The sequence below is a fragment of the Colius striatus genome, chromosome 5 (assembly GCF_028858725.1).
Source record: "Colius striatus isolate bColStr4 chromosome 5, bColStr4.1.hap1, whole genome shotgun sequence".
Classification (NCBI taxonomy): Eukaryota; Metazoa; Chordata; class Aves; order Coliiformes; family Coliidae; genus Colius; species Colius striatus.
The window spans coordinates 54,422,900-54,494,988 of record NC_084763.1 but is presented as its reverse complement, the minus strand read 5'-3'; the positions used below and the strand labels follow the sequence as shown (position 1 = coordinate 54,494,988).

At 39.6% G+C, this 72,089-nt stretch overlaps 2 protein-coding genes across 2 annotated transcripts; one reads left to right on the top strand and one right to left on the bottom strand.

The window, feature by feature from the left end:
• Positions 1-14,616: 14,616 nt before the first annotated feature.
• On the bottom strand, positions 14,617-27,738 carry HACD1 (3-hydroxyacyl-CoA dehydratase 1). The gene is made up of 7 exons (XM_061997177.1): positions 27,469-27,738; positions 23,627-23,744; positions 22,415-22,433; positions 22,245-22,333; positions 19,507-19,628; positions 17,062-17,240; positions 14,617-15,380 (listed from the first exon to the last, which is right to left on the bottom strand). Exons 1-7 carry the CDS (start codon positions 27,594-27,596, stop codon positions 15,298-15,300), a joined length of 738 nt encoding a protein of 245 aa, XP_061853161.1. The 5' UTR covers positions 27,597-27,738; the 3' UTR covers positions 14,617-15,297.
• An 8,961-nt stretch (positions 27,739-36,699) lies between these two features.
• STAM (signal transducing adaptor molecule) lies at positions 36,700-67,345 on the top strand. The gene is made up of 14 exons (XM_061996815.1): positions 36,700-36,877; positions 48,711-48,795; positions 54,433-54,508; positions 54,600-54,695; positions 55,216-55,362; positions 55,627-55,717; positions 57,279-57,471; positions 57,821-57,915; positions 58,696-58,784; positions 60,781-60,868; positions 62,187-62,241; positions 62,529-62,682; positions 63,843-64,018; positions 65,140-67,345. The coding sequence occupies exons 1-14, from the start codon at positions 36,838-36,840 to the stop codon at positions 65,387-65,389; spliced, it is 1,635 nt and encodes a 544-aa protein (XP_061852799.1). The 5' UTR covers positions 36,700-36,837; the 3' UTR covers positions 65,390-67,345.
• The last annotated feature ends 4,744 nt before the right edge of the window (positions 67,346-72,089 follow it).

The window sequence follows — 72,089 nt, the reverse complement described above, 5'->3', positions numbered from 1 at the left end:
AAGCAGCCTGACAAGTAGGGGGATACAGTTCTGTCTTTCCTACAGACATTTCATCTTGGATGCTGATCCTCTTTCTATACTGAACTCATGTTGCGCATCTCACAGAACATCCACCTTTCCATACTTCCTCTGATAAACTGCTTAGAAGAACAGCCTTTCTGTACTTTTTTTCCCTCTCATTAAGATGCTTAAGTAGACTCATTAAGAATAGCATTTGGACAATAACCAGGCAGCAGAGATGACCTCTTTCCTGTTAGCTAAACACAAGTGCAGCCAGAGTGCAATTTTCTTTAGACTTGGAAGTGTTTCAGAAGGATGCCAAGGGGATTTCACAATAGGAAATTGGGGATTTAAGAAAAAGATGCTGCAGGTGAAGGCAAGCCAAGTATTTGCACTAGTTTCTGAACAATGTGTGCATCTGCCTCTCTCAAATTCTCCTGCTCCTCCTTCAACTTCTAAAAGTTAACAGTATTTACAATGTTATGAGTGATAAGGAATGACATGTGCAGAACAGTTAGTTTTAGCTTGGATTTCTATGGATTTTTATTCACCCAGCACTTCCCCCCCACACAGCTATTCCATATTGCCTTTCTGCCTCAGCAGCCTCAGTTTCTGCTCTTACATTCCTGAAATCTTTAGGGTTTTTTTTTTCATCCCCTAGGTACCAGCTAGAGAGAGGCAGCAGGGTGCAGGGGTTTGGCCAGAGCCAGTGGGTGCTGGTCAGGCACACAGCGTGTGCCCCCTGGATCAGCCAGCATTGAGTCAAGCTGAGCAGGTACCTGCCTAGCTGCTGCTGCTGCCTCTTTTATGGTGACACTCATTTGGCTTTTCCTTCTCTATCCAAGCAATAATTTTCTAAACAACTCCACCCTGACTTAGGAATACAATGTCTTTGAGACATTTCTGCCTCTTTAATGTGGCTGAAATTCACAACCAGGTTGAAAAGCTATTGGAGAGAGAGGGCAGAAACAAGCATGAACTGAAAGTACAGTCATATATGCATCACTCCTTAGGAAGCCTCTAATTGATGCAGGACTTTTAACTTTCTCACACACAAACCTTTCAAAAACAGGGGATTGACTTCCCCTTTTAGAGATCACCTGCAATGATGACTGCCTGTCCTCTGTGATTGTTCAAAAATGATGGAGAGTGGTTTAGCAACCATCTCAGGCAGCTCCCTCAGCATTCTTGGATGCATCTCATCAGGTCCAATTGACTTATAAGTATTAAGCTTGTCCAACAAGTCTTTAACCTCTTCCTTACCCACCAAGGGAAAGTCTTCTAGTGTCTAGAGTAAATACTGTGGATATAGGAGGCCTTTATCAAACTACCTGTAGGAATACTATTTGCAGAGCCAGGTACAGTGTGTTATCTTTACTGCCAAAGAGGCCATAGTGAGATTCACTTCAACTGCAATTAAATGTCTACAGAAGGTGAAATTAACTGACCCCTCCAAGTGCACCTTTCTCTCTCCTCACTCTAAAGGGAAACCTGGGTACCCACCCTGGCTGCTGACATCTGCAGCATAAAAATCTGAAGTCAGGTGAAAGCAAGCTCACCACCTTAATGTCCAGACAGTAACTTCCTTTTCATTTTACTGCCAAGCAGCAATATTCTCAAATAGAAAAAGACAGGTAAACATAAAACAACATGCCAAGATAACTTTAAAGTACAATCTTGCTCTAAAATGCATGTGTGCCAAATAAATCTGTCCTCTTGGTGACAAAGTTGTCAGCATTATCTTGGCAGGACACTATCACTCAGCTTGCAACTGCTGAAGTTCCAGTGGAGTAAGAGAACTGCACTTCATTAAAATCCATTTCTCAGTACAACCACTGCCAACACCATGAGCTGTCTCTACAATTAAAAAAATGTAAAGTGATCCCCTGCAGAGAAGAGTACAGTAGCAATGAAGGGAACAGAGTCAAGTCCAACCCTAAGCCAGCAAATAATTTTCTTTTTACAGCTTCCCAGAAAGGACTTGGCAGGGAACATGAGCAGACAACAGAGCACAGTAAATTGGTGAAGGCTTTATCATGAACCTACTTCTTTGCTATGCTGAAATGCATTGCACTGAACTGTACTCCACAAAAACAGACTTTACATTTCTATATGGATGTATGTACACAGACATGAACATGACTATATATGAATGCAGGTCTTTCCTTCAAACATGAGTACTCTGTAAATAGCTTAAAGCTTGGAGAAGTGACTGCTGTCAAGAGTGACCACTTCTGCCTCTTTGCCTCATAGAGGGAGCATTACCAGCTAGTCACTGACACTGCCTACCATGACAAACTCTGAAGTTCAGTTCCACAATATGTTTTTCTGCTGGATTCTCATTATCACATACTCTGATCTGCCTGAGGCAGCTATTAAACCCCTTGTCAAGTCAGAGCTTACATCTTGATTGTGAATCATATCTTCTTTTAGCCCAAATTACCTCTGCATTTCAATAGTCTGAAATAGATACTGTGCAACTAAAGCATTTTAAAAGCATTAATTGACACCTACAGCAATAACTTATTTTGTTGTTTTGTATCAGAAAAAGCTATTTGTCTGCAGATACTGTATGATTACTATTGTTTTTAGTGCCCCCTTTAGTGTTATGTCCAATAAACAGCATCAATCCTTTGTGAAGACAACATAATGTTCACAGTGTCAGAAGGGACTTGCACATAATGGAGAAGAAAAACTGTCTTTGCCATAGCCCTAAACCAAGTACAGCCTAGTACAACGAAATGAGAGTGGCTGAATTTCTTGCAGTTTCCAAAGAATGATCTAGAGCTGAGCAGTTTAGGAAACTTAGAGAAAAGAGAAATGCACGTGATGTGGTTCACAAGCATGAAGGGCCATATATCAGTTGCTATAAACCAGCAGCTTAACTTTCATTGGTACTAGATAAATTCCCAGCAAGTGACCATCTGGTTCACTTCAAGTGTCAGAAAAGTCTGGGAAACATGGAAACCTCTCACTTTACCTCAGATATGTAAGATCAGCATTTATACTACCTTGCTTATACTGTGTCCTGTTGTTAAATGCTACATTCCTACTCTAAACAGCTCTTGCTGTCACGTCATCCTTTGTTTTCTCTGCCAATTTCTTGTCTGTCACAACATTAAACCTCTTTCTAAGCTTTTGAGAACAAAATACGGTTCTTTCAGCCAGTTGCACTTCCAAGAGGGCACAGTGGTAAAACACAACAGATGGGTGAACTCTTAGAACAGGGATTATTTTAACTCCATCTACACTTCCAGACTGAAAGTGATGAACCACTGCAAGAGTCTGGATTCACAGCAGTGGTTGGGTTTCCTCTGAAGACCTGTCCTCTCCTATCAGAACGGTGTTTGAGGCTACCAAAATCTGAAGCCAATCCTCTTGGCTCCTCCCTCCTTGCAGAGGAGGATCTCAAATTGCTGGATTGCCAGCAAAACTCTGACTTCTTCAGGGATTTGCAAAATCTTTAGGGAAGTGGCTGCCTAGGTGTTTCAGATGGATCCTGGGGAATTTCCTCACTGCAGAGCTGAGGTGAATCAGGGTTAACCTCCCGATGCAGAGAATGAATCAAACACTCCTCTGGAAGTATGCAGTACAAACACAGTCATGGCTGCTCACAGGAGGAGGAGTTAGCTGGTTCCTAGAAAGCTCCTGATGCTCTTCTCCAAAGTCAAAAGGTACCAGGAATGAAAATAGCTGCCACAACGTGTCAGAAAACATTTCCATGCCATTGCTTACATGGGAAAGAAACAGATTAATTCAGGATAAAAGACTACATGGTTTGACACAGTGTGAGATTATTTTCCTCAAGTCAGGAGTATCTTTATCTATGTATCTATATCTATCTATATCTATATGTATCTATGTATCTGTATCTAATATATCTTTAGTCTTCTTCTTCTCCAGGACCATTTCCCTCCTGTTTTTGCAAGGCAGAAAACACAGTCAATTTTCCCTGTAGATTTACTGGCCATGCATGAAGCAACTGAGGGCTGTTCCTTTCCGTCCCTTGCTGCTGTGGCTACTTCTCAGTGCCCTGGGCTGGTAGCCTTCACACTGGATTGCTCTTTCCACAGCTCTGGTGTCCCTCAGGCCTGCCCCTGGCAGCTGCCTGCCTCCCCACCTACTGACCCTGTTCTGCCAGGGCCACGGGCCTTAACGCCAGCTGTCTCGGCCTGGAAGCCTCTGCTGGCTGCTCACAGCTGGGGAAGGCAATACAGCTTTTCATTCACCTTCTTCCTTCCTGCTCCCTACAACCACATCCTCAGTCTCAGGACTTGTGAGCCAGCCACAAACATAATGAATTTTTGACAGAAAATAGCATTTTCACAGTATCAGAATATTCAGGAAAAGGTTTAATCTAGAACTGGTTCAGAACAAAATCCCTCACTGATTCCAACTTCATTTTTCTGAAACCCTTGTTTCAAAAGGAGTGCTGATATTTCTAGCACTTGCCAAAGTAGAGGAGAAAAATATCACCATTTCCCTTGGACTACACATTCAAATATTGAACTGTTCTTTTCAGAAAAGCTCTTCAAGCTTCAAATTTGTAAAAGTCACCAGAATGCCATTGAGACACGGCAGCAGAGGATCTGGTCTCATCATCTAGCTCTCCAAAGCTACTGTGAACTACAAGCCTACGTCTGTGACAGCTGTGACATTTTAAAACTCAGTCTCTTAAAGGCTTTTCTAAATTGTCACATCCTTCCTATGCTTCATCTCAAAATGTACCATTTGCAGATGAAATCTCTTGGTAAAGAGTACACCTCAGGAACAACAGCTATTTAGAGCTCAGTGTATTACATGGTAGTTATTTCTATGCTTCCCATGGGAGAGAAGTTGCAATGGGAAATGACACTGGTTAGCTCTGAGGGCATTTGCTATCGCAGCAAGAACCATAACTCTCTTCCTGTGGTTTCTGAAAGAGAAATCCTGACATAGTAGCTTGACTGCAACTGACTTTAAAGCATAGAATGATAGAATCATAGAATGCTAGGATTGGAAGGGACCTTTAGAGATCATCTAGTCCAACTTCCCTGCAGAAGCAGGGTCACCTAGATCAGGTCACACAGGAACATGTCCAGGAGGGTCTTGAAGTCCTCCAAGGAAGGAGACTCCACACCCTCCCTGGGCAGCCTGTGCCAGGGCTCCCTCACCTCAACAGTCAAATAGTTTTTTCTTACATTTAAGTGGAACTTTTTGTGTTCCAGCTTCATCCCATCACCCCTTGTCCTGTTGCTAGCTACTATAGAAAAAAGGGATGTCCCAACCTCCTGACACCCACCCTTTAGATATTTATAAATGTTAATAAGATTTCCCCTCAGTCTCCTCTTCTCCAGACTAAACAGCCCCAGTTCCTGCAGCCTTTCCTTGTATGAAAGATGTTCCATACCCCTGATCATCTTGGTGGCCCTGTGCTGGACTCTCTCCAGAAGTTCTCTGTCCCTCTTGAGCTGAGGATCCCAGAACGGGACACAGGACTCCAGATGAGGCCTCAGCATAGAGGGGGAGAAGAATCTCCCTTGACCTGCTGGCCAGACTCTTCTTGATGCATCCCAGGCTGCCATTGGCCTTCTTGGCCACGAGGGCACATTGCTGGCTCATGGTTAGTTTATTGTCAATCAGGACTCCCAGGTCTCTCTCTGCAGAGCTGCTCTTCAGCAGTTCGACCCCCAGCCTGTACTGGTGCAGAAGATTGTTCCTTCCCAGATGCAGGACTCTGCACTTGCCCTTGTTAAACCTCATGAGGTTCCTCTCTGCCCAAATCTCAAGCTGATCGAGATCCTGCTGAATGGCAGCACAGCCTTCTGGCAAGTTATCTTATTTAATATACATCTGTTACATGTCTTGGAGTTTCTAGTAAATAATTCAACCTCTTTAGGTTTCCAGGTTTTGTTGCAGATCTCAAGCTGTGAAACAATGCATTTATTTATCAAAAAAGCTCCTGTGCTTATCATTATCTAGACAAAAGTAACACCCTGTCTCAACTAAAGGAAGTACTAGGTAATATTGCTTAGGCTCTGAACATTTTTGGGTATAATAGTCACAGCCTCCCAGAGAGATGTGAAATACACTGAAGAAAGATCATCACTGGAAGGATGCTATGGGCCTGTAATGGCAGGATAAATGAATAACAGAAAGGTTAAAGACCCGGGAAAGGTAGAAATCTTAGTACTGGCACAAGGCACCTTGAAGCGTCATTTCTGAACTACAGGTAGACATCTTAAAGAAAAAGATAATCCCAACATGCCTTGAGGAAAGAAAAGGCTTGTGAGTGTCTTCTTAGCAAAGACTTACAAAAAACCCCAGCCCTGTGCAGATTCCCCCAAAACTGTTTCACAGTCAGGAAACTTTAAGACCACTATTAGTGACCAACAGTTTTGCTCTTCCTCAGAATTGCTGGTCTGACTTTCCTCCCACAATTGCCACAACAGATTGCAGTAAAGAAGGACTGGTCCCATATTTTAAGCCTGCTGGCCCACCTGCATACCTTGTACTTCTCTTTCATACGTATTTTGTGTAATGAGATTTCATAGCACAGAATGGATTAGAAGATACAGGCTATGCTGGAAGAGACGACATCAGAAAGACAGGAGACAAGACTAAATTAGCTGTCAAAACTACTTACAGAGGGCACCCAAAACCCTGAACAGATTTACTTCTGCTGCTTGAAACATTTATGTTCTCAAGGTGGAATCACATCAGCCTAAGGTGCTCTTTCTTCCAAGAAACTCTCGACATATCAGAACTAAACACTGGAGGAAGGTTTGATTATTTTAACATGTAGAAAGCAGCACCTGCAAGCTCTGCAATTGTGGGCACATGGTGTGCTCTGAGATGAAAAACAAGAGCAGATATATAAATGGTACCACACATCAGTGAAGCACGTCTCATGTGTCTTCTCAATACCAAGGGCTAAATAGCAAGCTTGTTGCAGTCAGAAACACAGCAGCCATCCAGGAGTGACTGACTCAGAAACAGTCTCCTTTTCAGTTCCCTTAACATATATCCTACATACTACCCTCCCTACATGGCTGAAGCAACTCACACTTGATCTACCACAAAATGTTAGCTCCTTGTTGTTCTTTGAAGGTTTTTTGTCTTCTGCCCTCTAATACTTCATGGATCATAGGAAGGTGATTATCTCCAACTTAGTGCCATTTAACAGCTCAAGCATTCAAAGGAGCTGGGGAATGAAACAAGAGAAATAATAAAGACCTGATGTTATTTACAAGAGGTGTTGTGATTGTTCTCTCTGTCAGTGGCCTGCACAGACCAGAAGGAAGCAAGACAAAAAGAGAATCATCCTTAAATACTGAATGCATTGAGAAAGACATCCTGAAGTATAATGCTTACTCCAGAGGATAGTGATATCACTGTATCTTTCCCACACACATTTGGGGCTAAGAGTTAAAGCTAATGACCAAAGAAGTGTACTACAAATCTGCCATAAACTCAAGGAATTCACACACTGCAAAAGCTCACTGACTTCATGTTCAGTAGGTAATGACATAATTATCTCTTAAATAATATACAGACAGGAACAAACTAAACCCCAAAACCTGTTCATATGTAACAGACAATACTCAGGAGACAATCACATTCAAGCAAAATATTAGTGTTTAATATTTTTGTCTTCATCCTGCAATGACTGGTAGAAGGAAGTTATTTCCCAAGAACGTAGCCACTGTCCTGATTTAGGAGTATCACCACACAGAGTTCTTTCAGCTGCAGACTGGGGACTGCTGCTGAAAATCATCTACACCATCTAGTTGTTCCCACACAGCAAAAAGAATTGTGGGAAAAGGATAATCTAAAAAGTAGCTTAATTTTGGGTCGTGGCAAATAAAAAGTATCCCGAGAACACTGCCTAATATGGCTCTTCATAGAAGACAATCCTTCCATTTAAAAGGGTTGAGAAACAGACACCATGCCCTCTTTTTGTTTTTGGAAACCTAAGCTTCACAGAACAGTAACACATTTCTATCAGTAAGTACTTAGGTGTATTGATTTTTAGAAGAAATCCTTCTCTATCAAGTATGAACACTGACAACAGAATAGACAAGTGCAGACACTGCCTATAGATCACACAGAGCTGAACAGCCACACCCAAGATTTGTGTCACTCTAAGAAAAGTTCTGCTTTCTTCCAGTTAATTCTAAGATATTAATATCTTCTTAAAGACTCAGTACCAGCATATTTAGCATCTGGGCATTGTTCTCTAGATTTCCAACTCCTTTTCAACCACTGTATTTACTGTAGGAAGCACAGGTAACTAACAAAATCCTCAGATGATTTATTGTTTCTTCTTAAGAGTATGAAAATGTTCAGAAGTGTTTACATCTCAGGAACAATTCAATACATTTTCTATTTAGGAATTATTTCCAGGGTCTTTTTTTTTTTTTCTTGATAGAATCTTTTGTTAAGAGTTATCTGGATATGATGTAGAGACTTGAAAACAGAATCAAGGCCCAGCCAGAGATGATCACTGTAAAATGTTCCTTCTGACAAGAATTCCAGCTTGTTATTCTTAGCAACACCACCTTATTTTTAATAAAACCAAGAGTAATGTTAAATACTTGGCTTTCAGCTGCCTTCAAGTGTTGGCTGCAAGATGCACAGATCTGTCTGTTTTGTCACCAGTTGAATTCCAGTCTTAATGGTCTTCCCAGACTTAATTTACACAATAAATAGTAATCTGCTGCCTTCAGTACTTAGTTTCTTTCCTTCACAAGTCTAAGGTCTGCTCTACAGTGCACTGCAACTTCATATGTGATTAATTAAGAGGTACAAAAGCTGACTGTACACCTAGGATTCTCTGTGAGAGCGCTTGGCAGGTGAAGCAGTACACCCATCTGAAGCTTTTCTTGCTCATCATTTGCAATTTGTTCTACTGACTCTGGAACAGCCACTTAAGGGCAGGCAAAGTGCCATTTTATACGAGTGTGATTTGAGCACAGGCTGCTGAGAGACTACATGTGAAAATCAAAGTTGCTCAGTGACAGCAACATTCCAAGCTAGGAATGTCCAAGCAGCTGGCAGGGCTGATCTACCCTGCCTATTTTTAATGGGATACGTCATTGGGCTTAGATAAATTTCAGAAACAAAAGATATGTCTGCAGCTATGTGAAGGGAGTTTCTATGGCTGCTGAATTCAGATGAGTATAAGGCAGCAGAGGCATAAGGCTGGAGAGGTCCCAGTCCTCCAGCACGTTGCAGAGGGAGCAGTGCAGTTGCACCACAAAGCTGGGAGAGCATGTGCTCTCTCTCAGACACTGGTAAGAAGGAGGTTATGGGTTACTCTTGTCCTGGTAAACCCAGATTTATGCAGAATACCTAACTGCCTGTGTCCCATCATACTCCTGTTGAGATCACTGAATGCTCTTCCATTAGCTCCTATAGGAATCTGACTGCTTGGTAGAAATGTTGGTGGAGAGCCAGGACAACTAAATCCCATCCTGTAAACTTAGATCAGAAGACCACTTCTGTGACTTTCAGATTAGGAGGTCTACATCTCCGTTATAATACATCTGACTAACAGGATTTAGCCTTTGTGGGCAGTTAAGCTCCTTGGGGTTACAACCACTTGATTTCTAATTCAAAAGGAGGTTTAAATACTCATATATTGCTTTATCAAACTGTCATGGCAACAAAATCTTCACAGCTGCAATGTCATTGTTAGTCATGTAGTAAAGGACAGCCAGAGGATGTTCACTGCCTCCACCCCCCTTCAAAGGTTAACACCACAAAAAACTCCTGTTCCAAAACACTGAAGTATCCACTATTGTGACACCTATTTCAGGAACACTATAACGCAACTGTCTTCATACATGCTGACAGATGTTACACATTCTCTTTAATGCCCTGTATTTCTTTCCCTTCTTGTTTTATAAACCATTAGTACTACTCTTTTTTATTTTCATGACATATATTTTAAGAGACATAAAAAGGAAGGCTGGCTGATAGTAAAGATGTTACAAGGGACCTCAAGACTGATTTGTGAAGTAATTCCAGATAAAACAGTACAGTATCTGTAAACAGTATCTGGTGTAATATGTTGAACACTTGGATGAACTGACTTCTACATTACACAATAACAATAAAATCAAATAGAACACAGTTTAGAACATGTCTTTTAATTGAGGATTAACTTCTACAGCGCTACAGTATGAACAATCTCTGGAACAGGTAACTGAATCTATAGCTCAATAAATCTTATAATCTCTGCAAATAAATAAGTTAGTAAAAGTATCATATTGTGGTTTTTCCTGTCTGTGTAAACAGCTAATGATAATGCATGTCAGAAAAAAATAACAATAACGAGCAGCTGTGGTGCATTTACATTATTAAGGATCTTTAAGTACAATTCTACACATGACACGCTTAGAGAAGTATTTCTTACTTACATTTTACAAAGCCATCAACTGAAAGGACATAAAATACATTCAAAACTGAACAGAGAAGCAAGAGAGCTGTGAATAAAAAGACAACGTGTTTCAGTTGATACAACATGACACAAAGTATTGTATGGCTTAGAATTCCAAAGCCACTACCAGTTGCAGGCCTGAACTTGACAGCAAGTTCTTACTGGAGGAATAGTTACCTAACATCCAGGTTCTCTGTCTCAATACAGCCTGTTTGCTTGTCAGACTGACTCACTTTTGTGACCTACAAGTTCACAGGGCAGATCTTCTCAATGTGGTACCTCATAAGGATGAATCATGTACTGACATCTGTAAAGCCTACAGTCCTACTGAAGGCACTCAAGACCCCCAGAATGGCATCTGTGGTGCACAGAACCAGACTCTGAACCAAGAGTACCACCCACTACTAAGGTGTGCTGTCACAAAAGCAAGGTTAAGAAGCTATCCTTGGCAAATACTTTAACAGCTTTGCAAAGCTTAGCCAGGCACCAACAACACTGTAACTCACTTGAGCAAGAGAACACAGAGCTTTGCAGAAACATGAGGTGTTTGATTCTCAAACAGTCCTTGCCACAAACATGGGAGAAAACATGTTAATGGACTATAAAAAGGTTATGTTCAGCATGGATTTAAATTGTAAACTAGTAATAAATACCTTTTTGTTCAAAGACACAATTAACCAATCCAGGCCAGTTTGCCTGCCTGAGAATGTTGATTTTTCCAAGCCCTCCAGCCCAGTGCAGAACACTTTTTTTGTATGAACTTCCCATCCTTTTTTTTTCCCCTAAGGTAGATTAAGGAAGAGATGAATTCACAAAAACTATAAATGCAGCAAGTACCTTAAATTGTAACTTGCTGGAATGGTTGTAATTTCTTTTCATTCTAGTTTATTTGGTAATCATATAAATATCCAAATCTCCACTAAAGTTGCTTGTGAAGGCTGCAAGTACCACAGTCAGGGCAGTAGCTAGACCTAGATTTAAATTGCACTTATGTCCTTATGGCTACGAAAATGTAGGTTCTCATAGGCCACAGAAAAGGTCTCCATGCACCTCCCTGTTAACTAGTCATTGCAATCTGTCCATTAACATGAACCTGGCTATGTTCAGTGGGCAGTAGAAGCAACACACAACACCATTTTTCCAAGGCTGTTAATATTGAACTGTACTATTGTAAGCAGTGTGGCACAGCTATCTTGGCATAACAGTATGTCAAGAAATACATGCTTACAGACAGCAGGAAAGATAGCTGAGTGACACACAAAAGCCCAGTCTGTAAGATACCCTTCATGCACAGAAATCCTCCCAGCTGATCTCAGGAGCTCCCTGGACAGCACTTTTCTCACATCCCGTGTAGTAAGAGGTGACAGAAGTGATGTCTATCAGTTACTGCTCACAACAGCCTCAGTGAGCCTCTTGGCAGCTAACAGGGAAGATGCAATTTCTCAGCATCATATTCCTTTGTACTGCCCATGCCCTGAGATCAGGATCTGGTCTCTAGACATTCTAGGCAGAGCTGTGGAACAAGGTGATTCACTCAGTCTGTGTCAGAATAGTCTCTCCCAGTGGGAACAGTGTGTGAGTGCTGGGGGAACCTCAAGATATCCAGCTGTTTGGAGTTTATAAAAAGAATGGTGTTTTGTTACTACCAACAATAGGAAATATCACCTGATGAGTAGGAATCTCCTTCCAAATGCCTATTAATGTCAAGGTATTGACATTAGGTCAATGTATTGACATTAAAAAAGCTTCATGAGGTCATGCTCTGTGTTAATCCACTTCCAGAAGGCATATATGGCACAAGTAAAAAACACACCTTTATACAAACAATTTGTTAGAGACTACATCAAAACATGAAAGATACTGATGTTTGAACACGTTCCCAAAACAGGAAGACTTTAATGCTTTAGAAAACTAGGAATATGGCAGGGAGGAAGAAAAAAAAGACGGGTGTCACAAGGAAGTTGGAAAGAGAGCACCATATGAAAATCATACTTAGCTTTCAATGTCCATTTAACAAGCTAATTAAATGTTTCATGATGTTACATTGAAACTTAAGTAAGATACCTAGGTTAAAATGGTGAGAAGACTTTACCTGGCATTCTCACCATCTTTCAGAAGATATTAAAACAAAAGGCTTCAGTGAAAGGCTTCAATCAAAAAAACAAAGAGGAAGAACATGCTGCTTGTTTTTTTTTAAAGTACCTGGCATGTAAACTAATCTACAAGGCAACCTCTCTGGTCCATGAAACATTGAATGCAATACTGTAAGTAATTTTTAGCTTAATTTTTATCCATTTATCATTTAGTAAGAGCCTTCTGTACCTTTAAATCACTTTCAAAATTGTATCATTAGCTTGCATGCTGTTGCTTTATGAAAGTGCATATCCAAGATTTCAGCAAACAGTGGTGTATTTTTTTCATGTCACATGTACAAAAGGACATAAAAGTATCTCCTTGACTGACATATTCCTTAGGCCACAATGAAAACAAATGTAATACAGTATTATAGTGCCTCAGGTATTGCTGCTATTACAGGAATAGGAGTAGTATCTGAGAGATACGCTCATCCAGTCAAAGATTTCAAAGTCACATCCTCAAAGTACCCAATGTATTTTCAATGAATTCATAGCTATGGTCTTCAGTGAGTTGCCCTGACAGTTAAAAAGAGACACAGAACTCAACCTAATCTTAGTTGCTCACGTATCATCAAATTCATCTGCTTACTAACCACAAAATACTTCTAAAAGCTGTTGCGACGTTCCTCATGGATCAAATGGCAAGTGAAGTTTATAAAACAGTACTTTAAGAACTCTGGACAAATACAACTGCTAGTCTCAACACCTGTAACAACTATTTTGTGACTTAGTGTTGTAAATGTAGTTTATGTTTTAAACTTTTAATAACTTTAGCTGCACAGAAAACAGAGAAAAGGTTAAATTATAGCACCTTGCGTGAAATTTGTTCTGAAAAACACAAAGATGACACCTCTTAAAAGTCTAAGAAATACAACTATTCTATCTCAAGTCCATCTGTCGTTTCAAAGGAAGCTCATTTCTGTGAAACCAACACATGCATAAGTATCTCAAGTTTAAGGCACAAAATGGAATTTGAAAGTTAGAGATGTAGCAAATCCTCCCTTTTCATCACATTGCCTGACACACCCAAAAATGTGTATCTACAGTTTTCAAAAAAGCTGTGCTATCATAGAATTCTTGGAGCTAAAAGTGGAAACTGCCTATTCAAGCATGTAGGCCAAGCTCTTGCCAAAGGAAGATTATTTTTCACTATTGCATTACATCTAACAAAACCTTCCAAGAAACTTTATGCATTGATAAGCACTACTGTGTCATTCCATAACCTAAATGATCTCACTGGTAGGATCTTTCTCCTGAGATTCATTTGATATTTACCATGTTCCAAATGTATAGAATCAGTTTTAGTTACACTTTCATATAAAGCCTACTCCATTACATGTATTTGTCATATAACAAAAAATGACACATACTTAAAGGCTCAAACTTCCCGACTTCTTTCTTACTTCAACTAATTTTGTTACTGACCTCTGACTTTTCAGAAGACTGACTCAATTCCTCACTCCTGAGGTACTCAAAATATAAGACTGTACTCCAGAAATGACCTCAGCAATCATAAAGTATGATTTTGATTCCCAGCTGCCTGATGGAGCTCTTCTGCTTATATACTCCTCTTATGACATTAGTGATGCCAGAAGCAAGTTGCTTGCCTAAAAGAGAAAGGCTTCTTACTACATTATCATATTGTGGTGTTCTCCCTCTCTCACTAACTAATCTGACTTTCCTCTTCTCTGAATTGCTTAGGCTGCATCTAATCTTGTCTACATTTAATCCATCTGTTGGACCTCTCCTACTCAGGTATCATATAGTGTAATATCATCTGTAACTTTATTAATATACTGTATATTCCTCTTGCAGATTGCTGAAGACATTAAACAGAATTAGGTCACCACAGTATAAACAACTAATAGGGAGGAAGCAATTGAAATTGTACAATGGGGCCATTCACAGCACAATTTATATTTTAAGACACTATTTCAAATATATTTTACCTCAGCTATTTATAAGAAGTTAAATATCTCACTGTAGCTACAGTTTCTAAACACAACAATGTATTTTTTCTACATACATAATTCAATGTAGAGTAGGAAACATGTTGACAATCAGTCTTCCTCTGCAAATGAGTCTCATTCCAGCCACAGCTCAGAGAAAGGTAGGCACATCCAGCCTACCCCTCAGCACAAACTTTTAACCAGTTGATATTTTACCTAACATCCTACATATCTTGACAATTAAAAATGAAAATAGAGAGAGATCTAAATTTGCACCGACAATCAAGTATTCAGCTCCTTTCAAAAGTCCTCTGTGGCATAATCCTGTGACTCAAAGAATGTTGAACAACATGCTAACAGTACTTGTAACTAGAACAGTATTAAATATAAAGCTAAATAACATTTAAGTCACTCAGCCTATGAAAAACATCATCACCTAATTCATGCTGTTTTCCAGAAGACTCATTTTCAGTACAACTTATCAGCTCTCCTGTTCTTGATGAAAGCATAATAGCCAACTATTCCAGTTCTTAAAGCTAATTGTCAACCTACTGAAAATAAGAAAACAATTTGTTGGAAGAATTGAACAATTAAAAATCGAACTGACACCACAGAGGAAAAGATAAGCCTGAAGATATAGTAATTGTAAAAATAATACAGTCCATACTATTTTATGCACAGTTTTTTATTCTTGTTCCATGTTTTAAAACTTGGACTCAGAAATCACAGGAAGTTTTGGATTTTTTACCCTCTTTTCTTTCCATTAGAAGCACCATAGTTACAGCTGGGTTCAGTCGTCCTTTTCCACAATCACTTCTCCATGAAGCACCCTTCTTCTCTGACGCAGCATGTGGAGGTAGAGTTGTGGAAATACTTGATCAAAGCATAAAAGAAAGCAAATTAGATGAAAAAGACTAAACAGATCACATAAAAAATACAGTTCTGCAAAATGATGAACTGAGGAAAAATCATGGCATGTGGTGCTGCAGTTGGTTGAGGTAAATAATAACAAGTCATGAACACTGCACTGAACAACAAAATTCAGACAAGGCCCCCTGAACGTGTATCTTGTGTTCAAAAAACTTCCCTCCAAGATTTTCCTTGTACAAACAGGATTAAAGGCTGTCTGGCAGTGCCTGAAGTCTTTAAATCTGTGCTAAGGTAAGCATGTTTAAATTGAGACTTGGAGGAGGATACAGATTTACCCTACTTGTTCAACTCCAAAGTAAGGAGCCCTCTTTCTCATGGGCCTCTGAGATCTACTACATTATTGTCCTGCTGACACATTTGATTCTTATATTTAATGGATAGAAAATTGGATTCATTCCTGAAGCACTGCATTACAAAAATGTTTGTAAAACTGTTAGTAATGTTAGGATGGCTTAGGACATTTTTCACTCATATCACAGAATCACAGAATGTTAAGGGTTGGGAGGGACTTCGAAAGCTAATCCAGTCCAACTCCCCTGCCAGAGCAGGACCACCTAGAGTAGGTCACACAGGAACTTGTCCAGCTGGGTTTGGAATGTCCCCAGAGAAGGAGACTCCAAACCCCATCTGGGCAGCCCCTTCCAGTGCTCCCTCACCTCAATAGGGAAGAAAATCTTCCTTGTATTTCTTCAGAACCTCTTATACAAATGTCTCTCACAGGCCTTCAAGATTTCTTGTGACAAAAAAAAAATCAGAGTGTGTCCATATACTGTGAAAGTCCATGTTTAACCTCTTAAACCAATACCTCTTATGGGCACAGACCATAGATCCTTTTAACTTCAGTCTTCCTCCTTCTCAATGCCTCTCCCTAATCTCTTGCCTTGTTTCTAGTCTCACTGTCCAGTTTAGTTAAAATACTCTGTCTGCCTAGTTCAGCAATGCTAATTCTAGCCCCATTCATGGTGCTGTACCTGAACCAAGTTGCTTTCTCCCTGTCTAGACAGCTTAGGTACCACTGGAGATAACACTGAAAGTGAAACAGATGGTCTCACTAATCTAAGCTCTGGTTAGCCAATTGATCTGTAGATTCTGGTATCCAGAAGTACAAGGACTATCTGATTAAACAAGGGACTGAATTATGTTCAGAGAGGTTTCATGGATAGATTTCTGTGAAAATAGAATCTTGCATAATATTGCTTGAAGTTTTTCCTCAAATGATAATTTTCAGAGGTCACATCTAAACAGAACAAGGTAAATCTCTGGCACAACTTGCAGGACAATGTTTAAGCCATTGCTTCAAAATGGCAGAGGCACTAGAGTGTCTCAGTGACACAGTTAGAAATATTTCTGTAGGTAAGCAAAAAGGTTTCTTTTCATTTCTTCATCTTAGAATCCTCAGTTTTTAGATTTTCACTGGAATTCTCAGGACAGCTGATGTTCTGAGGCAGATAACAGGACTGAAAATTTCTATCAAGCCAATTAAAGCACAGCAAAGCTCAGAACAACAGAAAGCAGGCTTTTCTAGCAGGAAGTGCTCAGCAAATCTAACTACAGGCAGCAGTTAACAGCATGCAGACAATTGATTCTTATGTCATTAGCATTACTACAGTTCAGTAATACTTACACGGCACATAGGAGAACATGACAATAATAAGGAAGTAATAGTAGTCAAAGGAGACATTATATTTGTTGGGAAGCCTCAGTGAAAACATTCCTGTTTTCTTCACATAGGGTAAAGCAGCATATATGGTTAGCAGTTCACCTGCAACTCCAGCAGGATACAAAATGATAAAAAAGTTGTATCTGCATTAAAAGAAAAAACCCTTGTGAGAAACACCCCATGAATTCAGTATTTCTTTTTGCTATTATTAGTGGCACAGCAATGTATTACAGTAGCTCCTGCACCAAAATCAAGGACTGCATCCTGACTTGGCACAGAATACCAGTTTCAGTTACTTTGGATAGCGTTACTTAGGTTTACAGAGAATGCATTCCTCAGGCCTTTTATGTCTAAGCAATGAAGCATCCCACTGTTTGTATGTCTTTCTAATATTAAAGAGTTAAAAAATCTGCAAATTTGTGGTCTCCAATAATGACTTTTTAACAAAATTTACCAATCTTGCTCCTGTTGTCATTTACAGGACTCAGATCAGGACTAGATCCTAAATTTAGATGATCCCACACATCTTTGTCACAGTGCACACACATTGAGACAACTCTATGTATTATAATTTCTTTGAACATAATGAAAACATGGATAAACATCAGAAACTTGTTTTATGCACTGCCATGTGGAAAATCCAAGTAATACCACATTTACCAATAAAGAAAATGGAAATAAAAAATAAAAGAGAATGAAAGTGCCAGAAACTTATCAAGATCCATTTCAAAACGGGAGGTTGTTCAAATAAAAGGCAGAGACGATTTAAACAAAAGGTGGTTTGAATGCCATAGGCCACATAGACAGTGACAAAATGAAAAACACAATCAGTAGGGTTTGTGCTGTCCTTATATACAGTGCACAATGGAGAGGCAGTTTCTCCTAAGGAATAGCTCTCAAGTTCATGCAAGGAACAGCAGTGAGAGCTGTCACACAGAGAGGAAGGTACAGCGAGTACTGCATGATCAAAAGAAATGAGATCCAAAACAGCAGCAACCAAACTTCAGAGCCTCCTAGGAGCAAATGGGCTTAGAGGACTCACAGGTCAGATAACAGATTAGCAAGAGTGTGAGAAGGAACTGATGTCATGATCTACCCTCAGTGTGTATCTAGGCAGTGAAAAAAAACCACCCAAACCAAAGTAAAAATCCCAAGCAGAACACATCTCTTCCATTAACAATGGCCAAATGTTTTATATAAGCAAAAGATCAGAAATTTCCAGCTCACTTGGAGTACTGAATTTATGCCTACTTGTTTTGTTTGAGTATCCATAAATGCTGATGAGATATTTTGGACTTTACGGAGAAATAATGCATTTTCAAATGTTTTCTTTACAGTATATTTCACCATATAGCTCTGTTGTGAGAATGTCCCTTTCCCCTGTTGTCTGTTCTAAGGAAACAAATATTCTGTTGTTCAAAGCACACTGACTTGATGTCAAAAAGTGTGTCTGTCAGTACAGTAAAGAGAATGCATTTCTCTTTATGAAGCCTGCATAAAAGCATATTAATTAAGTCACACCTGACCTAGTGCTTGAACATAACAAAGCATAAGTATCTTGAACATAACATGGGTGTTTGGTATTAGCAAAAAGATAATGTATTATAAGAATGGACATAAATATCAAATATATCAAAGAAGTGCATTAGAAGCATCAGAACTGTGTTACCTAAAAAACAAAAATAAGGGAAACAAACAAATACGTACTTTTAAATTAGAGTTGCCTCTTTTTTCCTTCTAACAGTGTTAAGTGTGTCTTGAATGTATTTTTCATATAATGATTACACAGAATACCGCTCTTCCAGTTAAGTCTCCTGATAAACATGCAGTCTCTGTAATATAAGTGATCTAGTGGCCAACATTACATATGCTTCAGAATCAAAGCAGTTTTGATATGGAAAACACTTTTTATGCAGGCTAAACTAAGTTGATATTTAGCTCCACTATGGGGATATAACCTTACAAAAGCTCTGATGAAGCAGAACTTCCCATACAGTAATAACAAGAATACACCTGAGTGACAACTCCTACATTTTCAAAGCCCTGAAATCTACAAGGATCAGCACAGGTGCTTAATTTTGGGCACTGTATTCAAAAGCATCCCAAGGAGTCATGCTGTAAGTTAAAAGGTGACTCCAAAGATAAAGAAAAAATGTAATGTAAATGAAAGCAGAGCTCAAACTGAGAGACACAGAAAGCAAAGAACAAATCACACCCCAGAAAACTCAGTTGAACTATTTTTAACGTTTTAAACCAAGTAACAATGATCCCAAATACAGAAAGCAACTGACTTGCACTCTGCTGACACATAACCAAAGCTCAGACATCTGCTCTCCTGTGTGTTAGCTCAGCATGCGTGAAACTAACATGCACAGAACCATGAGAAACTCAAGTGCAAGACATCTCCACCTGGCCCATTTAATGAAGTATGGCAAGTGGTTGAGCAGGTTGAATGTGTAGAAGGAATATCGAGTAATCTCTGTCACAGTCCATACGACCAGAAAAAGAATAACGCTCTCCTCATTCTGGATCTGCAGAAGTACAAAGAACCAACACTTTCTTCATCCTTAAGCTTATTTTCTGTGCAAACTGCAATAGGCTTCTGTTTAAGATACATGGAACAGAACTAACATCTTGTAAAGAAAGAAAATTCTGGCATAAAAGTGATACGCTGTAACCATTACCACGTACAGTTCTTTATCATATGTATTTAGTAACATACAGACAATGCAAACTGAACAATCTTTAACCATTACACAAATATCAAGATACAAACTCCTATAATTAACCTTATTCCTCCTCTTTATTCTCTGCCTGCATTTTCACTATGCTGTCTCCATCTTTTTATTTGTGATTTACTTGTTTATTTTTATTAAGCAGGAAATGATGCCACAGAAGATACATTCGTTTCACAATCAGTTTTTACTCATTCTGCATTTCATTAGTCTGTCTTCTAGACTTCCTCTTCTTTTTTATTTTGCTTCTTCCTCACTGTATAATGCACATCTCCATGAAAATGTAGACAAAAGGAATTGCTTAGTATAATCTACTAAATGGAAGAGAAAATCAAGTCGGGCAGACTTCAGGGAGCTGTAAGATAGTTAAGGAGCTGGAACACAAATGGATCACTAAATGAATAGTAGTTGGTAGATCGGGAGCTTTGGGTAAACTCAACAATTTGGTTTAAGTTCTGAGTCATTAAACTGCCTCATCAGTAGATAGCACATCTCTCTGCTATTTCAAATCATTGTTTCTTTTTCACTCTAAGTGAACAAATAAACAAAAGTCCCCAAATATAAAGAAGGCAAGTGGGGATCTATTACAAACACTACCTTCTGAGAAGAAGAATTACACCCAAGTAATTTTCTTTTCTTTAAAAGGGGAGGAATTTTGTAATACACTTCCATGCCTGAAGGCTGAAAAGCTCCAGGGATGTCTGTGAAATAAAATAAAGTAACACAAATTTTGTTAAAATTACAAAAAGGGAAATGATTTTTGTTTTTTTTTAATAAAATGCAACCTGGTGACAAAGTTTAATACATCTCAAAGATGCTGAAAAACCACAACTCTTGTAAAAGTCAAGAACTGTAAATGCTCACCATCTCATAAAACTGCATCCTCAATGTGTCAAAGAGGGTGCACTTCTTTTTAGTAAAAGCATCTCATCAACATCACAAAAGGAGATACAATAACACTGCCAAACTCACAAACAAATAGCAACAACTCAAGTGCAAAGACATTCAAACAAATAAGCAAAAGTAAAGACAGAATTAGACTGTTCTTAGCCTCATGCGGTTAAAGACAACATTGATAACTCAAACTTGGATTCATGTCACAATGCTAAATCCAAGCAGAAGAGCTTTAAATAAGTATGCAGAGAATTCCTGTCTGTGGCCTTGCAAATCTCCAGTCAAGTACAGATATCTGGGTCTGGCTATTATCACTAACATGCCTCTCACCACCTAGAGTGACCCTGAACATTCATGCCTGCTAAGCAGAAACAGTGTGAAATACAATCAGACGTACATTTAGCTGTATTTTTTCTTGGACACAGCTTAACCTACTGTACTGAAGATAGAGGAAACAAAAGAAATGACTGGATACGTTATAGATTTAATCCACTGCAGAAAAATCACAAAATGGCAAAATGCAGTGCTATATTCCAGCATTGATGTAAACATTCAGTGGGAAAGTTGTTAATCTTTGAGATATTTTCCACTAAGAAAAAAAGTAAAACACGTGGCTTAAAAAAAAAAAAAGCTAAGGGATGCCTATTCCATGTTAAGAAAAGCGACAGTAAACGCAAGGATGAAGTGTAGCAAATGAGTCCTCTGTGAACTGAAACAAAGGGACCTGACAAGGGAGGCAGGTGCTGCGGCATCCCCTTAGCAGAAAAGGACATGCCACCTGCTGGTGAGACAGTTTAATGGCTCAGCTTTTCGAAGGTACAGCAATTCAGGAGCACAGGCTCAAAATCCATCACTTCATTCCTACATGCCCTTCACAGCAAACAGGCCTCAGAAACTGAATGTCCTCTCTACTAGCTGTAAGCAGTCTGTTTGCTTCCTTCTGCTAATGAATCACTAGACTTATAATAACCTCCTACAGCCAGGTAAATAAACTATCATCATTTATACAGGACCTTAAGTGTCACTGTGGCATGCTGCATGATTTGATACATTTTTAATGAAAAAAAACCCACAACAATGAGCATGCCATCAAATGTTAATATTACCATAACATTAAAGTCTCGAGAAGGTTCCAAAAATAAGTTGTAAAACCACAATCATGTTTATCCAGGTAAATGCAATTTAAGACATATTTTCATTTAGATTAATTCAGTAGGTATTAATTTAAGGGTTTGAAAGGCAACCAGCAACACTATGATAGATTTGCTGGTAAACTGTAACAGCATTCATTGATATCACTTAGGCAGACCACAGCTAGCATGATGCCCAAGACAGCACTGATTCACAGCTAAGACCCAGCCCCAGCTTCCTGGGTAGAAGCTCATAAGTTCCATCCTGTAACCCCAACTTACAAACTCACCCCCAGTTAGTTAAGTATCCTCTGTAGGAATATCTTTCTTGTGAAATGAGAACTGTATTAATAGCTTCTCCTTCAAAACAAACAAAACACACACATACCTGTTTTATACTATGTGCAATGAACCACACCATGAAGATTCTTGAACTCACTTGGACCCCAGTCACAAGCACAGATGTGCGAACTATTCCTTAAAAAGAGAAACATGTTATCTCTGCTCCACAATTCCTGTTTTAATTAGTTACAGGAGAAACTAAAACAAAGAACTCACCAACTGCACAGTGGACTACCTGTAAATAAAAATAAGTTAGAGGTTACTGATGTGTCGTGTGTTACTATCTACACTGTAAACATGGCCTTTTGATATTAATGTAAACCTAGGCTTAATTCTGAAGAACTGTTTTTCTGTCTCCAACTAACAGTCTGTAAAAGACATACACACCAGAACCCTGATAACCAATGCTGTGATGGGCTCAGTATCTGATCTGTGCAAATACATGAAAGAGATTCATTTTCCTAATGAATTGGACATATTACATATTTCTATAAATACAAAGCAGCTATTTTTTCAACTAGTAAGTTTCCCTTATGTTCTCTTATTCAGAAAAAAATTGTACAGGACAGTGTGGCAGTACATATATCTATATACATACACACATACACACAGCAATTTTAAAATGTTCTGTGTTCATTTTGGATTAATAACATTACTTTGCCAATGACAGCTATCAAGCTTCAGATTTGTTGTATTTTCTGGGCAGTAATGTTTAGTAAATAGAGTGCTTTTTGTTATTTTGTCAGATTTGAGTAAAATTACTTATTGTGAAGGTTGAACACCACAAAAGCCTATATACAGTTGGCCACATGACTGTAACTTGCTTAAACTAGGCAGATTGAGGAAAAAAAAAATTAAATGTAGACAGCGACTCCATTGTACCTGGGAAAGAACTCTAAGTGCTCAACACACCCAACAGTTGCATTCCACAGAGGTACCATGGACTAAGAACAGTAGTGCACAGATGCCTCCAGTTGTATTCTTTAAAGAATACTTTGTACAACTTGCACAGACCCTTTTCTAACAGATTATATAGGGCATAGGAATCCAGTCTGAACATAAGTATAAGCAGGAAAGGCACAGAAGCATAATGAGTCCAGGATAAAGAGTAAGAGGGAAACTATCATCTTTGGAGATGGAGACGAGATATTTGCTGCACTAAAGGGTTTATCTGTTGTCTGGAATGCCTTCAGAGATTTTGCCTTTGAATTAAAAGACTCTCAAATCAAACTAGTTCCCAGATAGGATTTGACTTAAAGAAATCTTAGAATTAAGTTTGAAAAAATCTGCTCATTTATTTCAACTAATCACCTTGCCTCCCCCAAAAAAACTTCATACTTTAAGTACTAACATGATATTTTGGTATTAAACTCAGGTTAATAACGTGTTTTTCCCATGTTACACTGCAAACTAATGTTTAAAATTTACCTCAAGCAAAGCAAACGTCTGGAAAAATTTCAGTGTCTTTTGAACGCTTCTGAATAAGCCTCTATGCGTTCCTTTCTGTATATAAAACCGAGCCATGGCAATCCCTAACACCAGCCACCTACAAAAGAAAGAGAATGGATACATTGCAAATTAGAATTCTAAAACCACTCTAAATAATTTAGTATGATGTTTTCTTCACAGAATCTCTTTGCTTCTTCACTTGTTGGTGTTCTTAAGAGATTATTAAAACTATCTTTACACATACATATTATATAATGTTATGTAAACATTACAGTCTTTTATCTCTTTACTTGGGAAAAGGACAGAGAATGACTTGTTTACCTGCAGAGGACTGACTTGAATTGAGGGGAACCCCCAAAACCATGGATCTGTCAGATTTTTCACTAGTAATGACTACATATTTTTACTATTAAATCCCAATGCATCCTTACTGTAAGTTACTTGAAAACACGTGATGAACTTGGCACTAAAACCACTGTTTTGGGTCACAGGTTTGTGTAAGTAAAGGACTGGAAACTAAACATATGATTTTTACATTTTTCATGGTGCTCCAACTCATAATTTTCAGAACTGACTAGTGATGTGAATGTTGCTGTTTGTTATTATCCAACTGAAGTTACCATTAGTAACAAGAATAGTATATTTGTCCAGACAGTGCAGTGTAGCAAAGTGTTTTCTAGAGTTTTAGCAAACTAATATGTGTTTGCATGTTAGCAACCACTCTAATTAAAAAAAAAGAAGTGACTTATCCTTCTTTCTAGCAAAGGTTTAAGGGACTGAAATGGCAGATCAGTACCCAGTCTCATTGAAAGTCCCAACTGGAAACAGTGCCTTTGTTAAAGAATTTTCCATTTCCTGAGTGCAGTGGCTTTTCTGAGATCCAAAGTCAAAACCACTGACAATGAAAGAAATTGACTGACAGAAATTCATGCCTACATAAAAAACTATTTAAGAAAAACATATTTGCAGTCTTTGCTTCTGAGTATAGTCCACGATTACTTCTCTCTGCAACCCTTTTGTTAGAATGAGGTGCAGAAAATGTCTTGTTAGATGTATTATGACTTTGTAGGCTAGGGCTAGGACAGAGCTCTTGCTGTCACCATTCATGCTGCCAGCTGGATAAAAACTTGCTGTCACCTTTCTTTTGTCAGACACTTCAGTATAAAACAGGACAGCTTTACTGTGAAGGACTACTAGCAATACTCCAGTAATTCCCTGTTTCCACAGCAGTGAGAGACAACCTTAAATTAATGCACTGGGATTTTAAATCATTATAAAATCTAAGTAACACTAGTGGGGGCAAATTTTGGAGATCTGGAAGATCGGATTCATAGGCTTAAAGTAGAAGGGATCAATCATTCCTACCGTGTGGGGAAGCCTTACTGGAACTCCACGTGAGTTTGAAATGCCATCATGAAGTGCTGGGATGGGCCGTGCCAAGTGGCTGCGTAGCAGTAGCCGCTGCGCGTAAGAGTTGTTAAGGAGCTGATAGTGAAGCACATGCCATCCGAGGTGAGCAGAGCTGTCACGAGCCACATGACTCTTGTGCCATTATGGCATAATGGGACTGACCAAAGACCAGTATTTCCTGGTACCCTGTTTCCAGTGTTAGCCAATGCCTTCTGCTTATGAAAGAGTACAAGAACAGAAGATGTTTTCAATATTTATCTAAATTTTTATATAAATATTTCTCCAAATGTTTGTGTGCCCTCTGAGTATTTCTCTGACCCCTCTGCTTTGTTACTTCCTTAGCTAGAGTTCAAGTTGCTGTACAGCATGCTTGCTAAGGCTTTATGTAGAATGAAGGGATTGAGTAATAGACACCAATATCATCAAAGAAAAAGTTAAGTTAAAGTTACTGCAATTGTTGTGTTTTCACTTTTAGCTCTCAAAATAGTCATCCATAGATCTGATTATGCCTGTAAGCCTGATTAAAGAAGTTCTATACTTTCTTTGTCTTTGTGGGTTGAAACCTGAAGTTTCAAGGCATGTCACAAGCATGCTTTTTGTAAGAATGTGGTATAACTCTGCATTAAGGATGGAATATGTAGTACGCTACATTGAAAACCTCAGTTATACAAACATGGATTAATTATATGGAAGGAACTGCGCATGCCTTGGGTTATTGTACTAGGTGTGGGCTGGGAGGTGGGGATTAGCCATCGCCATTAAGTGAGCTCGTTCAATATACCTGCCTCTGGGAGCCAAGAGCATAGAGCACCCATCTTTCAGCACGTTGGCGTCTGATTTTCAAAGGTCACTTCTCAATACTTTTGAAAACTGCAGGGTAGTGCCTCTGTTAAGTATTCCTCTATTTCAAATGTATATTTGTCTCTTAAATTCTATCTGTATAATACTATAAGATTTTGTTCTTGTCTATTATTTCTCTGTTTCTGCATAAAATACACAAGTTTGCATGTCTTAATTCCTTTTGGTGTTAATGGAATCAGGAGAGACAAAAGTGGGAGATATCAAACCAGCACCTAAGGTCAAAACTAATATGGTTCGATAATCTTCTAGAGATATATAAAAGTCAGTGGCAAGAGTCAACGTTCATTAGCAAATTCACACATGGAGCACAAGGCTCAGGATTCAATGAGGTAACATTAACCTGACAACTAGAAAAAAAATACATAGAGTAAAAGCACTCTTCAAAAGGTGCTGCTGCAATATATGAACACACTTGAGTACGTGTTCAAGATTCTCAGATGCTAGTGAGAAGAATGCCATTACGATCATATTCCTGGCTTTCTGCATCAGTGCTTGAACTCTCGCTTCAGCTGCAGCCTCTCAGTTTTGCTCTACGGGGTTCAAATGGCTGACAGTTCACCCACTGGTAATTAAGATAAATCTGTTCTCATGAGGAATGTCTGCCTAGAAGTTATAAAACTGTTTGGTTTTAGCTTTCTTTCAAGTATGTTAAATTAATAGGTTGCTGTGGCTTTTTTTTTTTTCCTAGGAGTTAGCGGAGAGAACAAACTGTCAAAAAGTGAAAATAGGTGCTTCAAGCATTAACACATAAACACCAGTGCTTTTATGATCTGTTCTTCCAAATAAATACCCACTTTCTTCGAAGCAAAGCATTGCAGTATGGAGCACTAGCTCAAACGAGCCCCTCGAGTTATTATAGCTCTCTTCCCCTCCACCTACCCCCTGCTCATCACCAAACGCTCGCTGGCGCTAAGGACCACGCTCGGCTTCAGAAATCTGCCTCTCTGGGAGCCAGTGCGAGCTCTGCTCGCTGAGATTCAGAGCTCACGGGCCTGACGGGGCTGCCCCAGCCGGTAACCCGGAGCGTGCCCTCACGGAGCCAGCCGCCGGCGGGAACCGCCGCCCGGGAGCCCCGTGCCCCCACAGCGCCCGAGGCCGCTACCCCGGCACCTCAGGCGGCACGCGGGACCGCTTTCCCCTCACCGGCCAGCAGCCCCTTCCAGGCGAGGAGCGGCGGGCCGCGGGAGTCGGTCCGGATGGGGGCGGCGGCACCGAGGGACGTACCGCGGGACGTACCCTGTACCGAGGGACGCGGCCTGCGCGGCACCCCCGCCCGGCATTCCTGTCCCGGCTATACTTAACCTCTGCGGCGGGCTCGGGGTGACGCGCCGGCGGCTGGCAGCGCTGCACCGTATTAGGCAATGCCCAGCAGGCAAGGGCTAGCTTCGCTCCCGGTGGCTCCCCTGCGCCCCCGGCTCCCCCATCCCCGGCAGGCCAGCCCGCCGTATCCCCGGGAGCCCCGGGACTCCGCCTCGCCTCGGCCGCGCTGCGGCTCTGTGCCCCGCTGAGGCGCTGCGGTACCAGTCCGCGGCGCGCCCGCTCCCGCTTACCCCGCGGTCATGGCGACGTTGTAGAAGATGAGCCAGGCCGTGGCCAGGGCGCCCAGCTTCCTCTTCTTGCCATTCTCTTTCTCCTCCACCGTGCCGTTGCCGCCTCCGTCCTCCTCGCTGGACGCCATGGTTCCCGCCGGCCAGGCAGCGAGAGGCGCACACCCGCGGGAGGAGGGGCTCCCTCCGCGGCGGGGCTGCGGCCGCGCTGACAGCCGGACCGCGCGCTGTCTCTCACCCCATCCGTCTTCCCCGAGGGCCGGTGCCCGCCGCCAGCTGCTCACATGGCGCAGCGCTCCGCCCTCCGCCGCGCAGGGCCTCCCCGGGCCCGGGCCGGCGCGGCCCCCGGGCGGGGCGGGGGAGCCTGGGGGCCGCCGGGCGGGCAGGGTCTCGGCCGGCCCTCACACGAGGTACTCGGGCGTCACGCCGCTGCCCCCTTCCGCCTGAGGAAGCTCCTTGGGGTTTGGTACCGTGCCTCCAGCTTTGCGGGTGACCGTCAGGCGTCGCCCACCCCAACAAAAATGAGTTCTTGAAGGAGAGGTGTGCCCGATGTTGAACATCTGGGAGTCTAGTCAGAAACTGCCTGATGGGAGTATGCCCAGGCCCCCACCTCAGAGGCGCACCAGCCATCTGCCCGGGTCTCCTCGAGAAGAGGGCAACTTCCAGTCTGGTAAGTCTCAATAAATACCACACTCAATACACGAGGAAGACTAAGGCCCACATTTAAAAGAGAGGAAATTTCCTCCTAGGGCTCGAAGAGAACCCAGGTGGCAGATGATATTTGAATATGCCAGTTGTCTTGCACAGGGAAGCAAAGCCAGCACAGGGAGCGTTGCTTGGATTAGCTCTGGAAGAGGGGACAAGCGCCAGCCTGAGTGACCTGGCCCTTCAGAGGTGCAGGCTGCATCCACCATCCTGACACATGGCTTTGTGCTAACATGGGGATGCTGTTCAACACTTCAGGTAGTGTATAGGTAACCTTGGGCTTTTCATTTCCACAGCTAAGCATGGTCATCATGCTTAGCTCAGGGCACACACTTCAAACACAGGCATTTACAGACAGAGTTCCAAAAGTGGGCCAGGATATGCCTTTGAAACGCTACTTTTTCAGTCCTAAAATATTCTAAGTCCATGTCTACCTCTTTTAGGATAGAGCAGGTCATCTCAATACTGAAAACACCTAGATGGTCTCAGTTTGCAGGCTTTGGTTGAAAGATAAGCTGATGTTCCATACAGAAACTCAGTCTCTCTCCTTACCAAAGCACACAAGCAGATTTTCAGCTTTCAGCCTCAAAATATACACCCACTGGCAACATCAAAAATGTAACCTGTAAATGCAAAAGTAGTAGTTGGCAAAACAGCACCATGTAGATGCTAGAAAGATTGTAGAACATAGCTATGTTATATATACACCATTGCTTTCCAAGTTGTCATAAATAGAATCCAATTTGAGATTCTTATAAAAAATCTGGACAAAAGAATTTACAAATAGGAAACAACCTAATTCAGAAGTTTTTGCCAACTTTGGGCTTCAGAGGAATGTGCAAGAAACTATGTAGTGGGTAAATATAGGAGAATCTGAGCCTAAATTTCATCTCAATGTAACATAAGTTGGTTTAAACTCTGTAGTTTTCAAGACTATTTTCTATATTTACTATTTTAATTCTGAATATTCCTGCTATATTGATGTGGGTGTTTTTTTTCCACTCAGATTTCACTTCTCGAAACCTTCTGTCTTCTTGGCTTCGTCAGTGCAGTGTCAAAATGGGTATCCCAAATTAGCCACATACTATCTGTAACGTGGTTTTTGTCTCATTTGAATTTGCCAACTTCTGACTGAATTAACTGATTTCTAATGTAATTTTAAATAATGATCCATGGAGGAAGCCATGACCTGGTCCCAATTCTTAATATTAGTTGTGATTTTTAAATCTTTTTAGCTATCCTTTGCCATTTTTGCTCTTGAGATTTTTTCACAGCAGATTTGAGGGAACAAATGCTGTTTGCTTTCTGAAATAAACATTTTCCATTTTTAAACCCTTCCTTTTATATTTTCCATGCTTTTGCACAGAGTCTTTTTAAATTTGGTCAACAATGTTTGATACATTCTCATTAGAATGCTGTATTACTTTCCTTCCCACTATTTATTTGACCAAATTTACTGATTTTGAGTACACAAATTATGTGTAATGATGACCAGGTTTGTCTTCAGTTGATTCAGTCAATTAAGAACTTTTTAGTGAGGATAAGTAGCTCAATGTTTTTGCTGTAATAGTGTGAGGTTTATTTATGAGCATACAGTTTCTCTTGCCATCACACTAACCGTTCACCCAATTAATGAGAAACTTCTAAATAGCCTCATAATCCTTTTTGGATTTGAATAAATGAAACATTTTATGTCATTTGCAAGTTTTGCCATCCCATACTTGCCTGTGTTTCTTGAGCATTTAAGAGTGTATTAAGCACCAAACTTATTAAAGAACTTTCATAAATCCCCCACCAATTTCTTTTTGCCACAGGAAAGAGAACTTGCTCTTTTTGTTTCCCATGTTTTGATCCATGGAGGCATTTTATTCCTTAGTCTATAACTACTTCATATCCTTGGTAGTTCCTGTGTGACAATTTTTTAGCAGCATTTTCATTGTGTTATTTTTTTTTTAAATCTGTTCCAGGAGTTGCAACAAATTAACTGAAAGTTTTCTGTTGTTATTCTTTTAATCAGAATTTCTGTCAATTTACCATGTGTACCTTTGGGGTTTATTAGTCTGTGTTTTGTGAATCACTGTAAGATCCTTTATTTAAATATGTTAAAATGTCAGGTATTTTCACAGCATTAAGTACTGTATCTGTGCTTAACTAGAAATTTTGTACTTTTATAGCAGCAAAATCATTGAATCTAATATTTCAACTTTGACTACCACCTTTTAACCTTCCAAAAATCTCAAAGTTAAAGACAGATTTTGTCTACATTCAGAAATGTAATCGAAGTGAATAGGCTTATCCATTAATTGTATTATCTAAATTAGCTTTTTATATCAATTATGACCAGCTTATCGATTTATCTCAACTTTGCTGCTATGAAGTACACTCGGAAATCAACCTTCCTAATCAATTTTAAGATAGTCTTTTGTATTGTAGGTGGACACATCATTATGCAGGGGGGTTGGACTAGATGATCTCTAAAGGTCCCTTCCAACCCCTACCATTCTATGATTCCATGACACTCATTTTCAGCCTTTACATGCAGTTCTTCTTTATTCACCCTAGTTCCAAATCACCAATATTCTTATACTGTTATCATGACTGATGTTATCAATGTATATTTATCTTCTGAGTTCTTATTGTACAAGTAGATAATTCAATACCTTACAAAACTGAATGGGTTTTATTTCCAACCTATTCTCAGAAATGCAAGGTGAAGCTTTTTATGAGAATTATTTTCTCATACAGGGTTCTAGAATTACTTTTTTTTTTTAAATAACATTTACCTATTCAACATTTATGTGAAATGAAAAGTTGTAGGGCTCTGAAAAGAATATAATGACTTACCAGCTTATTACAGGGGAAGGACATCTACTGGGAAAGGCTGCAAGAATCACTTGGTATGAGCTCTGCAGAATCTTGAGATTACCTTTGTACTTGAGAACAGTTAGATGGCAGATGATGAATTTAAACCCCGAGTAAAGAGACTCTTTTATAAAAGGAATGACTTAAATTCTGCTTGTCCTTCTGCCCTATCTTCACTTAAGTGTGTGTGCCCCACACACTTTGCAAGACAACTGTTTAGTCTAAACCCTAACCCTAACCCTAACGGCTGGGGCCAAAGGTCAAGGGTCGGGGGTCAAAGGTCAAGGAGGCAGAGAGCAAAGGTCGGGGTCAAGGGTCGAAGGTCGAGGTTAAGAGTCAAGGGTCAAAGGTCAGGGGTCAAAGGTCATGAGGCAAGGCTCAAGAGTTGAAGGTCGAAGACCGTGTCGAGTCGGATGTAAAAGGTCAAGGGTCAGGGGTCGGGGTCAAAGGTCATGGGGTCGGAGGGCAAAGGCCAAGGGTCGAAGGTCGAAGGGTGGGATCAAAGGTCACGGGGGTCAAAGGTCAAGAGGTCGGAGGTCGAGGGTCGGGGTCAAAGGTTGGGGTTAAAGGTCAACTGTCGGGGTTAAAGGTCAAGGGTCAAAGTCATGGAATCGGAGGTCAAGGTCGAATGTCGAAAGGGCAAGGGTCAAAGGTTGAAGGGCAAGGGTCAAGGTCAAAGGTCAAGGGTCAAGATCAAAAGTCAAGGGTTCGGAGGTCGAGGGTCAAAAGGTCGTGGGGCCAGAGGTCAAAGGTAAAAGGGTCAGAGGTCGAAGGTCGAGGGCAAATGACGCGGTCAAAGGTCGGGGTCAAAGGTCGGGGGTCGGGTCAGAGGCCGTGGGGTCAAATGTCAGGGGGTCATGGGTCAAGGGTCGGGGGTCGAAGGTCAGGAGGTCGAGTGTTAAAGGTCAGGTTCATTAGGGTTAGGGGTTGTGTTGTGGTTGGGGGTGTGGCAGGGTCAGGGGGTGTGGTGAAAGGGGGAGGTGTGTTTGGGGGTGTGGCTGGGTTGGGGGTGTCGTTTGTGGAGGAGGTGGGGTTGGTGGTGTGGCTGGGTTGGGGGGAGGTGTTGGGGGTGTGGTGGGGTTAGGGGGTGTGGTTGTGTGTGGTGGTGTTAGGGAGTGTGGCTGGGTGGTGTGGAGGAGTTGGGGTGTGGTTGGTGGAGGAGGTGGGGTTTGGGGTGTGGCTCGGTTGGGGGGAGGGGTTGGGGGTGTGGGGAGGTGGGGTTGGGGAGAGGGTGTGGTTGATGGAGGATGTTGGGGTGGGGGTGTTGTGGTGTTGGGAGGTGGGGTCAGGGGTATGGTTTGGGGGTTAGGAATTATTCATGTGGGGTGATTAGTAATTAGGAGCAGGTATGTGGGTATATAGTGTAGAAAAAGAAGAAAAATAATAAGTCTGGTACAGCAGAAAATGGCCCAAAAAAATTCTCTGGGAGTAATTTTTTTTTGTTTTGTTTTTACTCCCAGAGAGGGGCCATTTTCTGCTGCTCTTAAACAAATTAAATTTAATTTGAAGTTCTGTTGAAATCAACAGAACAAAGAGAGAAAGAAAGAGAGAGAGAGAAACAGAAAAGAGAGAAAGAAAGTTTTATTTAGTTTTATTTTAAGGACTTGGGTTAGAAAGGGCTCTTTATCAAGGGAATAGTGTTCCAGCCTAACTCCCATTGGTCAGTGGAAGTATTTCTATATTCCTTCTTAGAGGAATGGTGGAGAATGGAAAGATTAATTTTAATCTTATCATTGGCTGAAAACTGGTCTGAGTTCTCAGCAAGAAAAAGTGACCATATTGGGTGTAGTCAGTTTGGCCATGCTGAGAACAGGTGATTGTGCCAAAAAAAGCACTAGGACAAGTGGTTCCCTGTGGAAGTGTCGGGAAGCTGGCACAGAGTGATGCTTCTGCCAGCATCCCCAGAGAAGCCCATGCACCCAGCCGCTCCCAGATTATCCACTTTTTTACAAGTATATCTCAATACATCACTATAAGCTTAGTAAAGCAAGTAGCATGAACACATTTTGATGTTTGACTTTGGTGAAATTGTTATCCAATATAATTTAAGAAAATTTCAGTGTAAACATATGAAATGTTTCTTTGCATGAGTTGTCTTGCAAGTACTGCTTTAAATACAGAAAAGCTGAGAAAGCTTTATTTCTGGCATCTATATGTGCAAATATTAACTAGAAAGTTGTTGCATATTAGAATTTTAATGTGGTCAGGGCAAAATGAATTGTTTTATAAAGTTCATCATGGGAATTCTTGCCTAATTCTAACATTACATGATTTTGAGGGAATTCCAGCTCTATACTTCATATAATCTTACTTGCATACTTTGTAAGTATTAAGGCCAAAAAAGACAATTAATACTTTTAGGCTGACTGCTATAACAGAGGACACCAGACTTACGGTAATATTCTCTTTATATAAGGAAATAGATAGGAATGCTTAAGTAAGACATGCAACTTGGATACTTGCAAAATATTAGGACATATACAGTAAGATTATAGATGAGAAGTAAATCACTGTAGTCCAGTATTTAGAACATTTCCATGTGACCTAAGACCAGGACAAATTTTGTCTTAGTCATATAATTGTACTGTTATGTGTTACAGCATCTTGTATGCCATCCAAAACATCTTTTACTCGTCTTGTCAAAGACAAAAGCTGTGATTAAATGGACTGCTGGCAACTTTTCTATTCTGAACCTTCCTCTTTTCCTTTGATTTTCTTTTCTGTCCAGCTTCCAGTTCTGAAAGCAATGTACACAGTGGACTATAATGAAAGTGCAATTAAAGCAGAGGTCAGTGTGACTGATCCCTGACACAACCGTTGGTCTTCATTTCTGTCTCCTTGCTAAAAGTACACTGGCCTTTTTCCTAGAGTTATATGCCTGTAAGCTGCATCTTACAGTGCAGCAGCTAGCAAACTAATATGTGCTAAATTACTTCCCTGGTAAACTGGAACTGCAGTGGTTTTCCCCTCCATTGCCATATTGGTTTTGTCTTGGTCTAGGAAATACAGATATGTATCAACTGAGTGATTATGAACTACATTAGAACTTTCCTAGCAGACTGTCATTTTTAAGTTGCTATTCCTAAGTACCCTTTCATACCAGAAGACAAAAAGGAAATGAATCACTGTCTGTCATTAGAATCCAGAATTAATCTTGTTATGGATAAACCCTTGGTATTAAAAAAGAGTAATAAATAATAAACAAACAACAAAATTAAACAGCTACTTAAATTTAAAAGTATGTCACATCTTTAAAATCCAGGATGTGAGTTGCAGTGACAATGAACTGAGTACATGCCTTTATCTCTTAGCAGTATCTGAACAACAGTACTACATAAAAATCAAGTGTGCAAAGAAAGAAGTGTCTGTATGTTAGACAAAATTAGCATCTAGTTGTAAAATACACCCTACTTAAAACATCCTGTAAGGCTGTCTGGGAACAGGTCCCAAGTTGAGAACTATTGGGTAGCTAAGTTCTTCTGTGAAATCAGTAGACTCAGACTGTTGCAGAGGCCATCTTTGGAATGAGATTTGAAATAAAACTGATGAATAATCCCTGGACATGCCAGTTTTTCTTGACCCAGTCTGTTGAGGTGTAGTCTTCAGCCATGCCTTCCCACCTCTTCACTTGCCTGGGGTCTAATTGAAAGGTGAGCCAGAGGAGTGACATGATCCAACAGGGAGCTTTCTGCAGTGATGTAGTTTTCAGCTGATGGTGCAGCCACAAATGAATTGGATCAAATTCCAAATCTGAGAAATGTGGTGGCAGCACATAGTTGTGGGCACAGGGCACATTCTCTATCATCTGCAAGTACCCTGAAATTAGATGCAATTTGAGACAACCTTTGAACTAGATTCCTTACTTTTAGATAGCTAACTTAGGCAGCATGAGTCTCATTTCAAATGCAGTAGGAAATAATACAAACATTTTGAAATACATCCAGCAAAGGAAGCTTAACACACCTCTTTTTTTTAATAGCATACTTACTATACTACTCACACATAAGGTGGAAAAGCTGGTTTCCATAGGTATCTGTGTCTGAGAGTGCAAACCCACACTTCATGGGAGAGTGTCCTAACCACCACTCACTGCTGTTCCATAGAAGAATGCTACAGCCATGGGATAAGGCAAAGAGAGAGATACATTGTAATAGAGAGTATTCAAAGGACTCTTGTACTTCACAGGGTGTTCCACAGAAAAGAATTGTTACAGAAACAAAACATGAACCATAACTACAAAGCCTTAAGATGCTCCCTGAGTACAGACTACCTTTTTCAAAATCTTAAGTAGGGTGTTCCCAGGGAAGTAAAGTTGATTTGGAATCCTTTCAGGCTGAAGGCAGTCTAAACCCCCAGTTCCCCACATCTCTTGTGTTTGCTCTTACTGCAGGACTACTGCATAAAAGCTGAGCCTTTTTTGAAAGGATTCTTAGAATTCATTTTGAAACCCATCAGAGGGAAGGGATGAAAAAGGAGGGGATAAAACAGACACAGAGGACATCTACCATATGTCTTTTATGAACATAATGGGGGATGATGAATGATGAGGAGGTAAAGCATCCTCTGAGAATATATAGCAGATGTTGAATTGAGGCAAAACCCAAAGAAAATTTGCAGTTCCTTAAAAGTAGTTAGTCTGAAGCAGTAGATCAATGCTGACCTGCACTGGCTACTGAAAACAGTTGTTGTGGGAAAGGAAAGAAGCATTACTCGAGATCCTGGAAAAAAAAAAAATAGTCAAATAACTAAGTGCCTGGTGACTGTAAATCCCTGTGGGAGGAGGCTTGGTGTGCAGTTTTCATTTGATGTGTCAGAAGTGTGTCTAATGCATGCAATCACATCCATTATTGAGCACAGTTAGTGCTATTGATTGCATCTAGTGTTCTGCACTGCAAACAGAAGTAATATCTTTTTCATTTATTATTTGAACTCTCACAATATGCTCATATTATTCTGAGTCTTCCCTTATATGTGTGCTTGTACCCCTTTTTGCTTAATTTGTGATCCAACTAATGTCTTGAGTTTTATGTGACAGCAGGAATAGGCAGAACACGTCATATCCTATGAGTCAAACTGTTGTCATGGGGCACATACCGTTGAAGCTAACAAGATAATCACATGAAGTGAAGCAGCAAGGTACAACTATGCAACCAGAGACCACAGGACATGCAAAGCCCTTTGTACAACTGGTGAACAGCTGATCTGCACATCCTCTAACCATGGAGAAGTGGTCTGGCTCCCATGCCATGCTGTTGAAGACACTGCCATAACCACTACCTTGCACCTTCACTGTCAGGCCACGTACTTCAGAAACACGATGCCATTAACAATGAAAAGGCTCACGTCAGTTCTAAATGTATAGGGAAGCTCTGAAATTTTTCGACAGGGTGAGAACGCGTCTGGGCACGAAATCGACTCAGTCGCCTCATCACTAAGGAGGCACGAAAGAGCTCAGCAGAGAGCTGAGCGGCCCTACCGACCCTAAGGTGCCTGGTCTGAGGCAGCGGGCAGCAGAGCCATACTGATGCCTGCGGGAGGGGGCGGGGCACGGCACGGCACGGCACGGCACGGCTGGGCCGGAGCTGGCCTGTGGCTAGAGCCGGGGTCGGGCCGCCGGGTGGCAAGGCCAGCCCTTGTTTCCCAGCATGCCGCGCGCGGCGGGCTGTCTCGCCGGCCCTGGGAGGAGGCGGCGGCTCCTCCTCCCGCCCGGGGTACCTCCGCCGCCGGTGCTGCTGAAGGCTTCTTGCTCCGCCGCCGCGCTGCCGGGAGGGGGGAGGTGGCTGCGCCGCGCCCCCGCGCCCCGCGATGCCGCTCTTCGCCACCAACCCCTTCGACCAGGATGTGGGTGAGTGACTCCCGCGGCGGCCCGGCCCGGTCCGGCCTGGCCCTCCACCCCGGCCTCCCCCTGAGGTTAACCCGCGGCCGGCCCTCCCTCCGACTCCTGCTCCGTCCTCCGGCTCTCCGCGGGCTGCCGGGCCGTTTGCCCCTCAGTCTTTTGCTGCCGGGCTCGCCGGCTTCCGCCCGGCCTCGCGTGTGGCGGGGACGTGGGGGTAGTATCAGCGGCGAGCAAGCGGACCGAGCGGGCCGGTGGTCACGATGCGGCGGGCAGCGGCCGAGCCGGAGGCGCCGGTGGCTGCGTTCTGAGGGGTGGCAGTGCGGGGGCTGCTGCGACCGTGCCTGTCTTCGAGGGGCCGCGAGCGACGAGGGGCGGGCACCGGGATGCTTGTGGGAGACAAGCTGGCCTGATTAGCCGAAGTAGCATTGCAGCCTAACAAAACGAGTAGCGAATAGCGAGAAACCCTTACGCTGGAGGGTTGCTGAAAGAACGAAAAGTAAAGAGCATTGTCATTTGCTTCACAGGCAGGCATGAAAAAAATGTCAAGACGTTTTGTATTCAGTGCTTTAAAGTGAATTCCAGTGGGAGCTTTCTTTTTGAAGAGAAACTTGATGTGCTGTGGTCGGATTTCATCCTTGCCTTGCTTGTCCCAGGGCCAGAGTAGATGGAGAGGAAATGTGTGGCTTTAATTGACAAAAACTCTGCTTAAAGTTGATGGGTCTAAACGACAGGTATAATAATCTGCAGGCAATTAGAAAGTTTTTGCATGTCTGATTTGTGGTTGTGTAATACAGTTTGTTTTCTACCTGCTGCTGTTTTCTACCTTCTGCCTGTTGTACTTTGAGTGACAAAAACTTTGTCTGGGGAGTAGAATAATACGAAGAGGCTTTTCCTCATATTTGGATAAGGACCACCCGGCCCTCTGATTAATTTGTTATAGCAGTGTAACACTATATGTTTCTTGTAACAAACTTCTTTAGTAGCCGTATACTTTAGGTAGCTTTCACCTAAAAATACATTGTTTCTTTCATAATGTATATCCAACTTTAAAAGTCAGGTCTCCAGTTTAATTCTGCAGCTCTTCAAAATGTCAACTCAAAACTATTTGAAAAGTATGTATCTTTTGGAGAGAAGGATTAGTGCATAAACAAGAGACTGTGGTACACATTCTGTATGTATGTTATCAAGGATTCTTATTCAGTTGCATTTTGAAAAAACATAGCTTGCTTTTCTTCCCATTTTGAATAGAAATTTTCCCCTTCAATTTGTATTTTTCTTGGTGGCAAAGTTGACTTATTTTGAAATGTACAAAGTAATTTTCTCTAATCGTTTCACTGTCTTCTAGTGCAATTTGGCAGGTGAACACGAGGAAGAAATTTCACTGCTTGCCCATTTTCTATGGATCATTAGAGGACTGAAACACTGGTGCTGTGAGAATAATTTGAACTAATAGGATTAAAAAGTGATAGCTGAGGTTCTGGCAAATGTTCACTTTTTTACTGCCTAAGGCCGTTGTCTAGCAGTGAAGATCTGACTGCTTGAGTGTGTTTCTCCAGAACTAAGTGATCAATGTGCTTGTCAGCACTGTATGTTTCATAATATGGGGTGGAGGCACCCAACTGTTGCTTTGGTGGGTTATTTGCTGCTTTTTAAGTGTGGAGGATGCCATCACCTTACCTACTGTGCTTGCCTAATATGATCACTAGTAGATATTTTTCAAAAGCATTATTCTGTATACTCTGTGAGCACAGGGAAATAACCACTCTATCCCAAATTGTACTTGGAAGAGCAGATAGTAGGCAATGGGCTAATTTTCACCAGTAAATACAGCCTCTTTCTATTGGCCTCTTTCACAGTGTCCTGTGGGAGACTTGAAGGAGCATCAAGCTGTTCAGTTGGTGACAGCCTACTTTCAGGAGCCTGCTGCCTTTAGCCATCACTTAACTGGATTTGTGCAGGGAGTCGTGAATGGTGAAGTCTCCGGGAAAGTGTCCCTGGGCTCTTCTTCCTTGAGGCCCCTTGAGGATGTGCTATTATCTGGATGAAATTCTTGGCAGGCTTGATAAGATCTCGTCAGCTGTAAAGTGAGCTCTTATGTTCTCGGGGAAACTTCCAAAAGTTGTCAGGCAGTAGTGTTATTTTTCAGTTCTTTTCTCATAATGAAAGTTGAGTGTTCTGCTTTTGTTCTTGCCCAACAAGAACATTTTCTTTTGAAAATCAGATTCCCGATAATCAAAAGCTATTCTTAATCCATACAAATTTGAACGTTGGTGTAGTTGATAGTATTGCTGTGATAGCTGGGCAGCTAATCAGTACTATGTATGAGTTGGAAATGATTTTGAAACCATTTAGGATGATGGATTGCAGAGAACACATCCGTAACTAAATTGTTTTCCATTGTTTTGAGGAGTGTAAGAATATTTGAGCTCAGAAGAGGTTTCTCAGTTTGTCTGGCCAGTCATCAGCATTTGGCTTGCCATGTTAATGTGTTTCTGCTGAGGCATCTGGTCATTTGTAATAGCTTACCTTTTGGTGTCACCTTTATGTGGGGGTTTTGAGGGGTGCACCTCTTCTTTAGGTGCGGCTGGCAAAAAAATGTTGTTTAAAAATCTTGTTAAACTAATAATATTGAAGAATGCTTTAAGCTGCCCAGAGATTTGAGGAGGTAAGCTGTTGTCATCCTCAAAGAATTCAAATCTGGATGAAGTCCAGGTACCTTTTGTTTTGAGCCCACTTTCTACCGTATTTTGGAATATATCAACAGAAAGGGATGCTAATCAGTGGTGACACAAGTTGGTATGCATTTTCATACTCAAGTATGGGAACCTTTGACAGTATATCCAAGTAAGGAACATAGAATCATAGAATGGTAGGGGTTGGAAGGGACCTTTAGAGATCATCCAGTCCAACTCCCCTACAGAAGCAGGTTCACCTATATCAGGTCTCATAAGAACATGTCCAGGTGGGTCTTGAAGACCTCCAAGGAAGGAACCTCCACAACCCCTCTGGGCAGCCTGTGCCAGGGCTCCCTCACTGAAACAGTCAAATAGTTTTTTTCTTTTGTTTAAGTGGAACTTTTTGTGTTCCAGCTTCATCCCATCACCCCTTGTCCTGTTGCTAGCTACTATAGAAAAAAGGGATGTCCCAACCTCCTGACACCCACCCTTTAGATATTTGTAAATGTTAATAAGATCTCCCCTCAGTCTCCTCTTCTCCAGACTAAACAGCCCCAGTTCCCGTAGCCTTTCCTTGTATGAAAGATGTTCCAGTCCCCTGATCATCTTGGTGGCCCTGTGCTGGACTCTCTCCAGCAGAAGTTTTTCTGTCCCTCTTGAGCTGAGGATCCCAGAACTGGACACAGGACTCCAGATGAGGCCTCACGAGGGCAGAGTAGAGAGGGAGAAGAACCTCCCTTGACCTGCTGGCCACACTCTTCTTGATGCATCCCAGGATGCCATTGGTCTTCTTGGCCACAAGGGCACATTGCTGAACACATGATAAAACACAATATTAGCCCTTAATAGAAAAAAAACACCATGCAAGAGACTGGAATGCTTAGGTTATAATTGAAACTCATTCTCCATTTAAGGAGTTATAATTAACAGTATTCTTATTAGTTTGACCAAAAGTCTGTTTCTGCCATATTTCACAACCTTAATTGTAAAATTACTCCCAGAGAAGTGTTCTGGAGAAACTGAGGTTTGTCTGTAAGTTTGATGCAGGCAAAATAATGGTAAATGTGCTTCAAGGAGGAAAAGACTATCTGCTCATCTGTTATGGCAGGCTAATTAGTGTTGCTGGGGTGTCTAGGCTAGATTTTATTAACAACTTATGAGACAGTTCTGATGTGTCATTTAGGTAGTATCTCGAGTAAAATTGGAAGTCTGGACTTAATGTAGTGCACACTTAATTCTAACTTGATGTCAAGCATTGTAAACTTACTCTTTGTTGTAAGAAGAGAAGAACTTTTTACTCCCTGTCGTAAACTTATTATTTCTGAGGTTTTATAAGCTGCAATAAATACAGATTCTGCTATGAATTGCATATGATATTAAGAGGAGATATTTAAAAACATGGAGGGCTTTGCATCATTTTTTTCCCATATGCACAGTAAGGGACAAAGACACTTCTTGCATTTGCTTTGGATGTTAGTCTGGTTCTCCAAGTAGCTAGTGTAATTGTTTGAGGTGCCACAGGAGTGGGAAGAAAGGAAAGATTGAAGTTTATGATTTTTGGTAATAGGAAATTAAGCAGGTAGTTTAGCAATATAATAGAAGTGTCAACCTGATGTGACCTGCAATGAATTTTTCCTATGTTTTACTCTAGCAGTTATTGATCATTTTATGCTTACAACTCTTTAATAGTATGCACGAATTACATATGATGTTGTGGTTTAACTGCAGCCAGCAGCTGAGCACTACTCATCTGCTCTCTCACCCCTCCTCCTCCCAGTAGAATAGGGAGGAGAACTGGGAAAAAAAAGTAAAACCCACGTGTTGGCAAAGAACAGTGTAATAACTAAAATTAAACCAAAATATTATCATAATAATGCTAAAAAAAAGAAAAAAGGAATAGAACAAAAAGAGAATCAAGAAAAATCAAGAGATGCACAGTGCAGTTGCTCATCACCTGCTGACCGATGCCCAAGCAGCGATCTGTCCCTCCTGGCCAACTCCTTCCAGTTTCTATACTGGACATGATGTGTATGATATGGAATAGCCTTTTGGCTAGTTCAGGTCAGCTGTCCTGGCCATGCTCCCTTTCTAGCCTCTCGTGCACCTTCTCATTGGCAGTCTGGGAAGTTGAAAAATCCTTAACTTACGCTAAACGCTGCTTAGAAACAACTAAAGCACCAGTGTGTTATCAATGTTGTTCTCATATTAATTCCAAAAGATAATGAAGAATAACATTAACTCTGGCCCAGCTGAAACCCGGACAATAGGTAAACAGGGATGATAAGATATCACAGCGTATAGTTTGATGTATTGGAGTGTAAGAAATGCTTTGACCATGGTTCCCATGGTGCAGTTTCTTGTAATAAAATATTCTTGCTATTTTAACTCATTATTTCAGTTTATCCCCTTGGTTAGGCAACATGTTCGAAACCATCCAATTGTACGTCTCTCTGAGCTGGGCTTTTCTCTGTTTAGGCCACATTTACCAAAAGGAGGGAGAGTTGTTGCAGAGGAGATGCTTGACCCCAGATAATTATGGGGACTGCAGACTGTGAGGAAGCTGAATTCCAGGGATTGGTTCAGCTTGTGATGAGGCTGGCACTTTTTTGCCCAAGTTGGCCTACTGCTTTCTCAGCATTGTTTTAGGGAGAAAGACATTGACTGTGAGCTAACAAGCGACCTTAGTAGAAAATGTGTAGGAAAGAAGCTGTGGCCACCTGCCTTTTCAGTTGTTTACAAATGTTTGTGAAAAACACGAATTTCTCACTAAAGAGACCTTCAGTGTGTGAAAAATGGCAATGCTGCCAGAGTAAAAATGAGTAGAACACCCCTTCTATATAGCATCCAACAAAAGATCTTTTTCAGTATGCCTTTCTGCAAATGAATCACCAGACTCTTAGTTCAATTGGACAGTTTGAGGCCAACATAGTATGTTCCATAAGCAAAGGCATTTTTGTAGACTATACCTTCCTGGTGATTCTCTTCTTTCCTCCTAGAGAAGAGCTGTCATTTTAAGTGCTTCTCTTCATTTCAGATGTGTCAGTGTACATTATAATATCAAAATTCAGAAGAGTAAAAGTAGTTCTCCAGCATGTAGAATGTGTTCCTCTAACTGTTAAAAATAACATGGTCTATTTGATGTGAAAAGTTAAGTCTCTTGCTGATCTTCCTTCTGAAATGCCGCTTCTACCGTGTCCTGGTTTGTAGGGCTCTGCAGATACATCTAGCACCATTTCTCTTGTAATACTTCTGGATGAAAGATAGTTTGAGTTCCATGAATTTGTTAAGAGTTTGCCATAAGACAGCTAACATCTAAACTACTTTTGCCCAGCTTGTCTGCTGTTCTCAGTAGTATCTGACTAGGTCTTGAGTCACTTGACTTCTCTGCATTAGTTCTGCACCTTAACAGTAGCATTTTACTACTGTATTAGAATTTTGAAGAGTAAATACTCTCATCAATGTTCAGATACTGCAGTGAATAGCATAATGCATTTCTTAAGATAGCAAACATAAACAAAAACCACTACTAACAACATTTTTAGAGGTAAGTTTCGGCAAGTTTCAGCTTGCTCAGATTTATACTTTACTGATGTTTATTTTTAAAGAAATAGTTTTAGGATTAAACTATTTTCCTGCTACAAAGTCTCAAAGGTATTAAAACTACGTAAAATTTCAAGAAATAACAAAACAAATCAAAACAGTCAGAAACTTGACACTTAAAACGTACATAATTTGAAGCAGTGAAACAAAATACAAGTAAAAGCTACCAGAATATTCCGTTAAGCTAAGGTTTTTAATGATTCTAGATGTCATTTGCTCTTACTCCATTCATTAACATAATTCCAGTATCCCACTGGCACATCTCTAAAATGAAATATTGAATTTCTTAATAATTGATGTTATAAGGAAAAGAATGGCTATAGAAATTCTTCACTCACTAAAATTGCAATCACTTTCTATCAGCATAAAAAACCTGAAAAATCCACTATATCAATGTAAATACTACAAAGCTAACAAAAAATTCAACACTCCTCAGCCTTCTCTCACCATCTCCCATCAAAATCCTTGTTTTCTTCTCAAGACTAAGCAAATAACTTTCCCACTGTGTCTATATATGTGAATATTAAAATTCCAAAGCGTTGTAAAAACATTTTGCTGCATCTATCCTAAAATGATCAGCTGCAGTTGTGTTTTTCATTCAATAGGAAACTTCAAATAGGGTCGCAGTCCAAAATATTTTTACTTGGCTATAATTTTTAAATAATGCACAAAACTAGAGGAGAAAACAGAATTTTATCGGTGCTCCAAGCCTTTTCATGATTGTGTAAACTGCAGGGAAATGAGGCTTCAACAAAATTAATGAGCTCTACAACACAGGGAGAGGCTGATTTATTTAGATAACCCAAAGGAGCCCATGCAAAAGCTTGTGTACTTTCACCACAACTAAAGTCTAAGTCAGGTAGCTTGTATTTAGATCTTTCTGACCTGGCTTCTGATCAAAAGGCAGAACGCTATCTCCTGGGTTTCTGGTACAGTATTTCAGTGAGACTAGTCAGCATTTGTACTGAGGAATAGTGTTTTCTTTAGAAGGCAGATGGTGTTCAGGTTTGTATAAATTTTACTGAGGATTAGTGGAAAAAAAGAGATATATTTGGAAGTATGATTTCAGCATCTAGATATTATATTTGAAGGAGATGATGTTCTAGAACTTATGAGAAATTTTGAAGATACAGGTGCAGATGAGAATTGCTATCAGAGGAGCTGTATTTTGCTTCAGAACACTTTCTTAGTTATTTGGTTCATACATGATTTATGATCATGTTTGTGTGGTTGAAGCACCATTTCTGACTCAGGAATTATGAAGCTGTAACTCGTTGGTCACTGAAGGGTGTGTTGTAGGGAAGTACAGCTAACACTGACCTTATTCTTTTTAATGTTTTCCTGCTTCTTCAGGTATATATTAAAGACTCAGTGTTGGGCAAGATGGAATTGGTCTGGCTTGGTATGATTAGTGTCATGAATAAATATAGAAGTATAAAGGGAGAAGCCTAGTGATCCCGTGCAAAGTGGCTGAAAAATGTGGTGGTTGTTTTTTTGTGTCTTGCTTTTGTTTTAAGAATTAAATGAATTGAAGTTATTTCAAAAGGTTTTCTTATGTTGTGCAGAATCATTATGATTACTGCTCTCCAAAGAAGCCATAGTCCTAAGTATTTGTTTCCTCTGAAGTGATAGCACTTACCAATTTGTGTGTCTGGAATTCATTGTAAGAAAATTATTTAAAATATCTCCTAGAAAAAGAAAGGTGGAAGCTGAAAACCTCTAATGAAAAAAAAAAAGTTGTAAAATTTAAAACCTACAGATTAGAATCTGAGGTGATAGATGTGTATAGTCTTGCACTGGTTAAAGTTGCTACGTTAATTTGTAGGCATTGCTTGTGCTAGGAAAACAATGCCTCATATTTGGGTGATGCAGCCTTATGGGATAGAGCTGTCAGAAAGCTGGAGATGAAGATCAGTCACGTAGTCCTCTGTTATGTTTGACATGCCATTAGTAAGTTTTAAGGAACACTGATTTCATGAGGGAGCCAACGCTGTCTTTAGAAATGATTTTAGTTAAGTCTGAAATGTTATCTGATCCTGGCTTGATAATCTCTAAGCTGGACAAGATTTTGTAGCAACAGTGGAAGAGTAGGGTCTGAAGTAAACATTAATGTGGCAGATTTGGTTTTGATCAGAGATGGAAGATGAAGAACATTGCTAGTTTAAGTTATCTTCTGTCTCCTGTGCTAACTTACCCTAAGACTTGAAATACAAATGTCTCTTTTTCTCTCCCATCAGAGTCCACTTTGGTACTAAGATAGAGGCTACCAGTGACATGTCAGCCGTACCTGAGGGCTAGCAGGATGCCAACTGTTAGTCAGGTTAAGCATATACTGAGTATACATAAAGATGTTTTGGCAGTGAATGTGTGCCTCAGGTTAGAAGGGTGAGCATTCGTGGATTTTAAGAGACGATAATGGAAGTAACTACTTCAGTAGCTTTAAGTCATAATTTTGTCCATAAAACAGTGATGCAACATAGGGATTTTGTCAAAGTGTCCTTATTGCTCCTGTTCCCAGAGTGGTGAAAGGTGATAGTCACTCGCTAATACTCTGACAGAGATAGTGGCCTTTTCTGTGGGCAGTCGGTGTCAGATAGTGTACTGCTAACATTCACACTATGCTGTTAACTTTTAACTGCCCTTCCTTGAGACAGAGTGTAACTAAAACTCTAGAGACTTTTTTTTTTCTCATTTCTTGCAGTTAATTTTATTTTCCAAGGGAATTAATGAAGACTTGTTACTGCAGGACAGAAAGTACTCAATGGAACTGGATTTCAGACTGAAATTTACAAAGAAACTATCTAGCACTTGCTGCTGGAGGAAATATCCTGACTAACAAGGGGGAAGATATTGCAAGCAAATGACAGATTTTATGCAGGACTAAGTTCAACTTCCAAGGTGGAATGTAGCCATGACAAGAATTTTAATTGTACTTGCGGATAAATTTACAAAATATTCTTAAAGAGAAATAAAATGAAAGTTGTAATCAGCGTGGTTGGTATGAATCAGAGAATTCATCAATCACAATCTGATTTTTTGTTACAGTCAAACTGTTTAAATTAGCATAAAAGACAATGTATTATTTTTAAACCTTATGCATGCATTGTTTTACTTTCTGGTTTGTAAAACACATAATCGATTGCTGTGTGATTTCTCTTTTGATGTTGCAAGGAAAGATGGATCAGTTGCTGCCAAAAGTGCAGACAACTGTCTGTTATGTAGAATAATGGGAAAGGTCAAAGTTTCAGGTCCACTGGGTTTTTTTGCTCAGAACATCCTTCAGCAGTCAAACTGAGGTACTGCATTGTGCATGTATGAGCAGTGTGGGTATGTGAGGCTCCACATGAGCTCTGAGCCTGGTGGGAACTTAAGGCTGTGGAGAGAACCATGCAGACAAACTTTGGCTGGAGCTGGTGCAGCTCAAGCAGAACTAGCAGTGTACTGAAACAGTGGGGTCCTGGAACTAAACTGTCTCCATACAGTCTGTTTTATGGGTCTCTGCATGGTGTTTATCAGCCGTTTCCAGTTTGGGGAATATCGTGTAGGCATACCTTAGCTCTGCTGCAAGTTAGGATACCTCAGAGGTGAGGCTGGCTTTATTAGCAGAAGAGCTGCTGGGCTCATGGACTATGATTACAGAAGATTGTCTTGACCTGTGATGACTCTATGCAAGGCATGCAGTTTAGGTGTCTTACCACGTGTGGCACTGGTATTCTGCCTACAGATGACCGAGCATTAGCTATATTAAAATTATAAGGAACAAGCAGAAAAAGCATGGTTCTACTATGGGTTTTTACTTTCCTTTTTTATTATTTTCCCTATCTCATTTACTTGTGTTTTTCAAGTATCAACTAAAGAACCACGATTCTGGAGCAATGAAATGATATTCATTGATGTAAGCAGGATACAGTCTCACTGCCCTGGTCTCATGTTTTGGCATTTTTAGTTGATGTGCTGAGTGAATTCTGCTGTTTCAGAGTTCCACTCAATTCTTTCTTTGCAAGTGACCTGTTTCCTTTATGAATGATGTTTATATATCAATAATTTCTCTGATTGTTAACTATAGTAGTCACAAGCATGATTTGGAACAGTGGTAGACTGAAAGAAAACTGCAAAGTGGCTTGCTGATCAGCTGGTATATCTTAGTGCTAGATGTTAGTTTACTGTCTTCCCAGAATTTTTCATATTTTTGTTGTTTATGACCATTTCTTGTAATGAGGCAAGTCTTCCAATTCAGTTTAGAGAGAAGAGACAGTGCTCTTTTACTTTCTCTGAGAGAATATACAGAATTGTAACTACCACTTAGGATTTCCTTATGCTGCTCTGCCATTCTCTTTGAATCAGGCAGTACAACTGACATTTCATCATTCTAGCTGTACATAGCTATGTTTGTTTTTTCCTCAGAAATACTTTAGGAGCATGTAACCACAGAGCTTTGCTTTTCTACATTTTTGTTCCGAATTAAGAAACTAATTAACTGTAACCTGTCTTCAATTGTAGGACAGAAAAACTCATTCATAAAAACAAGCCATCAACTTTGGAGTGAATAATTCCTTGTAACTTTTGGAGATCGGCTGTTCTGCTTTGTCTTTCTTTTCTCTGCAGTCTTGCAAGTGCTAATATGGATAATGAATCTTTCTTGGCAGATAGGTTTTTATAGGAAATCTTTGCTTCCTTTCATAAAACTAAGTAGTCTGAGACATCCCCTGAGGGATGGTACTCATTGCTGAGGCATGTTTTGTAGATTGAGGTGAATATTAGATGAAGCAGGGATAGGAAACAAAGATTGTGTACTATTTTGTGCTCATTCTCCTTTAGTTTGATAAATAATGAAAACTGCTCGTGCTGTCCAGCCCTGTTCTGATCTATCAGTGTTTGGATAGTCTTCCATTCAGATACAGTGTGAAGCTCATTTTCCTTTAACGTGTACTACACCTCTGTGTACTACACTTTTCCTATGGGAGTAATTTTTTTTTCCTGAAATAGATTCTATTTCTTCACTCTTCAGAAGGGACTCTTGTCCTGTTCAAAAGATTTGGAAGAAGGAATTCCCATGTCTTGTATCAGATTAACTTTGATTTAACACTCTCTGTAGCTGAAAAGAGACAGTGGAATCTGTCATCCAAAGTAGAGATGAGAATGGATAGATAAAAATTTTGTGATTAAAAATGAATTACTGAATCCTCATCAATGTAATACATCGAAAGGAAATGTCTGAGGAAGTGGTGAATGAGTGCATTGGGTATTCATATCTTGTTCAACTTAATAAATCACGTGGAAAAAAAATATCTGGTGGTTTCTATCATATTCTGGATATATCTTTATTATGTGAGAAAGCAACCTCAAAATACATATATGCTTATGAATTTGAATCCATGGCCCCAGGTAGACATTCAGAAATTAAAAAGAATTTAGTGTAATGGTTTTAATATATGAATTTATGAAATACAGGCATATGTTGTGCATTTAGCAATATGCAATGAGGTGATACTCCAACATCTTTGTTGATGATTTTGTTAAATTGTTATATTTTTTTTAATTGTGTTTTGGTTTACTTTATTCATCAGAGAAAGCAACCAGTGAGATGAACACTGCAGAGGACTGGGGCCTTATCTTAGACATCTGTGATAAAGTTGGACAGTCACGTACAGGGTAAGTGATTTCAGAAATTTCTTCCCTAAACCTTGTTAGTATTGTTGTGTCAGTCTTATGCTCAGATGAGAAGAATGAAGTTTTTGCTATCTTGCATAGACTTGCAGCAGCTCAGTTTAACTTAAAAGTATTACAAGTAGATGGAAAATGTATGGATTTTCTACTAAAATATTTTACAGTTCTTTTGGAGATGCTATCTGATCTGTGCCTTGTGTACAGCAACCTTTTGCTGATGTAACAGAATAAATGAACTGATATATTTTAGCAGTGTCACTGTAAACCCAGGAGACTTCATGACGGAGTTTTTTTACAGAATCATGATCTAGGTTGGAAGTGACCTCCAGAGATCTTCTAGTCCAGGCCTCCAGATAGAAACAGATCTAATTAGATGAGATTGCAAATAGGTCTAATTAGATCAGGTTGCTTAGGTCCATCCTGAGTCGTGAATGCATCTAAGGTCAGAGTTTCTATGTCTGTGACCAACATGTTTCAGTATTTAACTGCCCTCACAATAAGGAAGTAATCCTGCCATCCAATTACAATTTCCCCCATTCCAACTTGTCTGTTGCCTCTTATCCTATGACTGCAACTCACAGAAACAGTCTAGCTACATCTTCTATGTATTCACTGATCAATTGGTTGTAGAAAGCAGGAAGATCCTCTTTTACTCCACTCCTCTCAAAGTTCAACCCAGCTCTTAATCTCTTCTTGTATGTGACTCTATCCTGACTTACTGCAGTGCATCAGTATCTTTCTTGCACTGAGAAGCCTCAAACAGGATAAAGTGCACCAGATGTAATCATACAAGTGCAGAAAAGAGGGAAAGGATCACTTCCCTGGTCCTACTGGCGTCACTGGTGTCACATTTGGGGTAGGATGCTCAGATTGGTTGTCTGTGCTGTCAGGTTGCACTGCTGTCACCTGTCACCCAACAGCACCTGTGTATCTTCTCCTGAAGAACTGCTTTTAATAAGGTGGTCAGCTCCTGGCCTTTTGCTGGTGCAGACCATCTGAAATGCAACATCTTGCACTTGCTCTTTTTGGCCTTGATAAAATTCCAGTCTGTCCATTTCTCCAGCTTGTCCTGGTCTCTCTGAATAGTAATCTTGTTCTCCAGTATTTTGATTGCTCTCTCCAAATCTGCTGTTGTCAGGAAAGTTGCTAAGAGTGCACTGCCTCCCATCATTCTGGTTTTTAGTGATAACATTTAACAGTGTCAGTCCCAGCAGAAATCCCTGAGTGACCTCACTAATTTCTGCCTGCTAGCTGGAATTTGCACTACTGGTGACAACTCTTGGAGCTTAGGAGAGCAGCCAGTTTTCCACTCACCTTATCCTTTTATCCAACCCATATTTCACCTGTTGGCTGACTAAAGAGACTATATCAGCTTCAATTGTTCTTCAAAAACTTTGGTAAAACCAAGGTACAAAGCATCTGCTGCCCTTCCCTTGCCCTCACCCCTAGACCACCAGTGTCTTTGTCACAGAAAGCAATGAGGTTCTGTGTTTCTTACCCTTATTTGGAGAAAGTATTCTCTGTCAGCAAGGCTTTGATAGTTTAGTTTGAAATTAAACACATCTTAATGTGGGCTGCTAATGCTCTGGTCATTGGCTCTTTACTGAGCTCTCTCATAGGCTTTATGCATGCACTTATTTTTTGGATGTGAAAAATGAAAGTATAATTTGAGTTAGTAAATAAAAGATACAGCTTGAAGATGTTATTTCAGTGAACTTGTAGTAGTATATAGGGTAGTATAAGACTTTGTAAGTGTTTAAAATACATCTTCTCTAAGCAGTCTGCAATAATTCAGAAAAAGAATAGCATCAAAAGGAGAGTTGCCATTGCTGCTTGTTACTGAATGAGTTCTCTGAGAATGACTTGGACCATGGGAAACAATATGAGACTCCAGGCAGCAAATTCCCACCTGTGACTTTTGTTCCAAAGGACAACTTTGCAAATAAGCTTATGCCTTGGTGTTAGAGATGGCCTATTGAGATTTCTGTGCTCTTGTTTATAACTGTAGTTAACAGCTGGCAAGTTGTTAATGTTTCATGTTATTCTGTACATATAAAACAGAATTTTTGCTTCTTGTGCATGTTGATGCTCAGATGTATGTAGCTGCAAGAGGCATCTGCTGGGAAGTACAGACAAAGCTAGAGATCTGGTAATGTGCAGCTAAATGTCTCTGGTACAGCTGGAGTTTGATTTGTGGTTGTTTGTTATGGTTGTTTTCTCTGAGAATTTTTTGTGGGTTTTTTTCTTTGTTGCTTTGGGGTTTTTTAAGTAAAACAGTGGGTTTATCCTGGCTATGACTTTACAAGCAGGTAATACTCACCCTGCTTGGAATATGCTACTGACTGACTCATTGCTTACATTCAGATTCTGTTAAAATTTGCTGATAGTGGGTTTTCTTTGTTTTGATGAATTATGTCATGCCATAGCAAGTTAAAACAAGACAAAGTTCCACATTAAGAAGTTTGTAACAGATATGCTATACTGTTTGAAATTCTCCTGCAATTTGAAGTTCCTGTGGCAAGGATGCTAGTCTTCTAAACTGGGACCTGCTTTAAACTTCTAACCAATTCTGGTCCAAAACAAGCTCTCTGTTACTGTTCTTGGTAGACATTTATATGATCAAATACCTGGTTTATGAGCCTTTGTACTAGTGTGTAAGCTCCACTACATGCTTGCTGCATTTTAGGTATGGATTGTCTTAGGCTTGGAGCCACAGTAGACTAGAAGGTTCTTCATTACGTGGCACTTTTTGTCCCATAGTGTTATCTGGCATATTGTCTCATTTAGGTCTGCCAACAACTTGTTTGCTTCTAGAGTAATTGTTAGTAGCCTGTTACACTATAACAGTGATACATTTCCTCTTATGATAAATTAGATACAATTCAGTAACAGAATTGCTACTGTTGATTTCTACACTGTACTATCTTGGTTTCAGAGAATCACCAGTAGTTAAACATTTTCTTCCCTTAATCCAGCCCACTAAAATGGGTTTTAGGAAGTTAGAATTCCACTGAATCTCTCTATTTTCACTATTTTTTGTGAAATGAAAAATCTAATTGTTCAGAGTTGATGGCAGAAATTTCACAGAAAACACTGGATGGATTATTTTTAATATGCCTTTTTTACAATAGCTTATTTAAAGTATTACCATATGTAGTATGGAATTAACTTGATACTTTCTGCATGTTTCACATCAGGTTCTTACAGTGATCTAAAATTTGTCTAACTATAGACATTCAATGGGGTTTTGTTAAACTCTGAATTTGTTTCAGAAACTTGTACAGCTCAGCAGTTGCATTTTATATTATTTGCACACAATTTTGGGGAATATTGGTAGTTCAGTGAGCAAGTTGCCTTTTCAGCATTTGACCAGTCTTCTATGAGGGCATAACCAGCTGGCTAGGTGAGGGGACAGCAGCAGGTGTCATCTACTTTGACTTCAGCAAGGCTTTTGACACTGTCTTCCGTAACATCCCCATCAGAAAGCTCAGGCAGTGTGGCTTGGATGAGTGGACAGTGAGGTGGATTGAGAACTGTCTGAATGACAGAGCCCAGAGGGTGGTGATCAATGGCACAGAATCAAGTTGGAGGCCTATGGCCAGTAGAGTTCCACAGGGATTACTTCTAGGGCCAGTCTTGTTCATCGTCTCTATCAGTGAGTTGGACAAGGGGACAGAGTGACCCTCAGCAAGTTCCCTGATGACACCAAACTGGGAGGACTGGCTGATTCCCCAGAGGCTGTGCTGCCATTCAGTGGGAGCTCGACAGGCTTGAGAATTGGGCAGAGAGGAACCTCATGAGGTTCAACAAGGACAAGTGCAGAGTCCTGCATCTGGGAAGGAACAACCCCCTGCACCAGGACAGGCTGGGGATTGACCTGCTGGAGAGCAGCTCTGCAGAGAGAGACCTGAGAGCCCTGGTTGACAATAAACTAAGCATGAGCCAGCAATGTGCCCTTGTGGCCAAGAAGGCCAATGGCAGACTGGGATGCATCAAGAAAAGTGTGGGCAGCAGGTCAAGGGAGGTTCTTCTCCCCCTCTACTATATTGTAAAAGCTTTATTATATTTGACTGATATATTAAATCATCTGACTATAGGAAATGTATAGATTTTTGCACACTGTTGATTTTCTGCTATGAAAATGCTTACACAACTGGATCTATAGTTTATCATCTCTGGGTAAAATAATGTTATAAAATTTGACAGATATGTTAAGCAGAATAAAATGGAAAAGTGAAGGCCACATATGCTATATTTTAATGTGAATCACCCTCCCAGTCAGTTTAGTGCTAGCCAATTCCTAATTCTGCTTGTGTTTGGCTTCGAAATGGTTCTACCTCCAGTCTTTATGTCAGAAACTATCACAATTTCGGTTCTTTTCCAGAAAAGGTACTTAATTAAAATGATGGCTGAAAAAAAAAATGAAGTCCATGACTGGGAGAAGACAACTAGTAGTTGAGAATAGAAATGTTCATTGCACCACTCTGTTGGGAATGGGAGTGGGTATTGAAAAATTGTAATTAAGAAATGGCTTGTATGTATTACTGCTTGCCTAGCTTTGTCCTGATTCTTTATGGATTAATCACTGCCTCAGTGAGTCAGTATTGTGGTTAACTGATTCTTCTTTGGTTGTTTTTGCACCTGTTTGTACAAAAGACAACAATATAATTGGTATAATTGCTTACTTGATAATCTTCCAAGCTAGGTTCTGTTTTTTTTTTTTCCCCTCAAGACACTCAGTGTCAGTAGCATTTTACACAGGTGGTGCAGGTTGTATCTAACAGACTGATCCCTTTGCCTAGTTTATTTCTAAAGGAGAGCAAGGAGGAAAGTTGTCACCTGTGTAGGCTTGAGCCCCACAGTCAGATACCTTAGACTATAAATGAACATAAATCCCTGAAAACATATCCCATGTTTTGTGCAGAGTAACATTTTAGATTCCAATTGCTGTTAGTTTTGTCTTTGTTACAGTATAGTCAAATACATTATTGTTTGATCTCTAAAATTAAACCTGAAGTTTATTGAGAATGGCTTTTTGCTGTATTAGTATATAAATCAATAACTTCTTGTGTTTCTTGCCCTGTTTTCCCCCTACTGATTTGTTATTCTCACTCATTGTGCTGCCTCTGAAATTTTGATTGTAGAATCATCATAGCAGAACTGTGTCCCAAAATTTGTATAATATGGTCTGGAGAGATGCCTAATAAAATCCGGTTCTTGCAGGGAGTGTGCCTTCCCTCTGACTTCTGCATAGTGCTTCTCATAATTTACACACTAAATTGTATGATGAATTGATTTGAAGTAAGAATAAGACTTGCAGTCCTGTCTAGAATACAGATTTTTAGTCTGTGTGACTAAACATTGGTAAGCCTGGATATTTCTTTTTGGTGTAGCTGTAATCAAAAGGGGATTTTATAAACGTTTCAGCCTGTTAAAACATTAACACTCAAATATTGATCATTTCTGTTAAAACAAACCTATTTGCTCAAATATTTAAGTTATTTTTATTAATTGCCAAGGGATTTCTTGGTTTGAGGGCTTTTTTTACCTTTTCAAAATTGTACTTGACACCTGTGGAAGATCATTTGGTTTTGAGACTTTCTTGTTACTTGTGTTTTTTAGGCCTAAGGACTGTCTCCGTTCTATTATGAAGAGAGTGAACCATAAAGATCCCCATGTTGCTATGCAAGCATTAACAGTAAGTTCTTTTTAACATTGTTCTTTTCCTTTCTGAAAAAGTCATATTGCAAAAAAAACCCTTCTCTGAGTTTTAATCTTGCTTTCTTTAGCTTCTAGGAGCATGTGTATCAAACTGTGGTAAAATCTTTCATTTAGAAGTCTGTTCAAGAGACTTTGCCAGTGAAGTAAGCAATGTATTGAATAAGGTAACGTATTGCATTGATTTATACCATTCATACAAGAGCTACATCAGACAGATTCAGTAATCTGAAAGTGGAATCTATTTTTGGGAAGCCTGGAACTTTGGTGGTGGGAGGAAAGAGACAGGATTACTGGGAAGACTGAGAACTTCCTGCATGCTGGTTTACACTAGTTACTTATGTATTCTGTTCAGGAGAGCTGACGTGTAGTGTCTTAATTTATAAACATACACATTCATTTTCATGTTAAATAACAGCAATGGAACACTAAATGTAGATGTGGTGAAATGGATATAATAAAGGACTTACGTAACCTTGTTTTACTCTATTTTGGGCCTAGTACTTACTGTACTAGTACAAACACAGTGCTATTGCATTATTCTCCCTTTCTAATAAAGATATTTCTTAGTGTTACACTTGGCATCAAAATAAAGTGTTTATATTGACAGTAACATGCAAGTATTTGAAATTAAGGAACTAAGAACAGATTCCTACATTATTTAACTTGTTTCTGCTGTTCTTGCAGGGTCATCCAAAAGTGTGTGAAAAACTGAAAGCCCTTATGGTAGAATGGACTGATGAATTCAAGAATGACCCACAGCTTAGTTTAATATCTGCTATGATAAAAAATCTTAAGGAGCAAGGAGTTACTTTCCCAGCTATTGGTTCACAGGTACATTAAATTTTGTGGTTGTTCTTAAAGGGTATCATAAAGTCATCTTATTGTCAGTTCTGTGTTTTACAGTTTATATGTTTATATTCCCGAATTTTATAATGTATTTGTGAAATAAAAGGAAATGTCTCTTGTGTGAATAAAGCATTCCTTTGAGGGGTGAAATGTTCTCCTTTACTTGCAGATGAATGCAAATCCAAACGATGAACTTAATGCATTGTCAGGTTTTTGTTGAATTTAGTTTTACATCTCATTTTTGTCTAGGCTGCTGAACAGGCAAAAGCAAGTCCAGCTCTAGTTGCCAAAGATCCTGGTACAGCAGCCACCAAAAAGGAAGAGGAGGATTTAGCTAAAGGTGAGTTCGTTTACGTGCTGACCTGATGAGTATATTGGTAAATATCAAATAAAAAGGAACAAGTGGTTCCTTTCCGTCAATAGTGTATTTATGGACTGTGGTTATGATAAGCTGAAGACTTAGAGACTGAAACTATCCTATGGTTTAAAAATATGAAAACAATCCTAATTTTTACTTTTTTGTTCCCCTTACCAAACTGAAAGAAAACAGTGAAAAAAGTCTGCAAATGAAACAGTAAAGAATCTCCACTATGGAAATGTTTGACACAAGTTCTGCACTTGGATTTTACCTCTTCTTAGGGCAAATGAAGCACATTCTTTGACAATTTAAAAATCTGATGGAAGAAGAAAATAGGATCTTCCTATAAGTTGTATGCTAAATTGAATTCAGGATTTTGAGTATACTACTTTAAAGTTTGAATACTCCTTCTGTGGTGCACTGTAAGGCTTTGATTGCTGTAAGCATAAGTGGCTGTTAAATGTCTCACTGCAGTCCTAGTAAACAAAACTAAGATGGCTTCTTTTGATTTACTGTTTTACTAAGTTATATTTAAAAGTCATTTGATGATCCTATACCAGACGTGTGAAGAGTTATTCTTAGAGTGGTTTGATCTTTATCGTCTAGATACTGTTTTGAGGTCAAACTTCAGCAATGTGAAGGCATCAAGTATGAGCCCTTTTATGTAGCATAGTTTTGAGCTCAAAGTTTTAACAACCACCCTTCACTGGAGTGAAGTTCTCATGCTAATAACTGCTGGATGTTTGCAGTCTTTTTTCTTTCATAGATTTTTTTTGTGTGTGTTTAGCTATTGAATATAACACTGATTTATTTAAATCTCCATCTCTGCATATGTTACTGATGGTTTCTTCAACTGCTGACCTGCCAGTGTCTGCTTCTCAAGGGTTTTGTGTCTCAAAGGTTCAGATTCTACAAACTAATGTTTGTTCTCTTGTTTTGTGTGTGCTATTCTGTCTGTTAAACATGAACACTTTTTTCACAAGCTTGGAAGAGTTTAGTACGAGTGAAGCCTGTCAGTTAAATGTAATCCAAAATGACTAAGAACTGTAAAATTATTCCAGGAAGGACTGGGAGAGAACAGGAACGGACAATTTTCTTAATTGTGAATTAAGGAGTCACTTTTTTACTGTGAGTGACTGAGCACTGACACAGGTTTCCCAGGAAGGTTGTAGGTCTCCATCCTTGGAGATAATCAAAAGCTATCTGGACATATCCCTGATCAGCCAGCTCTAGGTCACCCTACTTGAGCAGGAGATGGGGCAAGGTGACATTCATAGGTGATACTTCACCAAGTTAGCCTCTTTGTTCTTCAGTGCTATTTATTCATCCTGTTGGGAGCCTCAGTAAGTCTGTAGATAAAATTGTGCTGTCTGGTTGTAAAACATCTTTCTGTTTTTTACCATTATTTCTAATTAAAAGGGAGAAATTGATTGTGATGTGATAGGAAAGGAAATATCTTAGAAGCTTTCACAGAGTTAAATCTTCCTAAAATTCAACCCATTTTTATAGAGGAATTTTCATGTGAATAACTCTTCTTTTGTAGCTATTGAACTGTCACTAAAAGAGCAAAGGCAACAACAAACAACACTTTCCAGTTTGTATCCAAGCACTTCAAGCCTTTTAACAAACCACAAACATGAGGGCAGAAAGGTTCGTGCAATCTATGATTTTGAGGCTGCTGAAGACAACGAATTAACTTTTAAAGCTGGAGAACTTATAACTATCCTTGATGACAGGTAATTTATATATAATGTCTAGTAGAAGTATGTTAGATTGTAAAAATCAATCAGGAATAGTGTCTTCTGTGTAGAAGTATGGATTTGAATACAATTGCAATAATATGTAATAAATAAAATGCAACATGCAATAAAATTGCATATTAAATACTTTCTTTAGTTATCTCCTAGATTTTTTTTACATACAGATGTAAAGATTCTCGTGTAAAGATGTCTGTGTTTGTACAAATTGTATTTGTGTCCAAATAATAGAAACACCTTCTATGGTGCAATTCTTAGGAAAGTCCCACGTAAGTATGGGATTTTTTTTTTCAATCTGTGAGTTTTAAAATGATTTTTTTATCTTTAGTGATCCAAATTGGTGGAAAGGTGAAACTCATCAGGGTACAGGATTGTTTCCATCTAATTTTGTAACAGCTGATCTTTCTGCTGAGCCAGAAATGAGTAAGTACTGTTATACTTATGTACATATGTTACATCTTCCCATGGCCCAAGGGTTATTTCTGTGGTGATTTACTTTCCTTATTTCCTTTTCCTTATGATAGAGTTCAGTTGCAAGTTAATGTGATGCTTGAAGCAAAACTGTGAAGCCCTTGCTGTGCTCTCACAAACAACAGTCATGTCTTTATGGTGTCAGACCAAGGTTGCTCAAGCTGTCTTATGCTGAAAGATATGATGCTGTGTACTGCTGGATTTGTCAGTAGCTTCCTTGAGACTCATTGAACAAGTCCACTGACAGCTGGATAAATGTAGGCAACAGCAGATTTTTTTGCAAATTGCCTCTTTGCCTGATTGCAGTGGTACATGTCTAATCAAGACAAAACTGAAGGCCTCTGGCTGTATAGGAACTGGAGACTGAATAGCTACGTTCACACAACTCGTATTAATTTAAGATTCTAGAAGTGATTTCTGTAAACCTGATGGATTTGCAAATAATCTCCTGTAATTTCAGTATGAGTATACCAGTGATATGCAAACATCTACTCAAACATGTTTCTGTTGACCTTGTGTGAACTGATGTCATATTTAAATACAATATACAGATTTGTTTATGAAAAGTCTATAGAGATTACTTTGGCCTTTAAATGTCAACAAAATATCTTTTGAAAAAGGTGTTTCAAATGCAAAGGATTTAGGAAACAAGCTAGCTGTATCACTTCCATGTCATTTCCTTTTGTTTTAGAAAATTAAAAAACCTCATAATAAAGCCTGTTTATCTTGCAGTGAAAGCTGAGAAGAAAACAGTGCAGTTCAGTGATGAAGTTCAAGTAGAGACAATAGAACCTGAGCCTGAACCAGTTTATATTGATGAGGTAAGTATGCTACAAGTACTGACTTTCAACTGCTGGTATGTTTAAATATGTGATGTTTAACCCTTTCATCCTGTACCTCCAAAAAGTATTTAAATATCAGGAGAACATAATAAAGAGAATGGGAAGGGAAAGTTGATTTAATATATAAAAAAAACCTCTGCAGTATTCTAATTTGTTTATGTCTTGGAGTTCTTAGGAAGTTCTGAAACTGAGTTTGGAAACTGCATTCCCTTTAGGGCACTACTCCAGGGCTATATAGCTGTTCACCTCCAAACTAGAAGCTTGATTAGAGTTAATGCATTTGCTTTCAAGTTTTACTTTAAGTACTTCAGGATACCACAGAGATACCCATCTCAAATACTGTCTTAGATTGATTTTCAGTATCTTAGAATCATAGAATGGTTTACATTGGAAGTTCATTTAGTTCCAACTCTCCTGCCATTGGCAGGGACACCTTCCACTAGACCAGGTTGCTCAAAGCCACATCCAACCTGGCTTTGAATACCTTCGGGGAGTGATCATCCACAGCTGCTCTGGGCAACCTGTTCCAGTGCGCCTCACCAACCTCACAGAACCTCACTTCTTCCTTAAATCTAATCTAAATCTACCTTCATTTCAAACCATTACCCCTTGTCCTATGACTACATGTGCTTGTAAAAAGTATTGATTTGCCTTTGTTGTAGTACTCTTAAGGTATTGGAAGGCTGCTATAGGGTCTTCCCAGAGCCTTCTCTTCTCCAGGCTGAACAACCCCAACTCTCAACCTGTGTGCATAGCAGAAGTACTCCAGCACTGATGAGTTTTGTGGTCTTCCTCTAGATCTGCACCCACAGGTCCATGTCCTTCTTGTGCTAAGGACCACAGAGCTGGATGCAGTTCTGCAGATGGGATTCCACCAGAGTGGAGTAAAGGGACAGAATCCCCTCCCTTGACCTGCTGGCCACACTACTTTTGATGCAGCCCAGGATATGGTTGGCCTCTGGGCTATGAGCTCACATTATTGGCTAATATTCAGGTTTTCATCCACTGCTGTGTAACCACCACTGTCAAGAGAGACCTCTTTCCTTTGAAAACTGAGGTTTTTGTTGCTCTGTGATAGTTGTTAAGATTCAGAGTTTCACTGCAGTGATTCTGCAAGGTTGCCAGGAAACTCTCAGCCTTTTGTTTTTCCTTCTTTTATTTCTTTTTGTATTCTCTCCCTAGAACTGTTTTTCAAAATTTTCCCCTTTCTGTCTCATGACCTTCCATTTCTTCCTCAACTAGGATTCTGTCATTGTTTTTTGAAATGAAAAATCAGTTACCTCATTCCTAAAGCCCTCTTCCCTCAAATACTCTTCCTTCTGAGATACATAACACATTTCAACAGATTACAGACTGATCTCAGGCCTGCCTCAAGGTGCCTTCCAGCTTTTACCTGCTGTGATTCCATGTTGGTTTATGTTTTCATGTTGTGTTTTGGTTTAAAATTATGATAGTATAATTTTTAAGGATATGCTTAACTTGGCTTCTTGCTGCCTGTCCTGAGGTTAAGAAGTGGTTTCCACTTTGATACAGCCTATATAACTCTGGCCTGTTAAGGGCTATTTACTTCCAAAACGTAGGGTAGTTTTTCAGTGAATTCACTTTTAAGTACATGTTTCTTTTTACAATAATCAATCTATTCTGTCAAAACATTTCCACCAATCCCACTAGATGGTGGTATTGCATATGTAATAATTAGAATGTAAAAACAGAGACTGCTCAATAAATACTGTTTAGAAGGACTGTTAGGAATAAGGGGGTATTCTACACATTGCAGTTGTTACTACTAAGAATTTTTGTCACTGAGCTTTTCTTTGCTTTAAATGTCATCATTCCTGTCAAGTATTACATATGGTTCATGTTTTCTTAGTCTAGTTGATTTCCAAATGGCTGTTGTAAATAGCTGCTTTAATTTACCATCCTGCAAGTGTTAATTCTGCCTATGTGTGTCCTGATTGTACAATTGATGTTTTAGGACAAAATGGACCAGCTCTTGCAGATGTTACAAAGTGCAGATCCATCTGATGACCAGCCAGACCTCCCAGAATTGCTTCATCTTGAGGGTAAGAAATTTTCAGGGGTTTAGGTTTTTTGTTTCTTTTGTTTTCCTCTCCAGTACTTACCTATATCAAAATGAATGGCAACTAAACTACAACTGCTTCAGTTTCATGTGCACACCACAAGCATGCCTGAGAAAACTGCCTGAGAAGTCCTCATTATGCTTTTTACCACATCTTGTGTTATACATAAAAATAAGAAAAACACCAGGTTTTACATCTTTTTTTCCATCATTTTTGCCAATATATTATTAATGACAGGTTCAAAGAAACAGGTGAGTGCCTTTGATGCAATTCCTCTCTCACCTGGAGTTGCCTTTAAGGAACACAGAAATGATGCCCTTTCACCTGTCATGGCCCAGAGGTTTTCAAGACTTTCTGCATCTCTGATTTGGGAAAGCTGGGAGTGAAAACAGTGTCCCAGAGCTGCCTATAATGCATTTAGGTCATCTTTGATGCCTAAATCTTTTTTCTTCATCTTTCATTTTGAATATGGAGTGGCTCTTGGGATTAAATCCATCTCTTGATTAGTAAATAATTCATTGCTTGGATAAGTGGGCACAGTTTGCATTCTGGAGTAGAGTTAGACTTCAGTATCCCCTTTTACCTTCCTTATCTGTTTAATTTACATTTGACAAATGTTGTCTTTGTGTTAGTTCACTGTTTTGCTTGGCAGTTACATGAGCCCCATGCTCTTGTGCTGAAATTTGGTGGGGAGTGCATTTTTTTAATTGTTTCAATTCTTTTCCATTCTATTTCTGGTACGTTTGTGTGTTGGCTTAGTGTTAGTGGTTGTTAATGGTTCACCCCTTCCCACAGTTAGAACTCTAGTGAGTTAGCAGTGAGCTATTAGTGTCTTGGACTTCCAGATGATTTGAAACATTGCAACCTCTTTTCCCCTTCATTGTTTTCATAGATAGTCTTCTTGTAGAATGTTAGTTGAACATGTGAACTAGGGTGCTGTGGCAAACTTTCTTCTATAAAGAAGAGATCACCTTTTAGATTTACTTAAACTTCCTTATGCAAAATGTTTTTACCTTTACACTCTCTGGATGTTAAATGTGTGTTGTTTTACTGTGTTGTGTTTTTTAAATGTACTTTTTCAGCTGTACCACTACCAAAAACTTCATCTGGATCTCATTCTTAAATTGTTCACGATGTTACCTCTGTGCCCATAACTTCTTTGGCATACAGATTATAGTAATGACTTTTAACATGTTGCACTATCATATCTATCTGATTTTTTTTTTTAAAGCTGCTTTCTGACTTTGCTGCATGGAAGTCTTTTATCACTCTGACATATTTTAATGTCTTTCTCTTCTAGCAATGTGCCACCAGATGGGGCCTCTCATAGATGAGAAGTTGGAAGATATAGACAGGTAAAAAAATGTCATGTGTTTTGACTCAAATGAAGATTTGTTCTTAGAAATACCACTTTGGTTACTTATGATATCTTAATCATTTCTGTGAATACTGGCAAAGAAAACACATATATTTACATATATATTTCCTAGTATTGTACATTTTGACATTCTGACACTTGTCAGGCATCACTTCACAGGCAGTAAGTATATGTTGTTTATCACACCTCATGAAAGTTCTCTCTGTTGTTTGTTTTGAACTGAAGTTATCTAAAATGTAGAATAAACTAAAATGTGTTTTCTAGGAAACATTCAGAACTTTCAGAGCTCAATGTTAAAGCAATGGAGGCCCTTTCTTTGTATAACAAATTGATGAATGAAGACCCAATGTATTCCATGTATGCGAAACTACAAAACCAACAGTATTATATGCAGTCATCTGGTGTTTCTGGCTCTCAGGTATGTATGTAACCTTTAATAGCCATAGATGCTATCAAGTACAAACTGAGCTACAGTTGATTTCCTATAAATTAATGACAATAAACAGCTTTTTACATGAGCTACCTTTTTACAAAACTTGTCTAAATATTTTTTACAGCATAGAATCACAGAATGGTAGGGTTGGAAGGGACCTTTAGACATTATCTAGTTCAACCCCCCTGCAGAAGCAGGTTCACCTAGATCAGGTCACATTGGCATATGTATATATTTAACTATACTACACTATTGTACAAGAAATGTTTTAGTAAATAACACTATTTGTAAAAACTGTTCTTTGATTTTGGTATGAATGTGAAATATTGGAGTATTTAGTTCATTGTGTTGCAAAGTCAGTTTATAAGTTTTGTGGAAGAATAAACAGAAAAATCCGCCTCTTGCTGGAAGAATCACAGAATGGTAGGGGTTGGAAGGGACCTTTAGAGATCATCTAGTCCAACCTCCCTGCAGAAGCAGGTTCACCTAGATCAGGTTGCACAGGAACATGTCCAGGGGGGTCTTGAAGACCTCCAAGGAAGGAGCCTCCACAACCCCTCTGGGCAGCCTGTGCCAGGGCTCCCTCACTGAAACAGTGAAATAGTTTTTTCTTATGTTTAAGTGGAACTTCTTGTGTTCCAACTTCATCCCATTACCTTTTGTCCTGTTACTATCTACTATAGAAAAAAGGGATGCCCCAACCTCCTGACACCCACCCTTTAGATGTTTGTAAATGTTAATAAGATCTCCCCTCAGTCTCCTCTTCTTCAGACTAAACAGCCCCAGTTCCATAATTCTCTACATTACTAAAATAAATATATATTGAAATGTATATCAATGTGGTTGAAGCACAATGATTGCAAGTAATAATCGATTTCTTATTTCTACCCTTCTGTTCCCACTCCCTGACCTGGAAACCTCTTTTTATGGCCTTTGTTACCTTAATGCCAGGTGAAAGTCATCTTGCTCCCTCAGAGCTCCCTTTGTTTCTTTGTCCTACAGCACTTTTAACAGAAGATGGTCAATTTCTATTAAAACATCTGCAATGAAAGGTTTGAGAGACTGTCTTTAATTTCTAAGGTCCATTATTAAATACCAAATTGTCTTGTCTTGTATTTTTAATATTAATTTATTTAACTTCCTAGGTTTATCCAGGGCAACCTCAAAGTAATGCGTATTTGGTGGCAGGAAGTGCACAGATGGGCCATATTCAAGGGTATAATCTTCCTCCTGACCAGCTTCCTTCTCTCAGCCAAGGCACAGTTACTCCATCTGCCAGTTCAGTTCTGCCTGGTCAACCTGCACAGACGTCGTACACAAAGTAACTTCAAATATTTTCCTATTCACTTCTAAATTAAATCAAACATAAAGGACTATGTATAATATTTAAAGGAGGTGTTTTTTTTCTTGCAACAGTACAATTAGAATTGTGACAGAAAGTAACTTCAGTGCAATTATTTCTCATGTGCTTTTTATTGGTGTCTTGTGCTTGGTAAAAATTCCTGACAAGCTTCAAGCTTTTTTGGTTTTCTAATCATTTTCTCTGGTTTTAAATTTTTAAGTAAAAGAAGATGTCATTTTAATATGTATATTTATATATAGATACTTCTTTTATGTAAAGGAAAAATTGAGAAAATTATATAGACGTGACTGATTCCAAAGTTATTGCATTTTACAGTTGGTTTGAATATACATTTAATGATGACAATTAACTGTTGCTGTATCTTTGCATCATTACTGAGATAATGTAGTACTCTTCTCTCAAATATATTGCTGTGGAAGCATGGGGAGAATTCTGCTCATTTTGAGAAGTGAATGGACCATGAATACTTACTAAAGGTTATACAGCTCCCATACATAAAGGAGCTACAAGTGGCTTTCTATTTTGGGTAAATGCCCAAAGATGCTAAGCTGTGGCTAAGCCACCTGTACTGGGGAAAAGTTCTGAACTGACCTTGGGAAAAGATTAGGATGGGGATAAAGTATTTCTTTAATATAAAGTTGGGAGATATCCATCTTGATTTATCCAAGTATTTGTTAGTCTCTCTCTCTCTCAAAGTTGCTCATTTGGAGTGCTAAGACATGTGTTGATAAAGCAATTATATGTGTACTTCACCTGACTTGTTTTGCAATTTAAAACTGTTGGATTTTGCATTTTTATGTGAGCAGAATGGAAGATAGATTGGATTCCATGTTGCACATAAAAAGAAAACAGAACTGTAGATTCACATTCTACTTCTAAATCCATGGGATGTGTGTTAAATATGTTTAAATTTGAGGAGTGTGTGTGAATTTTTATTGAAATGCTCATTAGCTACAGTTTCAAATGTACAAGGTGTCCAGAGTTAGAGGACTTTTGTGTGTATGGATAGAAGAGCTGAGGAAGCAATCAGTGTTGGTAAATTGTGTGTTGATTCAACTGTTTGTTTTTTTTTTCTTCAGTGCAATGGTTGGCTCTGTTGCTGGAAGTACTTATTCTAACCAGGCTTCAGTGTATAGTCCACCACCTGCTACTGTTGATGTTGCTGCTTATCAGAATGCTGGAACTAATATCTCCCAGGTGCCAAACTATAACTTAGCATCTACATCTTTGCCACAGACAGCAGGCAGTCAACAAGCACCTCCACAGCAACCACAGCCTCCACCACCTCAACAGCCACAGCATAGTTACTCACAGAAGGCTCTGCTATAGGATCCCGGACTTCTGCTTCCTAATCTTCTTTTAACCTCTGCTAAAGGCAGTTGGCAGTTCTATGAGTTTCTTCCTTTAATCTCTTAAACTTTGTTTATCCTCAGCTTAATAAGAATCTTATCTTGGTGAACAAGTTCAATTTGCACTGACTTTTTAGGATATTTTTTTGTTGTTGTTCTTCATTTTGCAGAGGAATGGATATATTTAGGACATTTAATTCCTTTTAAAATGCCTAAAAAATGGTACAAGATTATTTGTCTGGTAAAATTGGCTAGTCTGTGAAAACTCAACCCTTGCAAACCGTTGTGGCATATATGTTATGTACGTATAGTGTATGATTGCAATAGTGGCCATTTCGTATAGCTATGGTGATCATGTGAATATATTTAACACTATGTTTAAAAATAATTTACTATTTTATTTTAATCATGAACTGACAACCATGTTTCATAGTTTTGTCTGTTTTATGACTGGTGTGATGTCTTTTTTCCAATGCAGGAAAAGCAGTAATTCTGCATATCATGGTTACGCTTACAAGCTAAGGTCAATATATGAATTTACACACTTCTCTGAGTCTAGGTTGCAGTACTTCTTGAATTGAACACAAGTGTATTAGCACTAATAAATAGAAGGCTTATCTACCAAAGTAAACTAGTTAACTGGTAAGTGATTTGTGGGGTTAACAGCAAATAACGATTCTGCTTCAGATACAATTAGTAACTTAAAACTACTATTCAGAGGCTGCTAAACATATCATGGGACCATGCAACAGATCGGGATCTTGCATTTTGTCATGAGAAGCATGTAAGTTATTTTTTTTTCCAGGTTGGTTGTTTTTCTTACAGTGAGAACCAGAACTGTATTCTGTGTCTGTTGGTAGAGGTTACACCAAAGACAGAGGAATTGAGTTGGAAGAGAAACGGTGGAGTTTTCAACTGGAACACACGACATGAATGACACAACTTTCTCATGTCTTCTGAATTAGAGCATGGAGAATAATGGACATTTAAATCACTTTGCTGAACAAACATTCAGGGCTTCATTTTATCTCTTGTGGCCTTGCTTAGCAAATTGTTCTGTTTACTGTTCTTACACAGACACTTCTGCCTTAAGCATGTTTCAATTTCCATTTGTACCATTTCGGTTTATCAGCCCTTCTGTAATACAAATAGTTTGAGGCATCTGATTTTCGTCCGCTTTCAGGTTGATTTGAATTCTTCACTGCATCAGCATGCATTAGCCTGTTTAAAATCCTTGTATTTCTCAGTAACTTAGCCAAGTGACTCTTTAAATCATGAAGATTTCTTTCTGTAGCTGAGGTGCTGCAAAAGGAACATGGTAATGGGAAGGCAGCATTTTAGATGCATTTAATTAGAGTTTTGTGTACGAAGACTGTCGTTACTTTGCATTTGCATTCAATCTGTTAATGCATCCTGGTTTCCTCTTACCTTTCCCAACGACTCTAATTCCTCTTAGAGCAATACTAGATGGCTTCAGCTCTGTGTTTTCAGTCTCACTAAATGTATGTCAGAAGTTGTTGGTTTTGTGTACTTCAGTGTGATGCTACTGGAACTGAATGTTGCAATTGTACGCTATACTGTAAGCTGACCTCAGTTACCCCATAAACTCCTGTTCTGTTCACACTTACCTAACATGCCTTTGTTTCACTGTTTTGATAGACACTGGTATTTTGCTTGTTAACACTTTAAAGTGACTACTTTGAATAACTTGGAAGTGGGGTGGTTACAGAGTGTGCCCCTAGCTGATGTGATGCAGCTGGGATATGTTCTAACCAGCTGGTTGTTTTGATACTGGTATTTTCACTCGTTTTCCTCTAAAATTCTTAAGCACCCTCACAAACTGTAATTACTTCAGTACTTGATGGCATCACAAAAATCTGTGGAATTTGAAAGGAAATACTAAACCCACAATAAACTCAAGATTCTGTGTCATGGATCATTTTTAATAGATTCAAGAGGTGATTTTCTTCACCAGGGGCTTGTAGTAGTGTTCTCTGTATGCTTTAGGTACCTCAGTGGGTATAGAAGTGTATAGTTTCTGCACAAAAGTGAAAGTAACTTTTTACTCTATAGTTCTTAGGCTCTGTTTCAAGGAGAAACTTGAAGCATCAAGTTAGGCTAGCTGACACTGACTTAGCTTTTCATAAGTTATCACATATCCCCTATGGGCTGATGGAACCTCTGGAAGAAACGACTCAGCAAACGTATGTTTTGCTACTAATTTCTCTTTGTTTTTACAATTTGTGAAGTCTCCTTTCCTTAACACACAGAAATGCTTGTTCCTGCTTTCTCCTGTGAATACTTGAGGTTTTCTGCCTTCCAATTTGTTTTGGACATTTATTTATCTTCAAGAGAAAGATATTTCATTTGTGTTGGTCGTGACCAAAAAAAGAACTTGCTAAAATGCAATGCCACTATAAATTAAGTATAATAAAAGTTGTGAAGAGAAGGTGAGCATTTGATTTTCCTTCGTGCATTTCTAAGAGTTGCTGCTCCAAGGTATCTCCTGTAACAAATTGTGAATTTTAGTTGACTTAGAATTGGTTTTCATCGTCTTCAACTGGTGCAGATCACTAGATTTTTAGGTCCAAAGTCTTAGCGTTTCTGTTGGATTCTGTATTTTCCATTGCAGATGCGATGTTCAGATTAAATGGAATTTAATCTGAAGTCTTAGTAATACTTCATGTTGATTTTTCTCATGTGTCAGAAAAGATCATTTTGTCTTCCTACTTGGTTGTGTCCCATATGCTCAACACTCTAAAGTGCTGCCTCCCCCTACCTTGCTAGATGCTGTCCTTGCACTAATTCCTTCATTTATCCTCTCTAAGTGATAATTTAATAATTATATTTCACTTCACCTCCTTTCTTGGTAGCTTTTTCTCATGAACCTGCAGATGCCATTGCTGATGCTTCTCTGCTGTGATTTATTCTGAGATGCCTCATTCATGCATCATTTTGACCGAGTTCACATATCTTCTGTCTCACTATAGTACTGAACACTGAAATATGGGTGGGGAGGGGGGGAAATGCATGTACAGCTACTGTATGGAAAAGGTTTTTAGCAAATAATAGTGTCAGAAAGTTAGTCTGTTTGAAAGTTAAAGAATCCCTGTAAATGGTTTGATTCATGTTCCAATAGAAGACCTAAGTTTTGAATGTCTTGTCTCATTACATGTAAACTGTCAATGAAAGGCTAAAATGTCTTCATAATAGTTTGTATAACCCTTTGCTATTTAACCCTTTCATTAAGGAATACAAAAGTGTTCATTGCTACTTAGCCCTTTCATTAAGGAACACAAAAGTATTAATTAGCTTCAGAAAGAGTGTTTTAGTGGCTCGGTTATCATGAACTGGAGTAAACTCTGGAAAGTGCCTTCCGTGCATTTCACTTTTATAAACAAAGCTTGTTTACCCATGTGTATCATCTCAATTTGAGTGGGCATAACAAAGATGTCAAGACTTACTGTAAAGCATCGCAGGAAAAATACCGAGGCAGCATGTTAAAATTTGCTACATTGGTGTTGTGGCAGCGTGTTCCAGAGTGCACAGGTGCAGGAACAGAGGCAATGTTTACCCACATCTCTTTGGTAATTGGTACCCATATAGATATATATTTAATGTCACTGGCCAAAGTACATGTAAACAGCAGTAAAATAACAGTAGGAAAAAGAAAAAGATAAGAGTTACCACATGCTTCTCCACAGGTGTAGAGCAGCACGTTGCCCTTGTGGTGCAGTTACTGTTCGTGATCTCTGAAGCAGGAGAAACTGAAATGAATTTGAGTAACAGGAATTGAAGAGAATTCTGCCAGACTACAAATGCTTAGCTGTAACAAAGGACACAAACTTGTTAGTAGCATGTAGGTATTTTGCTGATCAAATCTAGGCTGCTATTATAGTTCTCTAATTTCATCTAGATGGCAGGAACATCAGATTTACACTGGGGAACTGCTTAATACCTCATTCTCCACGTTTTATTCTTTTAGCATTTTCTCCAATGTCACTTACTGTGTTTTTTCACTCATATTTGTAAGTTATCTGTGCAGTCTTTACATACAAAGGTCTTACCTTGTTCCTTGTCTGCTGGATTTCACGGGGTGAAAAAGAACGTCTCTAATTAGAGCAGCTGCATTGGCACGTTGAATTACAGAACTGCAGCTTCCTTAGAAGAAGATGCATGTATCTGTTTTGAAAAACAAGGGAGCGTCATTTTCTTCAGTTAAAAACTGGGAGAATCTTTTTTTTTAAAGAAAAATACAGTAAAAGTTACAAAACCCTCCATTGCCAACAACAGACAGAATCATTTTTCTACTCTGTTACTCAGTGTTAGTGAAGCTGACCAACTGCACTACAGCTTGTCCTTTTTCAGCTCTAATGAAAATACTACTAACCTTCATGTGTATACTATCCAACACCATAGTGAAACATGGGAAGCCCTTGACATTTGAACTTTTTTGCTTCAACATGTGAAAACCACAACATACATTTTTGAAGCCTCGTTTCTTAAATTAGGAGGTTTGTGTTCAAAAACATTCCGTTTGCTACTATGTCAAACTGCAGAACTAAAGGTCACTTTTCATGCTGCTACCTTTGCAAAAAAGGTGGCAGGAGTTTTTGTTCTTCTACCCTGCATGTGCTTCTGGAAATCCAGATATTTTTTGTCTTTGTCATGAAAAGCAAAAGGAGCCTACTTGTGTTCTGCTTTGGTTTAAATAAAGTGTGCACAGTAGCAAAGTGCATTTCTGGTTTGGTTTGGTTTTGCCCTTTGGTGTTGGCATATGTATATATTTAGCTATACTGCACTGTTGTATAAGAAATGTTTTAGTAAATAACACTATTTGTAAAAACTGTTCTTTGTTTTTGGTATGAATGCGAAATATTAAAGTTGGAGTATTTAGTTCATTGTGTTGCAAAGTCAGTTTATAAGTTTTGTGGAAGAATAATCAGAAAAAGCTGCCCCTTGCTGGAAGAATCACAGAATGGTAGGGGTTGGAAGGGACCTTTAGAGATCATCCAGTCCAACCCCCCTGCAGAAGCAGGGTCACCTAGATCAGGTCGCATAGGAACGTGTCCAGGTGGGTCTTGAAGACCTCCAAGGAAGGAGCCTCCACAACCCCTCTGGGCAGCCTGTGCCAGGGCTCCCTCACTGAAACAGTGAAAGAGTTTTTTCTTATGTTTAACTGGAACTGTTTGTGTTCCAGCTTCATCCCATCACCCCTTGTCCTGTTGCTATCTACTATAGAAAAAAGGGATGTCCCAACCTCCTGACACCCACCCTTTAGATATCTGTAAATGTTAATAAGATTTCCCCTCAGTCTCCTCCAGACTAAACAGCCCCAGTTCCCGCAGCCTTTCCTCGTATGAAAGATGTTTCATTCCCCTGATCATCTTGGTGTCCCTGCACTGGACTCTATCCAGAAGGTCCCTGTCCCTCTTGAGCTGAGGATCCCAGAACTGGACACAAGACTCCAGATGAGGCCTCACCAGAGCAGAGTAGAGGGGGAGAAGAACCTCCCTTGACCTGCTGCCCACACTCTTGATGCATCCCAGGATGCCATTGGCCGCCTTGGCCACGAGAGCACATTGCGGGCTGATGCTTAGTTTATTAGTCAGGATTCCCAGGTCTCTCTTTCTACAGAGCTGCTCTCCAGCAGGTCAGTCCCCAGCCTGTACTGCACAGAGTTGATGCAACGAGCAAGGTCTGTTGAAAGCTCCTTTTCCTCCTGGTGCAATGAGGAAAATCAAATAGTGAAGAATTTTTTGCTGTAACGGACTTCACAATCTCAATTGGTAACAAATTTCTTGCAGCTTCTGAGGAATTGTGTATATAATCTGATTGTGTGGATAATGACACTTAAATAGGATTCAATGGTAGTAATTTTTAAAACTCTTCCTACTCAACTGTAACACAGATGATTTAAATTTAGCAGTTTATCTTAGTAAGCTTGTTCTGCCTCAAAGCAGACATGCTTTCTGCTCTTGAGCACTTCTTATCTTCCGGATAATCAGGGCTTCCTGTCAATGTTAACTGTTCCTTCCAAGGCTTCAGAGTCCTGCTGATCCCTTCAGGGGCACCTATTTTCCTTGGTTGCTCACACCAGTCCATTATTTTGCCTCTTCCAAGAACTAGAGTCATGTGAATTTGTCTATGTATGAGACTCAAAATGACACCACATATGTCTCTCGTGTTTCTTTACTCAGCACACATAGTAGGTAGCAAGCAATTAATTGTGTATCTATAAACAGCACTGAGCTGAGCAGCATTCCGTGGGACCCTGTAGTTCAGCAGCAGCAATGTGAAGAACCCAAATCCCACTTCCCTCATATATAGATATATCCAATCAGTTCCCAATACTATGTGTGTTTCCTAATGATTATCTCCTCCATTCATATCCTATGTCCTACTTGATCCATTTAGATTAAGTATGCACATAAATACTAATAGTTAGTGATTCATAAATGGAATTGTGTATATATGTAATTAATTCTATATTTGGACACTTCTACTCTGCAGAGATTGTCCTTCCACAATAATACAGGTGTCTTGTGGAGCTTTGAAGTTGGTTTCTGAAATACAGACAGTCCTGCTCTTTAGTCTCTGAAGTTCTATCTCCCTCATCACTGGCTCAGTCACACAGCTGCTGTGTTTAATTCATGGTTTTAAAGTCTCCATAATGTTGC

Excerpts from the sequence above, each read along its gene's own strand:
- HACD1 (XM_061997177.1), bottom strand. The coding sequence starts at position 27,596 with ATGGCGTCCAGCGAGGAGGACGGAGGCGGCAACGGCACGGTGGAGGAG. Across the intron at positions 23,745-27,468 it reads AACGTCGCCATGACCGCGGG|GTGGCTGGTGTTAGGGATTG; the intron begins GTAAGCGGGAGC and ends TTTCTTTTGTAG. Across the intron at positions 17,241-19,506 it reads TACTTCATTAAATGGGCCAG|ATACAACTTTTTTATCATTT; the intron begins GTGGAGATGTCT and ends CTTTTAATGCAG.
- STAM (XM_061996815.1), top strand. The coding sequence starts at position 36,838 with ATGCCGCTCTTCGCCACCAACCCCTTCGACCAGGATGTGG. Across the intron at positions 48,796-54,432 it reads GTTGGACAGTCACGTACAGG|GCCTAAGGACTGTCTCCGTT; the intron begins GTAAGTGATTTC and ends TGTGTTTTTTAG. Across the intron at positions 55,718-57,278 it reads AGAGGAGGATTTAGCTAAAG|CTATTGAACTGTCACTAAAA; the intron begins GTGAGTTCGTTT and ends CTTCTTTTGTAG.